Source organism: Saimiri boliviensis, chromosome 11, assembly GCF_048565385.1.
Source record: "Saimiri boliviensis isolate mSaiBol1 chromosome 11, mSaiBol1.pri, whole genome shotgun sequence".
In the NCBI taxonomy this organism is placed as follows: Eukaryota; Metazoa; Chordata; class Mammalia; order Primates; family Cebidae; genus Saimiri; species Saimiri boliviensis.
This window is the reverse complement of record NC_133459.1, coordinates 84,693,952-84,759,690: the sequence shown is the minus strand read 5'-3', so window position 1 is coordinate 84,759,690 and position 65,739 is coordinate 84,693,952. Positions and strand designations below refer to the sequence as shown.

General features: G+C 43.5%; 1 long non-coding RNA gene across 1 annotated transcript; it reads right to left on the bottom strand.

Annotated features, from left to right (window-relative positions):
• Window positions 1-25,732: 25,732 nt before the first annotated feature.
• On the bottom strand, window positions 25,733-43,663 carry LOC101032928 (uncharacterized). The gene is made up of 2 exons (XR_012512477.1): window positions 40,905-43,663; window positions 25,733-26,800 (listed from the first exon to the last, which is right to left on the bottom strand). It is a non-coding gene; the product is annotated as an uncharacterized LOC101032928 (long non-coding RNA).
• Between the last annotated feature and the right edge of the window lie 22,076 nt (window positions 43,664-65,739).

The window sequence follows — 65,739 nt, the reverse complement described above, 5'->3', positions numbered from 1 at the left end:
AAAACCAAATTTTTTAACTCTCTTAAATTTTAGGAGTCATCAACTCCTAAGAATACATAGTGGAGACACATTCTAAGAATTACCAAATATTTAAGGAAATGATGAAAACAAAGAAGGGGGAACTATTTATCTTATGGGAAACAAAGATTATTCAAAAAATAAAATAATTTTGTTTAAAAATTTAATTAGTTTCAAGAAAGATTCAAGAGAACAACATATGCAATAACCAAAAACAAGGTGCTATTTTTCTCAAATTGTTCAGAGAACAAAAAGTAATTATTGGGAATAGAAAAACATAATATTTAAATAAGAAATTCAGTGGACAATCTGAATAATTGAATACACTATGGACAACAAATGGAGATCTGGAAAACGCCAAGAAATCTGTCAAAATATGGCACAAACTGACAAGATAGCAAATGTGATAAAAAATAGAGATTATGGGGTCAGTAACTGGCTAATCAGGATTCTAGAAACAGGACAAAAAAATACAGACGTGAAGAAATAACCAAAGCCATAATACAAGAAAAGTTTTCTGTTCTGGTGGAAGACACAAGTCTTCAGATTTAAAAACCCCACCAGATGATGAGCAGTGTGAATTAAATAAAAAAGAAAAAAAAAAAACAGAAAAATCCATTTCAAGATATATCTTGATGAAACTTCAGAAAGCCAAGGATAAAGAGAAAATCGTAACACTACCATAGAGAAAAAATAGACTATTCACAATAAAGGGTAATTGACAGATTTCTTGTCAACAACATTTGATGCTAAAAAGTAAATAGAGTAGTGCATTCAAAGTCCTAAGAAAAATTATTTCAAAGTTAGAATTCTATATCCAACTGTAGAGTGGAAAGGTAATATTTTTCTTCACAAGGGTCACAGTAGACACTCCTATAACAAAAGACAGGTTAGCAGGAGGAAAACATAACAAATTTATTCAACAAAGTTTTATGTGGTATAGGAGCCTCCAGATTTTCCCTGAATCTTCCCCAAAACTTTAGGGAAAACTGTATGTTTTTATGCTGAGCCTGATGAAAGAAGTGGCCAGTGCGGAGAAACATGATTGGACAAAAAGGTAACAAATGGTAACAAAAGGATCAAATGGTAACAAACTGAGGGAGGAACCCACAAGGCCTGTTTGTTCAGATTCTTCTTGGCTTGCCTGTGTAGCATTTCTTACCTCCAGGTATGGAGTAGGACATGTGTCACATGAAGGCCTTATGATCTACTTTCAGAAGAGGTGCTTTGGAAAATGATCATTCTAGGTTTAATGGCTTGCTTTGAGAAAGGGGAATTACAGTTTCTATGATCTGTCTCTGGGGAGAATGGGAGGAGAAAAAGGGAGTGGGGAAGTCAGGAAGGCCTTGCTTCTGAGGTCCTCCGTTCTCCTTCAGTTGAAAGTACTCAGCATGTCAAGATGCAATATTTTGGGATATTGTGTTCTGAGTTCTGACACAACTAAATGATGTGTGTGTGTGTGTGTGTGTGTGTGTGAGAGAGAGAGAGAGAGAGAGAGAGAGAGAGAAAGAGAATGGGATAAAATATATTTGCAGAAATGCAAAGGCTAAAATGTTTGCCACCATGAATTCTACATGAAAAATTACTCAGAAAAGCAAACGAGCAATCAAAGATAGAAAACATGAGATATTTTTTTTTTAAAGAGTACAGTTTAGCCAGAAGAAATGAATACAGTTTAAAAGGCATTTTAAAATAATCCCTTTGACCTTAATACTCAGAACATTCTCACTTGAGGGAAATAGGATGGTGACCCAGGATTAGTTTCATATTCTTTAGACCTAAACACAGACTCATGGGTTATAGTGAATAATATGTGCATAATCACAGGATTTTTTTTTTTTTTTTTTTTTGAGACAGAGTCTCGCTCTGTCACCAGGCACCAGGCTGGAGTACAGTGGCGATCTCGGCTCACTGCAACCTCCGCCTCCCAGGTTCCAGGAATTCTCCTGCCTCAGCCTCCCAGGTAGCTGGGACTACAGGCGCACATCACCACACCCAGCTAATTTTTTTGTATTTTTAGTAGAGACAGGGTTTTACCATGTTGGCCAGGATGGTCTCGATCTCTTGACCACATGATCCGCCTACCTTGGCCTCCCAAAGTGCTGGGATTACAGACCTGAGCCACTGAGCCTGACTGGTTTTTTTGTCTTTTAAGTCAAACTATGAACTCAGTAAACATATAATCACTAAAATGTAAATATAAACTTTAACACTGTGAAAATGACAAAATTAATCAAGATTGGGAGAAAAAGAGAGTTACAAGAAAGTGTAAGTAAATTACTCTAACTTCATGTTTCATAGCAAGGAATCAAATGATCTAAAGTTGATAAATTAGGAGGTAGAAGTACACTATATGAAGTTATAATAGTAGCTATGACAAGAGTTCAAGAGTAAATCACTTTTAATAGTGATACCTATGAGTGGCTTGTTATTTTATAGCACTCCCCATTTTACCATTCTTTACATGCATTTGTATTATTTTTTAATTTAAAATGAGCATTGTTAAAGCTTTGGATTGTGTGCCTTCACAATCTACAAAGACCAAAAGAAATGATTTATTTTGAAATATCTGTTTTTGACAAAAACTGGGCCATCCACCCAATTAGAATTAATCACTCCAGTTCTAAGGAAAGCTCATTGCTGACTGGGCAGGCTGCTCTAACTAGGCCATGTGGCAGAATGCAAGCTCTTAGAATGTCCAGTTGAAAGTAGAAAGGCTACTTTATGTGACCAGCTTCCACCTAGCATCTTTCCATATTAATTGGTGACAGGAACAGCCACCAGCCACAGGATGGTTCTTATGGCGAGACTCACCCCTTTCAAGTGTGTTGCGTTTTTATGCAGGCATTATCTCACTGGGGTAGGTGTGGACAGAATTATTATTACTTCTGCATTATAGATGATCAAATGGGCATTCCAAGAAATTAAGTGGAAAAGTCCCAGGACTTAAACCCAGATATCCTAACTCCCTTATCACTGCTCAGATAAGAGGACAGGATTTTTACATTGCTGAAGGCAAGGAAATGAAAAGGCTGCAGCTTCTATTTACTTAATGATCATAAGGTTAATGAGAAAGCCATCAACCTTCACCATGCACATATTCCCAAACCACTATAAATTCCATTAATCAAAATTTGGAAGAAACCAGTAAAATATCCCCCTTCCTTCTTTTTTAGCCTGATAGCTTGATCTGAAGCATGAGTTCAAAAACTAAAACACTCTTCTGTAATCTGAAGTGATCTTAAACAATTACTTTTGTACTCTTTTCTCTGCTATGAACAGTGATAAAAACATGCTTTTAGAAAGAACCAGTTTACAATTATTTAGTGACCAATTATGTAGTTGGTACATTATCCAGACCTTTTGCAATCTGTTCTTTTACATAATGATTTTAAACGTTTCCTTTTGTTTTCTACCCTTTTACTATTCCCAATTTCCTCAATCGTCATTACTATATGCCTTGTTAAGAGTTTTGACTGAAAAAAATAAGTTCACTAAGTTGGTGGTATTTGCTGGGAATTTCGTCTCTCTATGTTATGCGTCCCTCCCACCAGCAGAGAAAGAGTCAATGTTGGAAACAATCTGTTTCGTATCAGATTTGAATAGCATTGACTTAACTTGAAAATAAATTTTGATCCTTATCAAGGGAATTATTTTTCTTTTGGGGGTATGGGAAAGTTTTCTTTAATATTGTTCTATCAGTTTTATAAAAACGGGGGTGGGAATTGAAAAAATACTATGTATATTCTCCAAAGCAGAAACAGTATCCCTGAACCATAAAAAAAAAAAAAAAAAAAAAAAAAAAAAAAAAACAGTGTTACCAAGTAGACAAGACATGTCCCTGTGCATGCTCTCCCAAAGTCCTCCTCAGCCATACATCAGAGAAAATCTCCCTGGAAAAAAAAATAATAAACACATTAGTTGTGGCTTGGTGGGGCATTTTCAACCCCAAGCCTCTTCCATTTCTTCTTCCCTTTCACCCTAGAAAAAAAAAAATTATTGGCTTCACAACTGAAGACTTGAAGGGTAGCAGCAAAATGAAGTTTGTCTTCCTTTCCGGTTCTGCAACACTGCAAAAATGCCCAGATTGTGGAGGGTTTAAAGCTAAGGAAAGAGCAAGAGCAGCTGAGATGACTAATAGTAAATTGATGTGGTTACCGGGTAGAAAGAAGGATAAGCTTTCCTTAGCTTGAGTCTTAAACTGGGCACTATGTCTTCCTAAGGCTAATGAGGACTACATAAAGGCACATTATTTCCCCAAAACCTCTCCTCTCACATCCCAGCCCTCCTCCCTGTCACTGTGCCTGGATTCTGCTGAAAAAGTTTCAATCCTTCAGAAAAAGATCAGTGCTTTACCAGACTTCCTCCTAAGTGCAGATTGCCCTGAAGCATTAACAAATGAGGCTGTTGTCTGTATCCTCTGGGATGAGTTTTTCAAGTTGTCTTCCCCAAAATAAATTGTAAGAGTAAATGGGCTGGGCAGGGAGAGGGAGGTTTTTGGTGAGTAGTAAGATTGGAAGGATAAGCCTGGAGCTTACAGCCCTGCGCAGGGAAGGGAAAAGGAAGGAAACTGATATTTACTAATGATTATGTTTTCCAGGTGCTGTCTTAGGTGCCTTACCTACAGCCTCATAGCAGCCCCTTGAAGTCGAGATTACTATTTTCATTTTCTAGATAAGAAAATAAAGGCTTAAAGAAGTTGTATAACTTGCCTATTTCAGTTATCTGTATAACAAACTATCCCAGAACTTAGTGGCTTAAAACAATAATTGATTATTTCTTACAATGTTGTGGATTGACTAGGGCTCAGCTAGACAGTTCTTCCCAAGGGTCTCACTTGAGTCTGTTAGATGTCACTCACGTGACTGGTGCAGGGGACAGCCACTAGGCTGGGTACAGCTGGGATGCTGAGGCTGGGACATAACTCTTTTTTTCATGTAGTTGTAAGGACCCTCCCTTTCCAGCAGAAAAGCCAGACTTCTTACATGGTGGCTCAGGGCTGTGAAAAGAAGGAAGCAGAAGCTGTCAGTCATCTTAAAGCCTAGTCCTGGAACTGGCATGACAGCACGTCCACCATATTCTACGGGTCAAAGCTGGTTACAAAACCAGCCTAAATGCTAGGGCACCTCACAAAAAAAAGAGAGTAACTAGAAACTTGTAACCATCTCTAATCTACCCTCTTGCGTAAGGTCACACAAGGGCAACAGACTCAGAAATTTTTACAGGACTTCGTGCTTCCAGATCTGCAGGTGTGGGACAAGGATAATGGCTGCAATGAGGACTCGAGGCTACAGGGGAGCTATGGGTGTGGGAGAGACACAAGACAAGGGCAGGGACAATAAGCAGCTAGAGGAGGAGGCTAGTGAATGAGTCCCCTGGAAGGCTCCATACTCTCCTGAATAGATGAATTAAGTGTTACTCCTCTGTGCCAAGGCTTCAGTGCAGACTCAGATCTCCAGAGGAGATCATAGAGTTGATGGAACGTTGCACAAACGTTTTGAGTAAATAAAAATGCCCAGTTTCCAGCTCCACTTGAGGAGCCATTTGACAGGTGAGGCAAAAAGCTATGCAAGTGTGCCTCGTCTATTCTGTGAACCCCAAATTACTAAACATAAGCTACAGTCACATTTATTCAACTTATACCTTCAAGGCAATGCCCTTTTCCCACCATCAGCACACTCATTTATTTATTTGTTCCTACAACAAATTAATGTTGAGCATCTACTAAATCAAACACTGTGCTGAGGGCTGGGGATACAGCAGCGAACAGACTGTGGAGGATTTAGAGCTGAGGAAAGAGCAAGAGCAGTTGAGATGACTGATAGTAAACTGACGTGGTTGCTGGGCAGAAGGAAAGATAAGCTTTCCCTTGGCTTGAGAATGGAGTCTTCAACTGGGCTATGTCTTCCTAAGTCTAACATAACAATGGGGCTACAAGAAGACACATCCTTTCCCCAAAACCTCTCCTCTCACATCCCGGCTCCCCTCCCCTTCATCTCCATGGAACTTAACATTTTTTAGTGAGAGTGATAGGCACTAAACAAAACCAGCAAGTAAATAACAAGTATTTTCTGTAGTGATTCCAGTGGAGTTTGAGAGTGTGTGGTGGGAGATGGGGATGGGCCAGGGATCAATTTAATTAACATAGAGTAGTCAGAGGAGGCCTCATGGAGAAGGTGGCATTTGAACAAAGACTGGAGAAGGTAAAGGAAAAGAGCTTTCCAGACAGAGGGAAGAGCAGGGGCAAATACCTGAAGTGGAAGCACAAACATTCACCCTTGGATTCATTAATTTAGCAATATTTATTAAGCACCTACTACTCACCAGCACTGTACTCAGCCGTGGGTATACAAAGACATACATAGGTCTCTACCCTCAAGGAGCTGACTGTTTAGAAAGGGAGACAGACAAACAAAAACTCCCCCGTGGCATTAAAAAATGTGATAATGGGTGAAAGCAATGTCTCAGCAGGCAAGCTGCTCAGCTTAGCTGAAAATTGTTCTCAGTCCATCTGTTGATGGATCAGAGAGACAAGGGTGGTGTTTTGTACTTGAAATATAATCTGCCCATATCCTCAAATATTACAGACTCATAATTTTTATTAAATGCAAATTTTATTATTGCACTTTAAAGCAAAAGTGCTGGGTAAACTGCATAATATAATCACCATATGACTATCACTTTGAATTAGTATTGCAGATACTTCTAACTACTTAATTATTTATTTTTAAAATATATTCCAATATTTTAATTATGTTCAGTTAAGTGTACTTGAATATTTGCAGCACTCTGCATTATTTATATTAGAGAAAAAGCAGCCTAAATCAACTTGTTCTGGCATTCCATAATTTGTGCTTGCACGTCTCTAAAATAGATTTATATGTAGCTATCAAATGGTTATTCTGGATATGCTATGATTTAAATTTTTTATCTGAATTTTATTTTAATGTACCACAAAAATAAAATTTACTGGTTTCTTTATACTAGTACGTGTCTTATCTGATTATTCATATTCAATATTTGCAGAATACTAACTAGAGCTTCACACTCTTTAATTAGATACAAATATGTAAATTTCATGACACTCTTCCTAACCCCCACTCCATCTACCCCTGCCTCATTCCTCGAAACAGTCTGAATTTGGATGAATCAAATTCTCTGGCAGCCTAGGGGTAAAGAGTAAGGGAAACTTTGTCAGCTTCTAACAACACCGCTATGAGAGGGAGACGGGAGACATCGGAGACCCCAAGGGCAATTACCTTCCTGCACCAAGGAGCATGGGTAAGACTGCTTGGAAGGAAGAATCTGGGTGGAGAAGCTTACACAGATGTGGGCTCTACTACAACTACTCCGAAAAAATAATGCAGGCTGCTCTGTTCCTTGGTATCTGTCCAATATCTTTTCTAGTTTCTAAATTCATTTAGAAGCCATTTCTATCTACAGGATAAAAAATATTAAAGTTGCAGTATTTCAATAACCCTCTTTATGTCATATAAATCCAGTAGACAGACGCCCACTAAAGAGATTACAGCTTGAATACTTAATCCCAATTTGGATGTTTTTAAACAAGGCAAACCTGGCCTTAAATGCAATGCATGCAATTTAGCTAAGTATAAAATATTAATGCACAAACATGGCTTTAAATATAGCCAGAGAATCTGGCAGGAGGAAGCTACCCAACAGCCCCCTCTACATACCACTCTCTCAAATCAAAGGCTGGCTGAATAATAAACACACCCATTTCCAGGTCGAAAGTACAGGTGGATCCTGACAGACCATCTCAAATCCTGAGAAGGGAGGGCTGCTAAGGTGACAGTCATTTCAGAAGACAGGGCTGGGTTAGCAGTTTTATTCAGGCAGGATTTGGCCTCCTAACCTCTCCTGCTTTTCCTGGACTCTTTGGAAAAGGATGACTCTCTCTCTCTCTCTCTCTCTCTCTCTCTCTCTCTCTCTCTATATATATATATATATATATATATATATATATATATGTATTTTTTTTTTGAGAGTCTCACTCTGTCCCCCAGGCTGAAGTGCAGTGACACGATCTCAGCTCCCGGGTTCTGCGACCTCCACTTCCTGGGGTCAAGCCATTCTCCTGCCTCAGCCTCCCAAGTAGCTGGGATTACAGGCATGCACCACTGCAACCAGCTAATTTTTTGTATTTTTAGTATATACGAGGCTTTGCCACGTTGGCCAGGCTGATCTCAAACTCCTGACCTCAAGTGACCCACCCACCTGGACCTCCCAAAGTGTTGGGATTACAGGCGTGAGCCACCACGCCTGGCCAGGACCTGTATATTCTTGATGCCCAGGGATGTAGTTTGTACCCAGGGCAGCATGGAGCAGGGTTACAAGCATGGACTCAGGTGTCAGATTACCTGGGTTCAAATCTCTCCCTGCAACATGTGTTAGCTGAGCCAACTCAGGTAAACTGCTTAATCTTTCTGTGCCTCTGTTTTCTCATGTGTTCATTTGACACATCATAGAGTAAATCAGACCCACGATATAAAGTCATTATGATCATTAAAATGCACCTGCACAATGTCTGGCCCATGGGAGTAAGATTTAGCTATTATTATAGAGGTTACTATTAGAAAACCAGAGAGCAGGGCTTCTGGCACTGCGCTGTATAGAGGTAGTTTGCAGGGCAGGAAAGGTTATCATCCGTTTCTCATTCTACCCCTTCATCTGCCCTCATCTCCTTCATTTACCTTGTGCTTTGCTTTCCTCTTTAATCACCGTACAAAATATTTGAGTTCAATAAATACTTGTTGGGTAAATGAACTCCCGGGCTACTAACTTTCAAGAACACTTTCTGCTGTGAAACAACTGCCATATCCATTGTCACTGATCAGACCCTCATTCAGCCATCCATTGGTTTGCTCATTCAACAGATATGTATTGATCGGGAGGCCAAGGCAAGTGGATCACTTGAGGTCAGGAGTTTGAGACCACCCTGACCAACATGGTGAAACCCCATCTCCACCAAAAACACAAAAATTAGCTGAGCGTGGTGGTGCATGCCTGTAGTCCCAGCTACTCTGGAGGCTAAAGACAGGAGAAGCGCTTGAACCTGGGAGGCAGAAGTTGCAGTAAGCCGAGTTGCATATTACTGCACTCTAGCCTGGGTGACACAGCAAGACTTCGCCAAATAAAAAAAAAAAAAGAAAAAGAAAGAAAAGAAAGAAAAGAAAAAAAAAGGGATGTGTGTTGAGTGCCATGCAGATATATATACTTATATACTGAGAATACAATGGTGAGCTAAAAAAAAAAAAAAAAAAAAGATTTATTTCTTTCCTCAGAGTTTACAGTCCAGTAGAGGAGGCACATGTTAATCCGGTAGTCATGGAAATAAATATTAGATTTAAAGCATGGTAGTAAGATGTATGTAGGACTCTAAACACACATAAGAGAATTCGGGCTAAATTGGAGAAGTCAGTAAATATTTCCCTGAGGAAGTGACTCTTAAGAAAGTTTCAAAGGAGGAGGTGAAGGGAGAGTCTGCCAGACAGCACCATCAGTGTGTGCAAAGGCCCTGAGGTGGGAAGAAGTGTGGCACATTTAGAAGACTCCGAGAAGGTCATTACAATTGAAACTACAAGAGCAAGGGATAACGTGATTCACATTATGCTGGAGAGGCAGACACAGGCCAGGCCACATCAAACTGTTTTGGTTTTATCTTAAGAACAATGAGAAACAGAAGGGTGACATGATCAGATGTTAATTTTGCAAAGGTCATTCCAACCGCAGTGTCTGAAAGATGGCTGGGGGTAGGGCAAGGGTGGATGCCGATGGCCTGGTTAGGAAATGATTGCAGTTTGCCGGTGAGGGAAGACTAACAAAGCTAGCTTGGGATTAGTGAGGGAGAGACATTGGTGCAGCCTGGAGGTAATGAGAGGATAAACCAATAGGTTATAGTTGTGGAGTTGATGCGGATTATTTTGACAAGCTCCCAACTGTTCTTCCACTGTTTACTCTTTCCAGTCTATGAGCCATTTTATCCGTCACTGCAAAACAATTGTTCTTTCAATACCGATTTTCCTCCAAGTAATATTCATTGCCCATTTTTCCTTTTTTGAAATTGTCTTACTCTATTACCCAGGCTGGAGTGCAGTGGCATCATCTCTGCTCACTGCAACCTATGCCTCCAAGGCTCAATTGATCCTCCCATCTCAGCTTCCCAAGTAGCTGGAACCATATGTGTGTGCCACCACACCTGGCTTTTTTTTTTTTTTTTTTTTTTTTTAAGATATGAGGTTTCACCATGTTGCCCAGGCTGGTCTTGAACTCCTACGCTCTAATGATCCACCCACCTCAGCCTCCCAAAATACTGGGATTACTATTTTTCTGTATATGATTTTCTCTTACTACTTAGATTTCCTCCTCTCTCTTCTCCCCGTATACAAAGTATATCTATCTTTCAATGCTAAGTCTTTCCTCATTCATTGAACAAGCACCAAATGTTTATTGAGCACCTATTATATTCCACAAGTTGTTTTAGGTGATAGGGATATGGGAGTGAGTAAAAAAATTCCCTGACCTCATGGAACTTACGTTCTAGATCTCTCTGATCCCTCATCTCTTCTGAACACATGCGAAACGTATAGACTATATCTCACAAGTTGTGATGTTTTTATATTTTTTTTATTTTTCCTACATCCTCAGGTAAAACTGAACCTCCCTGAAAGCAAAGTCCAATGTTTGTGTTGTCTTCCAAATCTCCTACGTCATCATCTGTAACATACAAACAACTTAAATGAAGTGAAAACATCATTGATGGTAATATAAAAGACTACAATTTGTAGAATTACTAAATGCTTTCACATTCATTATCTCATTAGGACGCTCTCCAAAGTATAAAGTACGATTGAAAATGCATTGTTGGCCGGGCGCGGTGGCTCAAGCCTGTAATCCCAGCACTTTGGGAGGCCGAGGCGGGTGGATCACAAGGTCAAGAGATCGAGACCATCCTGGTCAACATGGTGAAACCCCGTCTCTACTAAAAATACAAAAAACTAGCTGGGCATGGTGGCGTGTGCCTGTAATCCCAGCTACTCAGGAGGCTGAGGCAGGAGAATTGCCTGAACCCAGGAGGCGGAGGTTGCGGTGAGCCGAGATCGTGCCATTGCACTCCAGCCTGGGTAACAAGGGCGAAACTCCGTCTCAAAAAAAAAAAGAAAATGCATTGTTGCCATTGTGAATGTTAATATTGTTGTTGTTATTACTATTTTTAGTATTGTGAACCAATAACAGTATTAACAGCAACAACAATGCTAAAGCACTAAATCTATTCCCAGTCCTGTTTCTGGTGAGTTGTAAATAATAATTATTCTTATAATGGAGAATTACATGTAAGATAATATTACTTGGAAAATCCATTGTCCATTATGGAAGAACAATGCACATCCACTGATAGTATTCAAAAATAGCAGAGATTGAAGGTATATCATTCTTTATTTACTACTCTATTCAGCTACATACAGCAAGGCTAAGTTCCAAAAGAAAACCTCCCAGTAGATGGTCCCATCTCACCTTACATTACAGCCCTTCCATCTGTGAAAATGTCATTTTCACTAGTTGGGAGATTGTCCAACCAACTCCAAGCACACTGCGATTTGAAGCCACAGACTCAGAAAGCTTTGTGATATCCTATCTGCAATTGGTAATCTACCCTGAGTCCCCCAACCCCCAGAGAACGAAGATTAAAACTGCCATCTTTTAGACAGATTACACTTTGTGGAAGTCCACAGAATAACAGATTTGGAAAGAAAATAAAAACATAATTTGTGGACAATGACATATTGTTTTCCTTTAAAAATTACCTGAAAGTCAGTGTGTCAATAAAGTCTTTGCATTGTGTTCTATCACAGCCAGTATTGCCCAGTGAGGTCAAAAAACTTGAAGGTTTTTCATGAATTTTTAAGTGAGAGCTTTAACAAACGCCCTAAGAATACCAGACACCCACAGTTACCACACTTCATATAAAATAACTAAGTAATATAGGCTTTAGGTGGCGTATTACTTCATATTTTTCTAGAAAATGTTAAAAAGTGATTATCAAGGACTTAAAGATCAGCACAAAGAACCACATTAAAAATTATAAGGACCCCAAAAAGCCTGTGAAATTAACTTTACAGGCATATGTTTTAATAAAATTTATTGTTATATGTGGTTACAAAATCATTGTTTAATATGTATAGCTTAACCATTTGAACTCATCTCGAATTTGTCATTTAAATTATTCTCCAATTAGGCAGTCATCCCGGCCACATTTGGGAATTGCTTGCTCTTGCCCTGTTCTCTGGGAATTTCTCTTACTTCCCCAGCTACAGATGATAAATCCAGAGGTGGACACTTGACCCCAGCTGGGCCAACCAAATTCTCCACTGTGTATTTAGAGTGGGAATCAAGGGAGCATTTATTAGACTCTGTAGATGCAGGACATATAACACATAGTCTCTTCCTGTTATCTGAGAACCTACAAGAAGGGAGAGGAGAGGGAAGAAAAGAAAGAAAAAATAAAAAGGAGGAGGAGGAAAAGGCAGATGAGTAAATAAAGGCAGAAATGAGAAATGAGATCCCTGCTTTTTAGGGAATTCTCGGGTCCATTCTCATCCTGCATTCTGGCTAAATCCCTTACCCTGGGCTCCATGAAATGTCCTGGAATTCTTATAACAAATTTCCTCCTTTTTGCATAGTCAAGTTTGTTTCTGTTGCTCGCAACCCAAGAGCCTTATCCAAAATACTTTTTAGAAATGTAGCTTGGTCTTGAAGGCCATGTGTTCATTTACTACCCAATCATTTTCCAAACCAGGCACTAAAAACACAGATGTGACTTAGTCACAATCTTTAACCCCAAAAGCCTCATGTTTAGTGGGACAGACAGAAATACATTTGAAAAACACACACAACATAGGTTAATACACCAAGTAGGTAACAGATGCAATGATGAAGAAATGTGTAGTGAACAGAAGGGTTACAAAGCAAGGCTGGTGAGCTTCACCTGGGGAAATCAAGGAAGGCTGCTCAAAGGAGATCTCAGAAAATGACTAGTGCAGACAGCGGGGAAGCTTATCCCATGGAAGGACAAACACACACAGACATGAGCGGGATGGAACAACCTGGTGTGCTTAGGGAGCTATAAAGACTCCACGTGCTAAAGCACCTGGTTCAGCAAGGGCACAAGGAGATGACAGAAGGGCAGTGTGGCGTTCAATGCGATGTTAGGCTCGGGACACTCATCCCCATGGAGAAAAAGCTTAGAACATTTGTTGCCCTCTCCTGAGCCCTCTCATTTCCATGAGGATATGGAGGTGGCACATACCTCCCTTGTCAGGCAAGAAAAATGATTCACTTGACAGACTAGTGGGACTTATTCCTGTGATCGTCTGGAAACTCTGGACCAGGCGTCCCCAAACTTTTTACACAGGGGGCCAGTTCACTGTCCCTCAGACCGTTGGAGGGCAGCCACATACTGTGCTCCTCTCACTGACCACCAGTGAAAGAGGTGCCCCTTCCTGAAGTGCGGCGGGGGGCTGGATAAATGGCCTCAGGGGGCCGCATGCGGCCCACGGCCGTAGTTTGGGGACGCCTGGGGACCAAGAGCTCCAAAGCACAGCAAACGATGTTGATTCTTGCTCAGTCACAGAAAGAGTCAAATGAGAATATAACCTGAGAAAGTAGCCCCAAAGCTCTAAAGTCTGGGGAAGTAACAGGATAGAAATTACACATTGGGGTTGTTTTTTTTTATATAGGTCCAAAATTATAATAAAAATCACATCAGGATATATATCTTAATAGAAGAGCCTTTTTGGACATTTCAATAAATGCTTTTCAGATACAACTGTGGTTGGAGATTAATGGGAAAGAAAAATGGAACAATTTTGGGAGGAGTATTAAATATGATGAAGAGAACCCCAAAGCATCACAGACTGAAACAGGAAGAAAGAAAGGAGAAATTCAGAGACAGAAGAAATGTAGACAAAATAGTGAAAACAAAGTTCAGGGGAAGAAAGTAGTGAATTTTGGAGGAAGCACTACATTAGGATGAAATAAGATAGAATCAGATACCCAAAGCAAGATGTAGAAATCAAACTAATTTCCCTAGTTTAATTCTCCACTCAAAGTTGTAGGGAAAAAATACTTCCAGGAGGGAAACCCAGAGCAGGTGGGACTAAGAGTTTCCATTCTTAACTATTCTGAAACAGTGATTGACAATTGCTTGCCCTGAATTAAATTATTTCATCCTAGCGAACCAGATGGTCTAAGCTAGTCTTTTATTTGGAGGATTTAGTGAAGTTCAAACAAACTTTGCCACCACACAAAAGTTTAATAAAGTCAGAAGGAACAACTAGTACTTTCTCTTAGGCTGTCTCAGGAGCTCTAATCCAACGGCTCTGGCAGGCTGGCCTTGGTGCCTGGCCTGCTGTCTTTTTATGTTGGTCCCTGATTGCAAAATAGCTCCAGCTGTTGAAGGACTTATTAACTGTGTTCCATTAGAACTGTGCAAGAGAAGCAAAGGATTCCTTTGGGCCTGCTCAGTAACTGGATCAACTAAATCCAATCCTAGGTGTTCTGTACCCAGGAACACTCAATTTGATTCCTGAAACCCATCAGCCAATGCAGTTTCCTCCTCCAAAAATTGTTCTTGAACTTTACTGTGCATGTTAATAACCTGGAGATCGTGCCTGGATGGGGCCTGAGACTCCGCATTTCTAGCAAGCGCTATTGTGATCTTGGTGTTGTGGACCAGGCTTTGCATAGTGAAGTCTTAGAGGGTTCTCAAGGATGAGCATCTGAGCACTCATTTAAGAGACATCAAATATGCATCTGGTTAGCACAGGTGAGTCCAAAGCAGAAATAGCCATAAGATGCAGGAACTTCTGCAAAGCTTTCATATCAGCTGCTCCAGCAGTATCCCCAAAACAGTGACTTTCACAACATGCCAGCTGGAGGTTGAGATAATCACAGGACTTCAAACATGGACTATATTGCCAGGGCAGATAATCATACCAAAAAGGGGAAGAGAGCCAGAAGGCATTCAAATCTCTGGGCAAATATGACTTGCAATTTATTATCATGTGAAAGCCTAAGTGGCAGAAGAAGCATTGTGATTTTTTTTTTCAGGATATTTGATAGCATCGGAGCTGAGCTATCTCCTGCCAGTTCCCCCTCCCGATGCAGTCCCATTCTCTGCAGACCTGGAGGGCCTTCCTCATCTTCGTCTATCAAGGGGGTCATGTGTGGTTACCCAAGTTAGACAAAAAGATTGCAAAAGAAGCATGACAGGGAATGCACTCTTTGCACCACAAAAATAACGTTTGGAACAACGGACAGTTATCCCAGAGACAGTGCTGCATCTGAGGTCCCTCCACTCCTGCTTAGGGAAGGAAAAGTCACAGTAACGATGACATAGAAACAGATTTCAGGCTGGGATCGTGAGGCCTGGGTCTTCTTGCTGCCTTCACATTGCTTGCCCAGGTCCCTTCAGCATCCTGGAGAGCTTCCCTTTACCAAGAAATGTGTCCTGGTTCATATCATTAAGAGGCCTTGGCTGCCTTTAGGCAATCGCTCAGATTTTTTTTTTTTTTATTTTTACCTTATTACCAATCTGCCTTTCTTAGCAAAGGTCATGAAATGGGCAGGGGATGTCTCATCTTCCTTATAATCCACTGTTAGAAACATTTCAATTAAGCTTCAGATCAGGCCCCAGAACTGAGGCTGTTTTAACGAGGGGAAGTAATGACCTTCTGTTGCAGGTGGTTTCTGGCACACCATCAGTTTTAATTCTTCTTGATCTTTCTGCACCCTTTGATAGCCAGGATCAAGGGTTCTCTTTATATGCTTCAAGCACATTGGAGGACTTTTAGGGACTGTACTGACAAGGTTTTCATCCCTGCAGTCTCAGCCGAGCTGGTTGTCACCTGCAAGTTCTCCACGCTTGTTCAATTTACCAAAGATTAAAAGACAGCTGAAAAGACAGGGCCCATGTGCTAAACTGTGAGTATCTGCATGTGTTCCCAAAGCAAGTGAACATCAGGAGGATTCCGCCGAGATAGTGCGATAACCCCTTTGATGCATGCTCCCCGGGAGGAAGGAAGCCTCGCGGGAGGACGCAAGAGCAGCAGTGTGGGCTTGGTGGGTTTAATGGGGCACACACAGGGGTGTGCATGCGTGTGTGTCTGGAAGCAAGACTTCTGAAAGTTGCACTGGTTTCATATTGGAAGGTCCTGGCTCTTGTGGAATTTCATTTTCTTAACCGAGACATGGATATTTTAAGGAAAGTAATCCTTTTGAAGAAGATTTATCTCGTTTCTCATCCTGGATAAAGGGCAGGAAAGACAGATAAAATACCTTCTATTCCTTTCAGTATGGAAGAATTTCATTCATTTTACTTTTCTTTAACAATTCTTGAATCCTACTGTGTGCCAGGCTCATTACTGGGCTGTCACTAGGGGGACAGCCATGAATAAGACAAATGATCTCTGCCCCCAAGAGTTTATAGTCTATTTTGAAGGACTTCTATTTTTAAAAAATTATGTAAATGATTGTTTAAGGTAAAACTTGAATGTACTGTGCAGCTTCCTGTGTGAATGTGTGCCAGGAAAACCAGCCAGGTTGGCACAGTCTTGTTTTGGTGCTTGCTCCTGGGGGAAAGGCGGAGTTGTCACCTGGCACCATGGGGGTAAGACAGGGATGGAAACAAACTAAAGGCATCCTCAAGAAAAGGGTGGCAGCAGATGTTTGTGGGTATGGATGTCAGCAACAAGCAGCCTTATGAGCTGCCAACACTTCCTCTGAGAAAACACAGTTAAGTGCCCATGTGCTTCTGTCGCCCCAAGGTAGACCAGCTTACCAGCTGTAAGCTGACTTCAGATCCACCCTTAGCTCGATCACTCACTGTGTAATTTTGGGGGAGTTACTTCGCCTCTGTGTGTCTCCATTTTCTCACCTGTAAAGTAGGACTAACAGGAATACTGACCTCATGGGGTTTATCTGTGGATTAAATGAATTAACAAGCATAAGGTGCTTACAACTGTGCATGTGAGTGTTTGCTAGCCTCATGAAGGTCAAATACACTCTGTTCCTGTTGGGAGCCAGGATCGTTCTGGCCCTTTACGCTGCTTCTCACACCACTCCTTCCCAGTAGTGCTCAGCCTTGTCCAGCCTGTACCTAAGTAGAGTTTAGAACAGAGCCCTTTCCCAGCCAGAGGCATGTCCTGCCACAGATCTGCTTCTGGCTTTCCCACATGGGCCGGTCTTCTGCAGTGAGGACTGTCCTCCCGCCAGGACACTGCAAATGGATCATTTGAAAGAAATGGCTCCTGGTGCCTTTTCATTCCTTAAGCTGTTCTCACTTGCAACCAGACGGTTTATCAGGAAGGGTATCAGCAAATACTGTGTGCCATTAGACGGCACTGGCATTGAATTGAAAAAGCCTTAAAAATGGCCATCAATCATTTGATATACGTAGGCAGTGATCTATATTGATATGGCTCCAGCTACCATCTGAAATGGTTTGTCTTTCATTTTACCCTTTATATGAGGGTTATTACAGTGCACACCACTTACAACAGACATGGTTATTATGGACAATTGGTTATAGTGGACAAAAACTGATTTCCCAAACCAAACATATTAAATCCAATACATTTTTCATAGCTTATAACCGACAGAAACCTTGGTTTCAGCTGACATTTTCCAGAGGCTTTAATGACATTACTACAGGACTCCAAAGAGGGAAAGGAGGGATGGTAGGTATCGAAATGAGCCCTGGGAACACCAGAGGTTTCATTTCCAACAAAATAATTATCCAAAGGTGGGAAACCGTTTTGGAGGTAACCCCCAGAGTGCTCCTGCTCAGGTGGCAAGATGGCTTTTAGCAGTTTCTCTGCACACACTCTCCTAGCCGTGGGCCCCACAATGCATGTGGCAGTGGTAAATCAATGAAATGGGAAGCCTAACCAATGCAGGCCCCCTTTCCAGAAGATAAGTGGGCTACAATCGGTCATGTCTTATCCACGGAGGTCGCTGAACCAATGAGCCTTTTTTTTTCCCTTAATATACTCAGGCCAACAGATCTCTTAAAGGAGTCTTTAAGAAGTTGAACAAGGGCAGGGGGACAGATTAAATGACCTTGAGAATCCATGCCTTATTCTCTGCTGCTTCCTAAACCTAACGTCACAGGAAATGCATGGAAATCATTTTTAACACAACCCAGCACCCACCATGCAGTTAGCTCTGTTTTCTAAGACTCTGCCTGCCCCTCAGAGATTTGGGCTCAAGGAACTGCAGAGTTTACTAGTTAGTCGTCAGAGTTCAAGGCGAACTCCATTCTGCAATGTATCTGCTCAGCACTTGCCTGAAGCTCACTCCCATTCTCCCCTTTTTGCTCCCCACACCCACCAACAGCTTTGCATGGACAAGGGAGAAAATAGGGCATAGTATTGGTCTTAGTCCATTTGGTGTAGCTATAACAGAATACCAGAGACTGGGTAATTAATAATGAAAGTTTATTTGGCTCACAATTCTGGAGGCTGGGAAGTTCAAAAAGCATGGCATGACATCTACTCAGCTTCTGATAAGGGCCTCACGCTGCATCCTCCATGGTGGAGGAGCAGAAGGGAAGCAGGTGCATGTGAAAGGGGGAAGTAGGAGACGCAGCCTCACTTCGTAATAACACACTTTCTTGGGAACTAATCCAATCTCCAGAAAACTAACCCAGTATAATGTGAAAGATGTTAATCTATCTTAACCTAATCACCTCTTAAAGGTCCCACATCCCAACACCATTATGTGAGCAATTAAATTTCAACCTGAGTTTTCGTAGAAACAAACCACATCCAACTGTAAGTATTCATAGGTAGAACAGATGAAAATGACACAGCCCTTTGGTCACTCAGAATGTAGACATCTCAAACAATGTGAGCTTCGATGTCAGCCAAATGTGTGTTTGAATCTTTCCTCTACCCCTTAAACCATGTCACCTTGAGCAAGTTTCTCAACCTTGTTGAACCTCATTTTCTCTTCTGAAAAATTGCATGATGATGTGGGACTCCTGTGTAGTACCATAGACAATGGTATCTAGAAAGTTCTGGCTAAGGATTGGCCACATAGGAATTTGGTGCCCCTCCCTTGGGCCCCCACTGCACTCCCAGAGTGTTTCTCTAGTTGAGCCCTCATTACTCTTTATTAGAATTTATTTACATGTCTGTCTACCCACCCACTCTCACCAGGAATTCGTTAAGGACAAGATGCATCTAATTCATCTCAGTGTCCCTGTTGCCAGGGGCACAGTGGTTGTTTATTAAGCGTTTGTTGAATGAATGTAGGAATGTTTGTTTCCTTTCCCACTTAGGTTCCTTGCTTTGCAGGTGGTTAAGATCTTGGCTTTAGGGAATCTGTCTTGAGGATTTTATATCCAGGGCTTTCTACATAGTGTGTTTTTTCCAATAAAAAAATGAAATTACCACCTCTCTGTTTTGAATTATTTCCTCATTTGTCCTATTCTCCCTCCCTAGGTCCACTCAGAAAAGGCTGGTCGTCTGTATCCTCTGGAGTTTCAGCCCTTGTCAAGTTTGAACTCCCTGTTTACCCACCTCCAGGGCAAGGTGCAATGTCTCTGCAAGGGCAGGCACCAGGAGGCAGAGTGCAGACCTGAACCCAACAGTGACACCTTAGCCCATTGACTTAAACTCGCCAACTTCAGTTTCCTTGTCTGTAAAATGCCCTGATCTCCCTACTTAATCTACAGACCTACTGATAGAGTACATGGGAGACTGCATTGAAAATTATAGGATACTCCAAAAGGTTTGAAGACAAAATTATACTTGCCCTTCAAGAATGCTATTTGAATCCTTTACTACTCAAGTGACTCTTAGATTATCAAGTGACTCTTTGATTATCAAGATCATGCTTCTGTGATTGAACACCAAACAGTGGAGTGCAGTCCCTCATGACCAGAACCTGGCACTCTCATGAGCCACACTGGCTAGCACCATTCATCCAAATCACCGCAGACGTCCCAAGCTGCATCCTGGAGAAGACATGCCCAAACACACAGCTATATATCCAGGTCTACCCCTTCGGCACCAACAAATTCCACAAAATGACTTGCCTAAATAATTCACTCCCACCCTCCGTGCCTGGAAGAGGTTTCCATGGTGGAGAAAAAAAATTACTTCACCATTGCTAGAAAGGTGCCCCACTACACCTCCTACACAGAGACTTCTTCCTCCTCCCCTCCTTCTCCCTCCACCCCCTTCTCCAGAGCGCCCCACTCACCCTCCACAGCTCTGTTAAGTCAACAGAGACAAGTAGTCATGAGTTGAAAATGATCTTTTCACCTCCGGAGCAATACCTGTAGCAATTTAAATATTTTCCAAGGTTGGTCACCATTAAACATGTTTTGATTTGTGTGAGTTTTGCAAACCCACTCCAAAGAAACTTAAGCACTGAGTTCCTAGACATTTTCACTGGCTTTTCCTGCTTCTATGTCATTTCCCATGGGCAGCAGTAGACTCAAATTAAAGTGAAGGGGGACTCAGAAGCAAGAGTTCTGGGTTCGAATCCCAGCTCTGCCCACACTGGATGGGTGAACGGTCAAGCTACATACCTCCCTGTGCCTTGGTTTCTTCATCTGGAAAATGGGCATCATAACAATAGTAGGAGTAGTACCCTCTTCATCAAGTTGTGACAATTAAAATATTTAATCCATTAAAGCACTCAGAACAGTGCCTGATATACAGTAAATCCTTAATAAAGTTATGATTTGCTTTTAGGGAAAAATAATCATTCCTTCCTTATTGGATCCTGGTGAAAATTAAATGAGCTAGATGCATATAAAGTACTTAACATAGCTCTTGGCTAAAAGTAAGTGGTCAACTAATGTAAGCTCTTTCCCCTGTCTGAAATGCCCTACCTTCAATACTGCCTGTAAGATTTCTCCAAGTCCCAACTTAAACCCCATCCTCCACTTCCATGAAGACTTCACAGATCACTCCAGCTGAAAAAGAGCTTTCTCTCTCCTGACTTCTCAAAAGCCTTATATTATCGGTTGCTCACACGTGGAATTTATTATCTTCTTTCATGTAATAGAATAATTTGTGCACATAGCAGCTTTCCAATCTAACTAGAAACTCACAGAGGACAGTCGGGATTAAAATTATATGACCCTCACTCATCATAAACCCTGGATAGATATTTGTAAATTTATTAATAAATGAAAGTTCTGATGAATTATAAATTCAATAATTTAATGAAAAAATAATATTTAAGGGTGGAACTTTTAAAAAATAATTTCTTTCAAGCATCTGTCCATTCTCAAGTAGCTCTCTTGGTGGGGGAGCCGGGCTGCTAACAGCTGGTCTGTGCACCAGCCTTAGCTTTGTGTATGCATATCTTCTCAGCCAGACCCACTGAAGCCTTTCTTGGCCATGCTATGCAGCAGAAAGAAAACAGCAAATCTCAACTCCATTCAGTTCACAGGTGGTAATTATGGTCCAAGTTTTCGGGGAGAATGGGTTTGAGTGAAGCTATTGGCTGAAATCAAGTTTCGGGATTTTCTGTGGATTTCCATTAGCCCAGTTATCTCTCTTCTTCCCTTTTTGTCTCCCTCACACCATCCCCCTGCAGTCATTGTGAAGTGAGAAATTTTAGTTTACGGAATGTATCTGTTGAATCTGATTATCTTGAGCATTTTCCATTACAAACTGCTGGCCTTTCTGGGGCCACGTTTTTCAGATGAGATCTTCCCAGAAAGAGGCCCAGGTGATGGGGTTCTGATCTAGGTTTTTTCCAGGCACTTGTGGAAATCAGCCCTCTAGGTAATTCCTTGTATTTTCTGCTCAATTTTACATTCAGTGTTTTTGTGTTTTAATGCACATCTTGTATGTAATTGCCCTTCACACAAATACTGTGAAATGTTTGATGAAAGAACAAATGATTGCCCTCTTAAAATCACAAGTCTTCCCAAATTACAAAGGCTATGTTCTATGGATTATTAATTTCACCACTGCTCCCATGCTAAGCTCAGCCCCCAGAGGGCCCTCATCTTGCAGGACCCCCATTTGCGGGGGATAGATTTGCTCACACAGCTCCAGGCCTCTCATCCAGAGGACCCAAGGCCCAAAGGGCCACCCATGCGTGTGCCAAAGCAACCCCTGCCTGAGTCCATCTTCAACCACCTCCAAATGTTTCTCTGTTGTCCTGGGATATAGATGTCTGCTGAAGTGGGCACAGATAAAGAGAAACTGAGGCAGAGAGAGGACTGAGCTGGCAGTTCTCCATGAAAAGTGAGCAGCAGAATCTAATAAGAGAATTCCTCTTTGCTCTAATATTGGACTGTATTTCCTCCCAAACAACTTTCAGCTGCTCCACCTTCTGCCCCAGCTCTGGTCCAGGAATTCCAGCCCCAGAGTTTAGCACATAAATTCCCTGGGGCCTCAGCATAGACCCCCCAGTATGCTGGAAAAGCAGAGTGATAATTACTTAGTGGAATGGATCAGCCTCGAATTAAAAATTTTGCCAATTGACAAGCATGTGAATGATCTACCTTTATACGGTTGTACTTACTAACTTATTAATCCATTGTTTAAGTGTTCCATAATTTAAAAACTTTCTTGCCTTGTAAGTGGTAAGACTTTCCAGTTAAAGACAGTTGTTGTAGTCCCAACACCCACTACGTTCCTAATTAGCTCTGTAATTAAATTACCAATTAGAGAGAACTGAAAAAAACTCTTCATTGGATAAAGTAAAATGTCCTTAATTATGATGTTGTATCCTCCATGAACAGAAGTAGAAATATATATACACACACACACTCACATAAGAGAAATTAAATATATATGTACCCATCTATAAATGTCATCTTTCATAAACTTTTCTGTACCCGCGCTTCACACTCAAGCTTCACGTCAAAGTTGTGACTCTCCTTAGTTGTTTTTGTTTTTTAGAGGGTGGGTGGGAGGGAAGAGGGACAAAGCCAGACAACTTTATCAACTTAAACTTGCCTCATGAAAATAACGATATTGATCAAATTTACAGGGCTTGATTCAAAAGGCAATGGTTCAAGTTACTTCCAAATGAGAGGAATATAATTTTTAAAAAAGCACATATGATGCACTGTTATCTAAAGGGCTAACTTTTGCTACCTATTAACCCTGCTTTCTCTCACACAACAGCAGTTAGGATAGTCTACAAGACAGAACAGTGAGGAATACCGGGGTATTGTGCCGTATGGGTCTGAGGGTTGGACTCTCTAAAGCTTCATGGGGCTTTCATGTTTTCCTGATGCATAATACAAGAGAGGGAATAAAAAATAGCTATGATCAGGAAGGAAAGAACTTCCCTTTTGTTTCTGTAGTTACATTTCAGAAAATTTACCATTTTTCCCTGAGGGTGCAGAATCACGAGTGTGTTAATTAAGTTCACAACAGCACACAGCAAGTCAGGAAATAACAACAAAAAAGCCAAAACTTCTTGCAGCAAAACTGAGTTGCTGAGGTTGCCCATGGCATATAAGGAAGTCATACCCTGCCCTCCTGTACAAGCATTCCAAATACTGAATGTGCTGAGTAAATCACTTCTTAATTATTGGGAGGTTTTAATTCATTTTCCCAAATCTCCTCTGCCTTTCCCCTGCGCAGTCTCCTCCCAAGTTATTCTATAAATTTGTGCCTTTCAGTGCATTTGTTTTTAAGTCTTTAAGCTAGATTTTTGTGTTGTATACTTCAATCAGGGAGAAAGGAATTTAACACAAACATTCCAAAGGAAATTCTAGTAGGGCGATGAAATTTAGTGTGGAAATTTTTATCTCAAAGGAGACTGCATTTGGGAAAGTTCTTATTAAGCAGCGATTTTCCATGGACAAAAACGGAACTCTCATCACTGCTACTATAAGCATAATCAGAACCACATTTGTAAATGGCCTTTGTATACCTGTTTATAGTTTTTGATGAAACCTAGCAATAGAATCCTGAAGTCTATTATTGGGCATTTGCTACTTTAGCGCTGGTACATTACAGATGACAAAGTGCAAATGAATTGTCCTTCTTCTCTATTCAAAAAAAAAAAAAAAAAAAAAAAAAAAAAAAAAAACTTAGCAGGTATGTCTTGGCTTTTTCCTGATCAGATTCAAATCATCTCAAAAGAGAATGTGGAACAGTAGGCCCAGAGTTTGTAGCCGAAGCTCTGACCCACAATTTCTAGGAGCCAGCACTTTCCTCCTTTCACCTCTTCCATTTTATAAATGGGGAAATTTAGGCTATCAGTAGCTTTCATAAACAGTCACAGAAAATGTTGGGCTGTCAGGCCAAACCCAAAAATTAGAGCAAAACTAAGGTCTAAATGCGCAAACCTGATCATCTTTTGACTCTGAGAAACTTGTTAAAGCCATTCAGGCAACAGTTTGCTCAAATTTCTTTAGAAAGTCAGCCTCTCATCACATAGGAGGGATGGTACGTCTTCCCATAACATGTGATGTTCTGTTTTTGGCTGAGGAAGCTGCACCCTGCATCACACAGCTCTGCAGCAGGACCTCTCTCTACTAAACACGCTCGCTTCCCACACGAGCTGCCATATGTCTTACCCTTCAGAAGAAGTTGGGTGTGAATCCATTTTTATTTTAGCAAGGACTCTGATTCTGTTCGTCATTAATCTTCCCCCTTTGTCTCATCCCTCATCTCTTGCCAAATGACTTTTCAAGTACTCACTGAACTTATTTTAAAGGACAAAGCATTTCTATACTCCCTCTGTTAAGAGATACCACAAGAAATGAAAATGGCTGAAGGATCTTTTTTTGTTTAATGAGGGATTTACAGATTTTTGTAAATGCCTTTCAATACAGGAAACCCATTAAAGAAACTTAGTGAAAGTTACTCTTGTGATTTCCAAGTAGACACGGGGGCAGTGATTCTAATATTCATATCCTTACAGAATCCTAGAGAATTGTTGAAAACGCACACTCCTGGGCCCCATTGCTATCTGATCCAGTAATTCCTGGGGCCCAGAAACTTTTATTTTTGAAAACTCAGCAAGCAATTCTGATGCAGGTGGTCCCAGGACCACACCTTGAAAAACACTGACCCAGTGAATGTTTATCCACATGGCAGAGATAATTTGCAGCCCTGGTTTGGGGAGAGACTGGCTTCAGGATATTGGAATGTTAAGAGGTCAGGGACGAAGGGCTTGGGTTGAGACATGGGGGCCTGAGATGTCAAAGGTCACCTGCCCACTTCTTTTCTGAGACTAACACATAACTTAGGTTGTCTTGTTTTCATGAGTTCCAAACTCACCCATTAGGAAATAAAGAATGACCTGTTCAAATTCCTTCTGTGAATCTTTCTCAGGTTCCTTAGGAGCAAAAGGCCTGTGTTCCCTCCCAGGAGTTGGCTGTGCTCTTTGTATGGCTGTGTGTTTTCTTCTCCCACTCACTGTCAGTACTCAGCCAATACAAAGCAGTTTCCTTGTTCTGAATCACATTTTCAGTGTGGACCATAACTAATCTGGACTTTGGAAATCAAAATGGGGAGCACAACATGTGACCTGAATGTGATATTTTTTCCATAACCGGAGCTCTTAATATTTAGTTTTGTTTAATGACCTAAGACATGGATCTGCATGGATTGCTCTTTCTGCCCCATTCAATTCACACACAGAGTAGAATTCACATAACCAGGCATTAATTTTTCTCATAGAAATAATCAATTCTACATTTAAAAACATGTTAAGATGTTTTATTTCTTAATCAGCTAATTTGACTGGGAAACAAAGATGCCTTTTATTCACATTTTCTTTGAGTCGTGTTACTGTAGTGAAAGTTCCCCACAAGATTTGGCCTTCGCTCACAAGTTTTGTGGCTGCCAATTAGTTTCCAGAGTTGCTATTTTACAAAAATGCTTCTCACTTTTAAAAAATGTAATTGAATGTCTGTTCATCACAGAGTTTCTTGTGTTCAAGCCCAGGGTGTTAAACATTTTTCGGGTTGACTTGGGTCAGCTTTGAAAAATTTCAGACAGTGAAACTTGAGAAGGGACCGTATGCTATAGTGTGTTCCTCACATCCTGTTAAGTATTAAGTGGATATTTAAAATGGAGTTGTTATACCTCTTGACTGACTTAAAGTGAGCCATATAGTTTACAAGACTATTAATTAAATGAGAAGATTGCATGGGATGCACATGTATTTTCATAATCATTCACATTGGCCCAGAGTTGCCCTTTAATTTTCAGACTAATTAAAGTAACACATTGAACTGAAAGGGTGGGTGGCTGCGTTTCTGCATAGATGCTAACACTGATGAAAGTGAAATGGGGAGTTTTTCTTTTTTAAAGGAAAAGGAGTGGGAGAAGAAAGAATCCGCCTGAGTGGACCTGACTCCATTCTATTCATGGCTCCCTATTTGTTCCACTCCTGGATCAAGTTTTTAATTTAACAAGACTGCATTTTGGGGGGAGTTTTCAACCCCATCTGTTTGGGGCCAGAGTGTGCCCCACCTGGTGGTGCAATTGATTTCTGAATTAACTGGGCTTTATTTCAGTACAATAGAGCGATTGTTTAGTTGCTTTTAAGCACTGGGATTCTTGGAATCTGATGGGCAAAAAAATAAATCAGACTGCAACGTGCGGCTCTCTGGGCCGCTAATTGCATCTGACCCATTATCCTCCACAGTCCTGGTTCAAACTTTGACACGGCTGACTTGGAGTTTGCAATGTAAATGGAAGGGCTGCTTTTGCAGGTCATCATACTGCAGAAAGTCCATTCCTGGAACACTTTCCGAGGCCTGGAAAAGAGAAGAAACAGATATTAGCAATTATAGCAGGATTGTGCAGCTGCCGGTATTTGGGACTGGCAGACACAGCCACGGGCCTCTTCTCCCCGCAGCACCACCCAGCGTGGGGAGCAGAGATGGAGGTGGTCAGGCTGTCCCAGGGAGGGAGCAGAGCGGCGGCAGAGGTGTCAAAGGATCATGTGTTCATGGCATCCAGCGAAAGAGCAGCTGAGGGGAAGCGCCCTCCTCCTCCCACACCCCACCCTTAAAAAGCATGCTCTACTGGCATATAGTTAGCAACTCTTTTCCTGCCTCTATAGCTTTATCCTTGCCACCCATAAAGCCTCCTTGAAAAAAGTACAAGGTTTCTAAAGATCCTCTCTTTCTTTGCAAAGAAAAATTCCTCTGCTCCTGGTAGGCACATCCAAAAGAAATGTCTTGTGCTGCTCCACAGCCTGGGTCTGACACAAGGATACAAGTGTTCACCTTCAGCTCCGCCTCCCTGTAATCATGGCTCTCTCTCCGCAGGGGTCAGACCTAAGTTTATTTAACAGTGATTTTAAAACCATATCCCAGACAGTGATTTTAAGGGATGGAGCTGGGCCCTGAGAGGACAGGAGAGGGCTGGAGAGCACTGCTGGGGGAAAGGGTGATTCCAATTCAGGAGGGGTTCTGGGGGCTCAGAGGCAAATTGCAGCTGGCTCCAGTTCCTCAATCTGGAGAGAAAACAGGTCCTAGAAAGAGAGAGGAAGGGGGATGTCCAGGGAGCAGGGCTGCCAACAGCACAGAGTCACCTGTGCAAGGTACAGGCCCCCAGTGCGGCAGTCTGAGTCACACCTGGAGCTGCACCCAAGGCAGTGGTCTCGACATGGGCTTCATTCAGGGTGACAGGGCAGTTCAAACCCTGGCTTTGCTATTTACCAGCTTGGCCTTGGCCAAGTTACATTATCCTTCTGCCTCAACTTACAAAATGCTCAAATGGGGCAGTGAAAGAAATAGTAACTACAAAATAGCACTGTTTGGGGAATTTGACACTAAATTGGTACACAGTAAGTGGTACATCGTAAGTGTTTGATGAACTCCATCACTAGAACCAAGGTCTGGCCTCCTCTCTTTGTTTGCTGAAGAAAGTTCAAGGTCTCCCAAAGAAGACCACAAGTCCACACCTTAATCAGCAATATTAACCTGGCACATACATAGGGGGGCTTGGCTCCTGGCAGACTGAGCTCCTGACTTTCCAGAGAGCACCAGCCAGCGGAGGAGACAGAGCCAGCTACACCCATAGGAGAGCAAAAGCACTGGCACCCTGTGCTCCTCAAGCCCCATGGACCTTCGTCAGTCCAATCTTGCAGAGCATTCCATTCTGCCCCTATGGGATTCCTGTCCCTCTTTGCGGCAAGGAGGCAATGCCTTGATGTGCTACAGATCATGCTGGGTGGGTCCCCTGACTTGCAGCATTCCATCCCCAAGATCAGGAGTCCAACCTAATCTTGCCATTTGCTGGTGTGGTGGTGAATTGAATTGAATGTGTCAACCTGGTTGGCCTAAGAGATGACCAGATAGCTGGTAAAACATTATTCCTGGGTGTATCTGTGTGAGTGTTTCTGGAAGGGCATAGCATTTAAATTGGTAGGCTGAGTAAAGAAGAGCTCCTAGGTTGAGGGTAGTGGCTCATGCCTGTAATCCCAGCACTTTGGGAGGCCGAGGGGCGAAGATCACTTGAGGCCAGAAGTTTAAGACCAGCCTGAGCAATACAGTAAGACCCCATTTCTACAAAAAACAAAATGAATTTGCTTGGGCACAGTGGCAGACTTCTGTAGCCTCAACTACTTGGGAAGCCGTGGTGGGAGGATGGCTTGAGCCCAGGGGTTCGGGGCTGCAGTGAGCTGTGATTGTACCACTGTACTCCAGCCTGGGCAACAGAGCCAGACCCTGTCTGGAAAAACAAACAAACAAACAAACAAACAAAAAAACCTCCCTCATTCCCTCACCACCTTACTAACACTGGTGAACACATCATCAATCTGTTGGGGGCTCAGATTGAATGAAAATGGAGAATGGTGGATTACCTTGTTCTGCTTGAGCTGTGACATCCACATTCTCCTGAGCTTGGATATTGGAACTCCTGGTGTTTAGGCCTTCAGATTTGAACCAGGACTGACATCACCGGCTCCCCTTGTTGTCAGGCTTTTGGGTTTAGAATGGAACTCCACCACCAGCTTTCCTGTGCCTCCACCTTGCAGATGGCAGATTGTGGGACTTCTCAGCCTCATAACAAATCCCATTCTATACAGCCATATATATATATATATATATATATATATATATATATATATATATATACACATATCCTATTAGTTCTGTTTCTCTGGAGAGCCCTGACTAATACAGCTGGACTTGACCCTGGTTTCTTATCTCAGTGGATAATAAGAAGATGATACTTTTGTGTGAGTTTAAGTATAGCTCCCGAGTATATTTCGTTAAGTGTGTATGGCGCTGACTTTGGCAGTATTGCAATAGAGCCGTCCCAGCCATGCTCCTCAGCTCAGAGATGAAGAAATGTACTGTATTTGGGGACAGGTCTTTACTGCACCTGGATTCCTATATTTGCTAGTAAATAGCAGCACATGGAGTTATTAATTAGCACTTAAGAGTTCATTAGCATTCATAAGTAATGTCAACACAAGCTGATGAACTAAACTAGGTTGTTTGGGAAGGGGACATGAAAGAGAAAACTTCTCCCTCCACTTGGATTTATAGCAATGTTACTACCCTAGAATCGACCCTCACCAAGGAGTCAGCAAAAATAAACACAAACACACAGGGCAAGACAGTAAATTCCCTGTACATGAGGGTGGCCTCTCCCGAGTTTCTGGTTCCCATTAGTAATCTACCTCATATTGAATGGATTTGAGACTTGGTTTAAAGAAAACATACAGTAGCAATATAACCAGCCAGGGATCCATATGTGATTCTTTTTCATAAAATTTTCAAGTTGAAAGAAAACTTAGAGATCATTGCATCATCTCTCCATGCTTCAGGTAAGGAACCCCAGGTTCTAAAGTTAATAACAACTGGGTCTGGAAACTTCACATCTTTACCTCAGTTTCTATGACTCAAAAATGGATGAAACTGATACATCAAATTCAGGGCCAGAAAGTCCACTTGGATCCAATGTTATCACTTCCTTGAAACAGTCCTTCTCTCCACCAAGAAAGCTTGCTTCTTTTACTCTCTGTATTGTCTTTTGGGAACCAAGCATCACTCACTCACTTCCCCTTTCAGTCAATCTTTCAGCCCAGCTCAACAAGAATCAATGGTAGTTGATGTCTATACTTCAGTCTCTTCTGGGCACAGCAACCAAGGGAAACACTGTGGGAACCGCTGGACTTCTAATGATGAAAACTATACTGGGCTTCAATAATTCAACTTACTAGGGACTAAAAGGAGCTTTAGAGGTGGGAGAAGGAAGGGGAAGAGCAATCGATTGAAGGGGGAGACAGAGACATGGTTAGAAAACTAGAAACTCCCAGAGGACTATCAATTCGCAGTTCTTCCATCCATTTGGAAACATCACCATTTTTATGCAGATCTAAAACATTTAAATTAAATTTAACAGTTGTTTTAATAGGTTTTTTCAAAACAAACACTTTTAAAAGCTTTTCCCACATTCAATTTATACAGGTATTTTGCTCACAAAAAGCCCACTCACAAAAGACGAGCCCACAATTTTGGTTGTAGCATTCACCTTTTGTTGTCTTACACAGTCTTCGCTACATTAAGCTTTTATCAAATTTCTAAAGGACATTCTGTATCATCAATTATGATGTCTGGTTTCAGACTTGATTTTGAGTAGCAGAGCCTTACTCTGAGTCTCCGTGTGCAGTATGTAGGTTGACACCTTGGGCTATGCTGGAACAACATCTGCCATTCAGTCTATGTGGACTAGATGGGAAGTGAGGGAAGACCAAGTACTAACCCAGGATACAAATGGTTCTGTTTTTAGAAATTTTTGTGTATCCTTAATTTAGAACAGTTGCTCAAGTGAGATATCCTGCTGACATTATAATTTTTCAATAATGTCACATTTCTGCAAACAAGCATGGTTTCTATCCCGGTAGGTTGGCTGTAGTTCTCAAATACATTGTTGATTATTCTAATCTACCAATATGTGTTCTGTATGGTTATTAGCAAAGAAAACAACCAAGAAACCAAAGATGGCCTCTACCTCACATTTAAGTTCATCTACAGGGAATACTGGATTCACCCTGGGATTCAGTGTTAACCTTTAACTTGGTCAGGAGCTTGGTGCCGAAATAGCTACCAAGTCTCCTTGTCTCCTAATACATAATGGTCTGACTGTTGTTCCTTCCATGCCCCTCAGGTCATCACTAGATAACATATTGTCTGATCATCAGAGTTCATTGCCTGCTTTAAGCTCCCTTGGGATGCTGAAATCTCGGATGTTATGGCTAGGATGTGTGGTGATCTTGTGTGGAGTCTGTCTTCAGAACTATCATCAATGACTTTTAATGATTTAGCAAAGTAGCTCATGCCAACATGAGGCCTTTCAGAGTACTATCAAACTGCAGGAGCTTCTGGATGGTAATGTCAAAACACCAGTGTTCTTTGTGATATATAGGCCCATAATCAATCACCGACTTCCCCTGCTGTGCCTTTCAGCACTGCCATTTTAAATAATTTGGGGAGAAATGGGCAATTTTCCGTGATATATAAAAGCTGAAAAGGCATCAAGAACTCCAGTGCCAAAGACCCTATGGATAGGTAGTGACCTTAAGGATGTCTTTTCAGCAGCCGGATTTGCTTGGTATTTGCCAGAACCGAGATTTGCTGTTAGTATAAACGCATCATCCCTGCGTGCTTCAGGTAGGGCTTTTGTAAGATGCCACAGACAATGACTAAAAGGCACTCAAGCAGAAGTGACTGCAAGCAGGAGGCTGAAGAAAATAGACTGAAGGACACTTGAGAACCACGCTCCCGACTGAACACCTGCCAATGGTTCCACATCACCCACACAGTGAAGTTTAGGCTTATCAGCATGGGCTGTAAGAGCCTTCCTTATTTGACCCTTCAGTGTCTCTGACCTTGTCCTCTATGCTACAGAAACATTCATCCATGCCATTTTTCATCCTGTACTTTTGATCTGCCAACAAGAGTCTTCTGCCATATCCTGAGCTCTTTTTTTAATTACACAAGGCTAAGCTCAAGCATCGACTCCTCTTGGAAACTTGCCTTTACCATCCTTCTCCAACTACATAAGGTATCAATCCTCTATCCTCATCTCTACCACTGCAGTCAGCATGATGTTTGCAATAGTTAATTATCTTTTGCTCCACTTGACTGCAAGGTCCTTAAGGGCCAGGGCTATTTCTTATTTCTCTTTGTCATTTTCATATTCCCTGTACCAAGCGCAAAACCTGTCACACAGTAGATGCTTAATAAATGTTCACTAGATGAATAATAGTCTTCAAACAATATGAAAAGGCTGTGGGAAAATGGTAAATAACATCTAACACATCTACTGTGGCATATCAGAAATGGAAGGACTAATTTTGAACCAAATGGTTGGGTAGCCTGGAAGGTAAGGAGCTTAAGTCATTAAGAGTAGCAATATGTATCCCTGCCAGCTCCAGCTCTGAAGACAGCTCCTACTACTGTGGCTGCTGGTCTCAATATTGCAATAGATATCATTGTCTCGCTCTTCTAATAAAGATTCTCTTTACCCTCAGCTAGTATCTCTTTTGTGTATGTGCCTTAATTGGTGGTGTGACCCAGACCCTTATTCTTGAGGGGTCTGAGTCCCTCAGCCTCTTCTCAGGCTATCGTTGCAGCACTTATCCATTTACCCGTCAAAATTGGGCAAGAGATCATCTAAATAGAACATCCAACTGGCTCACTGGGTGGTAAAAATAGGTCTTCCTGCTTCCATTCTGTAAGAGCAGCCCTCCTCTTCTTGATCAGGATCAAACAGTGCTGCTAAGAGGGTGTTTCCTCAGCACATGGACTCTGAAGTGCCCCACCAGCAGCCATAGCTTAGAGTTCAGTGGTACCCTGCTGCATCCCCTGATGGAAGCTTTCTCCCTTTGGAAGCCAAGACTTCTAAGCCTGCAGAACCCAGAACTGCAGGCAAGAAAAGTACAAATTCCCCAAGTGGGTTACCAGGAGTGATGGTAAACAGAGCCACAGTGACTTTCATTCCTTGGTTCCTGAACTCATGCGTTCTGCCTATTGGGAAACAGCTCCAGGTGATGGTTATTGATTTAAAGTGTACACTGCATTCTGGAGAATAGTGCCTGATCCTCACAGATACCATCTTCAAGCCTTCTACTGAAGGCTATCTATGTGCCTTCAATAGGCCAGTCACTCCAGCAGACCAGATTCTTCTATGTGGTACTGTATGAGATAGGGCCATTGAATTCATTGCCTGGTGCAGCACCTCCTTTGCCATAAAGTGGGTCCCATGCTGTGACACAAATGTGATGCGGGATCCCTGTTGATAGATAAAATACTTTAAGCTTTCAGATGGTGGTGCAGGCTGAGGTTCTGCAGCAAGGAAAGGCAATCCCATTCTGAAATATCATTTATTCAAGTTAAAATGAATTGGTGCTCCTTCTAGCCATGTAGCTAACTTGCCATCAAGTGGCTTCTCATTGACCTCAAAGGATAGTATCATGTTGGTAACTGTTCTCTGCTGTTGACAATCAGACATTGGGCGCAGCAAGCGCTATATTAATTTGGTAGGAGCCATGCTGTAGACCCGCATTATCACCTCCAACCCTAACACTCTGGCTACTCCACTGATGCACCCTTTGTGCCAGCACTGCTGTGACCCATGGCAGAGGCTGGCTTATGTCAGCTGGCCTAGTCATTCTATCTTTGTGTTGAATGCTTTCTTGTGGGTGTTAGTTAACATGTGATACAAAGCTCTTCACACTTCATGCCCACTCCTGTAGGTGTGCCCCTTCCCTAAATGCCCTTGTCTTTTTCCTTCCAGGCCTTGACCATTTGACTAAGCCATTTGCCACTGCCTATGAGCTTAGACATATTCTCTTTCCACACAAAGTGGATGAGCAGGTGCATCACTTAAAGCTATGCCCATTGGGATGATTTCTACTAATTAGTGACTTCAAGGTCACCCTGAGTAGGGCTAAAGTGCAGTTGCAGTTCATGTTCAGCTTACACCCACATACCAAGGCAACCTTCTCATGAACCAAGCTCAACCTTTCATATGTTCTATCAACTGGCCATAAGGGACCCCCATGCAGCCACAGGTGTGCACTGAGGCAGAGGTAATGTGATGGTGGTGGATGACAATTTGGCAGTCTGAGCCACTAGATCATGCAACTTACTGCTGACCTCTCTCCCTGCTCGTGTTCAATCCCAAATGTACCCTTTCGTCTCAGAAGGATTACCTCTGGTCACCCACCGACCTTATAACTTATTGGATCTGACAGAAAGAAGTTCATGATGGGCAGTTCTGGCCTCACAACCACTGGATGACTAACAGGCAGAGTCCCAAAGCATACTGGGAGCTGCTTTTCAAAATGTGTGTAACCTCTGCTCCAAACTCTCTCACTCAACATAGTCATTTGGAGGGTTTTCTGGCATTATATACTATTTCCATTCTGCTATGCCCATTTCTCTGAGCTTTTTTGTCCTTTCTCCCACCAACTATCATTGTAATTCATTTCTACTTCCTTTTATGTGAGCTTTTACCTACTCTGAGTTTCTGAGAGCCATCCTAGCAGTACATTAGCAGGATCCCAGGATCTTTGCCAGATGCTAAGTTCTGTAGCCCAAGAGAGTGATCCCATATGATAAATTTCCCCTTATATAACTTTACCTTCTGCCTACCTTGATCCAGTACTCTCAGAACCCAGTCCTTTAAATAATGTTTGATATCCTGCCAGTGCCTGTTGGCTACGTCCTGCAGTTCCTCCAAGGTATAAGTACCTTTCCTTTCCTAGCAGGCCCCACACTTCCCCAGCCGGGCAGTGTTGTGATTTAACCCCATTTATTAGTCTGGCTGCCAGGAAAGGGACTGTGGGGGCAGATCTTAAAGTGGGAAGGACACATTCGTCTTGCAAGGCAGAGTCCTCTGCATCTTCTTTCAAGCAAGAGAGGAGGAATGCTAGCCTTTAACAGACAGGAGTGGGCCACTTCTGTAGGCCCAGAGAATTTAGGGGAATCTGGAGACTCAAGATATTTAAGTGCATCACGTCAGATGTCACCATCTAATATCTCAAGGGCCTGTTCTTTCCCAGTCAGAACCTGGCCTGGCACAGCTCACATATCTAGGTTGAGCATTCAATCTTCCCAGGAATTCTCTCAATCTTATGATTAAGTCCTAGCCCTGATATCAATTTTTTCTGCCTTCTTACTACAGGACATGGGGCTTACTTGATATCCAACAGTGAGGCCCTCTGGTTTACACATTAATTGCTTATGAATTGCCTTATCCAAAGCATGAACAGCCCCCAGTAATACCCACCCATTGTCATTGTTCTTATCATTACTATTTCCCCATATTTCTCAAATGCCTGGTACACTCACCTACCAGTGAATACTTTCACCAGCGTACCATTCCACATTGCCACTGCGACCCTGTGCCAGGATCTATTCTGCTCCACCCACTCCCACTCCCAGACAGTGAGGACCCAGAGATGAGGTCCTCACTATGAGTAGCTGGCAGGCGATCTAGCTCCTGAATCCCATCTTAGATTGCCTTTCTCAGACCACTGCTGGTACCAACTGTTTAGGCTGGGTTCCCTGAGAAGCAGAATTTGAATCAGGGGTTTGTGTAGGAAGTTTATCAGCACCTGCTCTTGGAAATCACCATTCATAGAAGTGAAAGCACAGGGAAGGAAACAGGACTGGGCCAGGGGAGAAGCTGGGCTGTGATACAGTCACAACAAAGGCGTCAGCTAACCTTACAGAGAGCTCAGAAGCTCATTTGCACTTAGTTGTCTGAAGCTGTGGTGAGGTGGAGAGACCTTTATAGCCCTACAATATAAGGTTCTGGACACTGGCTAACCCAGGAGAGGGGTTGTTACCTTGAGTGAAGAGGCTCACTTACATAGAGGGCATGGAGCAGAGAGGGTGACAGAAGAGGGCTGTCAGCCAATGGCACTCTCAGCAGCTGGAGGAGTAAGGCTTCAATTCTGAAGGGGGATTTCGGTAGCAGCAAGTAGTGACTCCCACAGAACCCAGCTCCAGCTCTGACTAACTTTATGACCTTGGGCAAGTCAGTCATGCTCTCTGGGCCTTAGTTTCCTGATCTATAAAATGGAAATGACTAAATGTCTACCTCACAGGGTTGTCATGGAGATTAAATGAAATAATAATGCAAAGCACCTTAATACAGAGCCTGACACATCATAAGGAGCACTGTAGCTTCTAAACAGAAGCAGCTTGGGGCTTATATGAGAAGCTACTAAATGAGGAGATGCAACAAAAGGGGTTGCTAAACTGTGGGCATTGGGAGCTTAGAAGAGGTAAAGATCAAGGAAGTAAATAAGAGCAATGTCAGAGAGGAGATAGTCAATTGATGCACAGACTTTAGAAAGGTGTAACAGAAGAAGACAGCTTCCAGGTGAGATATTAACAAGAGCAAAGGCCCAACAAACAATGGCATTTGCAGAGCAATGACGGAGTCAGCCTGGCTGCTGCAGTGTTTCTTGCCTAGAAGTAGACTAGGAGGTGGGTGGATTATGGAAAGCTGGACATCCAAGCAGAAACAGCAGCTCTGGACTTCCCAGCAGACCATAGTTTAGTTGGACTCAAAAGTGGCTTGCGGGGCATTCCAGAGAAATGGAATTATCTTGGCAGGAGAGGGCAAGGAGGAAGATGGAGGGAGACAATGAAGAGAGAGGAATGAGGAACAGAGAGACATGTGGAGGAAAGAGAAGGCTGTGAACAAACTGGGGACTAAAAGCCAATCCAGAGAGTGCAAAAGAAAATCAGGAGTAAATAGAGTTTTAAGAAAGAATGGTCTTCCGATTTCAGAAGTTCCAATTCAAAGACTCAGACTGTTCAGCTATGTTACTTCCTTGAGAAATAATACAAGTACACTTATTAAGAAGCCAGCATTTTGCTATATTATAAATAGTTGTGAATTAATGTCCCTTCTCAAAATGCCTACTTTTCCAACAGGTGCAGTATTACACCATCTGCCTAACAAAAGAATCTAAATGTCACTAACTTCATAAGAATATATAATTGACTGCCTAGGACCCTAGTTTATTATATTTAATAACTTGTACTTATACAGCATGTAGGGGCAAAAAAGGTGTTATAAATGTTAACCCTCTAATTCACAAAATAACTCCTTAGAAAGAGAGAAAGCATGACACTCCCTTTTTAACAGATCCATTCATTCAACAAACATTTATTGGGTTCCTACAAGCTAGGCATTGTAATGATGTAGAAATTTGGCTACATAGAGTTTGATTCAGGCTGCTGGGTGCCTGCCTGCTCCCCCAGCCACAATGAGAGCCTCCCAAGACCAGGAACCACAACTTTTTCTCTCTGAAGTCCTAGAGCCCAGAACTGCACCTGGAAAGAAGCTTTATTCCATAAATATGCATAGATTTTTTAAATTAAATACCCAGCATTAGATATAAGTCTCTGCTACCATTATTAAAAAACATAAAACCCAAAACTCTTGACTTCTGAGGCATTGCTGGCTGCTGGACCTTACTTCTTGTGGAACCTCCCCACCACCATCTGATAAAATATTCACTCATCCCCTGAACACTGTGAATTGTATGCAATTTCCATAGCCCTTTGCATTTACTGTGGATGAGGTAGAGGCTGAGAATGGGCCCCACACTAAGAGCTGCTCTTTCCTTAAAGACTTTTGGCTTCAGTGCAGATTTTTATATTGGAAGGAAAAATAGAACTCTGGATCTAGAAATCACTCCAAGTCAATATCCTCTTGGTAGCCTGAGTTGGGTGTGGGAAAGTTCCATTTGGCAGCTCTGAGGTCCCAGCTACTATCAAACGGCCAGTACAAAAGAGAAACAAATTGGACATTGAGCATCTCTCTGACTCAGGTCTTGGGGGTCTCACTGTGTTGGTGAGATTACGCTCTATCGAGATGCTTCATAGGTATCTAGTAATTTAACCAACTTGTACAGGATCCAAAACAAAGCCATTATGTGCCACCCAAAGTCCTGGTGAACCGGAGAAAGAGATAGTTATGAGTGTGTGCCCAAATTTTTCACCTACTCCTCCCCTCCTCCCACATCCCAAAGTGGATGCCATTAAAAAGCTCAATTGCTAATATCTGGAAGGTATCCTGTGTTCTCAGAACTAAGGCCAGGGTGTCATCTGTCCCTAATCATGAAAGCAGACTCTCCCCAAGCCTGAATACGGAAGTGGCACCAAAAGTCTCAGGTGCTCCAGCCCAAGCCTGGAGCTATTATCCTTGGGACAGTTACAGCAGATGGTCTATTTCAGGCGTCCCCAAACTTTTTACACAGGGGGCCAGTTCACTGTCCCTCAGACAGTTGGAGGGCCGCCACATACTGTGCTCCTCTCACTGACCACCAATGAGAGGTGCCCCTTCCTGAAATGCGGCGGGCGGCTGGATAAATGGCCTCGGGGGCCGCATGCGGCCCGTAGGCCGTAGTTTGGGGATGCCTGGTCTATTTTCACAAATGTCAAAAATTAGGCTCCAGACACTCACAAGGCCTAAATTAGCTGCTGGCCACTTAAATCATACAGATTACACTTTCTCTTTACCTTTTGCTCCCTAACGTTGCTCAGTGATTGACTGTATGAACCGCCGCTCTCCAAAGAGCTTCAAACGAACTCCATGTAAACAGTGCATCTGAAGAGGCCCGCAGAACTTGAAAGAAGAGGACTTGGCTTCCCTCATTCTTTGAAAAATATATCCTGTATCCTTTGGCTGAATTATACAGAAAAAGAAATCTGAGTTTCTTTCTTCTGCTCTTCCGGGGAGGAGGGCGGCACAGTCTGTCTACGGCTGAGCCCACAGTTGTATATGAAAGTTAGTATTTCCAGGGCCCTGCGTGGGATACCTTTCCCAGAATTCATGTTCTCCATGGGAAACTGAAATAGCGCACGAGAGTTACCCTAAGTAGATTTAAATAATTAAATTCAAAAATTCTCAAACCACTTGCTGTTTCAAATTTATTTCTTTAATAACAGCTCAGACTCAGCAACAGACTGGATTAAGGTTTCATTTATTGGAAATTTAAGGTATATCCAGCTCTGGGTGTTGTTTTTAAGTATTTAAGGGGAAATTTGTGCTGGGTGAAAATGAAGAGACTGCAGCATTATAAATTCATTTCCTCTATTAGAAGCAGGGCCGCGCCTGCACGCTGCAGCTGTTCCAGGAGGCAGTCCTGACAGGCTGGAGGGCAGCCGGGAGCAGACGACCCTTTGTTTCCCCAATAGGGGAGATTTGGCCAGCCCCATACCCTCGGCAAGAACTATTTCCTCAGTGGCGCCAGGGAGTTGGGCAGGATCATCTGGGGTGGTTTTCATGTGGCAAAGTAAAGCATCCTTTGGGATTCCAGGGCGACTTCTAAGGGATCCATCTGCATCTGTGACCTCAAACCATGTCTTGCACCAGGCCCCAAAGATGGGAGGCTGCCACGGCCTGAGCCTAGTTCGCTGACCTCTGAAATAACCCATCCTGAGACATTCAGCAAAAGCCTCGGAAAACAGGTGTTACCTCGCAGGTAACAGCCCCATGGTACTTGCTATTCATGCTAACAATTTTACAAACAAGTGAGTTTCTTATACATTCATCGCCAGCCCCAGGCATTCATATTCTTTTTAAGTACAGAAACCTTAATTAGATTTTGACCACAGACCCGGATTTGACTTACCCTGACAGGGTTTCCATTAGTGTAATCTGTGGGGGAATTCGCTGTTTTAACATCTGTGTGCCTGAGGCCTATCTCACATTTACTGCAAAACTCTGAAAAGCCTCCCTTGTATGGCTGTATGTTTCCTCATGCTCCCAATTTCACAGAAGTCATTTCAGCACCAAACGGTAATTAGCAAAGGGATGGGCCTCAGCTGACATGAATGCAATTTATTGTTTTCCACGAGGCCCTGAACCAAGCAAACAAAGAACACAGTCTAGCTGTCTGGCATTTTATTAACTTGTATTGTGCGGTGCACCTTACTGAAGGGAGATCTTCAAGAGAAATTCAGCAGTTTGTGTGTGGCAACACGCAGACTTTGGAAGAATATTAATTTCAGTTCAATTAGGCAAGTTTTGTGGTACCTCAGCCTGTAATAGAGGACAGCCACTTTTATAATTATCTTCCATATTAACTTTATCATCACCAGACTTTTGCATAAATTCAACCTTTCATCTTTAAAATGCCAACACTTCTTCAATTTTGGCAACCGTACAGCACTGCTAATTATTTGCTCATTATGTGTGGTTAACTGATGAATCATTAATAAATGAATGAATGGCTAATATATTTTTATGGTAATTGGAGATATAACTGATTGCAGACTTCCTTAGCTTCTCAAAACGGCACTGAATGAGCAGTGGCTGCCTAATTGTTTACAGATGATATTTATGCCCCCACCCAGTGTTTCCCACAGTTGTGGTTTATCCCTGGCATATTCTCATCAGTCCAGGGTGGCGGCTTAAACCAGTCTGGGCAGAGGGGAGTGGGTGGCAGCATAACCGAGCCTCCTTTATTGTGTTTCTGTCACCTCGTTTGTTTCAGCTCAGCTGCGTAACCACGTACGAGCCACATGACCATTTGCTAGCAATGTGAAGAATGCCCGTGGACTCTATTTGCCCAGGCAGTGGCAGGGCCACAGCTATGACACTGCTGTGGTTACCCCTGGTCACAAACATACAACATTCGGATGCTGACACACAAAGACCCAGGCCATCCAACTGCCACTTGTCTTGCCTGGCACGCCCAAAGGAGCAGTGGCCAGCAGCCACCCAGCCTGCTGTCTCTGTGGTTGAAAAGTTAAAGGAGACCCTTTGCAAAGTTTGGTTGGGAGCCTGGAGTTCAATTTGCACCACTCACTAAAGTCCATAAAATAAAATCAACCAGAGATCCTTTAACTCCATTCACTGACTCACCATTCCACAGCTGGTTAACGTGCTTGGAGATTAACTGCTGAATTACAAAAATTATGTTTTTCATGCTGCAAATCAGTCAGCACCTATAGGTTAAAAACAAAGAGTATATATTTTTTGACAATTCTTGTGAAAATGAAAGATGGAATACTTGCCAAATAAGGCTTGTTTAGCTTCATACAAACAGACGGAAGATCAAGTTAAAAATGCAAAGGAGATTACCAATTCTTAATTATAATTATTTAACCAGGTGGGTAGTTTCTCCTAATGAACATTTCCATGAAAACAGAATAACTAATGACAGTCTTAAAGAAGCCTTTGTCTTTCCATGTACTAATGATCACATTTATAAATATGCAGCAAGGCCCCCGTGTACATTGCTAATGATAAGTAATTAAGCACCAAGCGTGGGAAGCCAGTGAAAAGGGTCATGTTAATGCAAGAGAGGAAATTAAAAATGCAATAAAATAAGTTGCCTAGAAAAGATTAAACTAACTTCTGGCTTCTCCTTCTTCCAGAAGAAAAAGAACAGTTTTCCCCATTCTCACAGTGAAGGCATGTCAGGCCATTCAACAGCTGGTTATCAAGTCAGACAGTACCAGGTGATCCACTTCCTTTCCTGCTTTCTGCCTCCATCCCCATTTTATCCTGTAGGATTGCAGGCAGAGGGTGTGGCTCAAAGTAAAAGGCATTTTGGGTCACCAAAGGAGAGGACCAGCCCCTTGGAGAAAGGAAACAGTTGGCCATCAGAGATGGATACCTTCCACTGGGGAGTTAAATAGGACTTTGATTGCTGTTGTTAAAGTACCACTTGTTTATAAAACCATGTTGACCAATCTAGGAGAAAAAGCTTCTGGAAGAAAAAGAGAGAAGAAGATCAGTGCCTTTTCCAGTAGAGCAGAATAACCTCTGTCTTCTTGTTTTGTTGACTTCCCCAGCAGACTGCAAACTCCTGGAGGGCGAGACTACAACTCTGTGTTATTAGACCTTGTATCTCTCACGCCCAGCCGTGCACAGAGGCACTGAATGCTTAATAAACACTGGTCGAATAAGTGAATGAATGAGTGTTCCAAATCGACCATCTCTAAGCCAAGGAGCAGTGTGTCAAAGAGCCCTGTCACATCACTCCCCATCCAAGCAGCCTTGCCACCCAAACGCAGGCCCACTCAAAAGACGTGAGACCTCTCTCATTCACTTGCTGAGAAAGGCACTGATTCCCTCTTCAACATATCGTCATTGAAAGGAATAGAAATTTGAGGCTTTAAGAAAAGAAAAAGATATTTGCCAAAAAAATCATACAGTTGGTTGTAAGATTTCTGTTTAGGGATTGAATAGGCATCCCAGCATCTCCTTTGAGCGTTAAAGACACAAAATGAGTAAGTGGCCTTCTTGGCAAAAGAAAAGGGACTTATATTTGGATCTCCAAAGCTCTTAAATAAGGGCAATTTTGATTTCTTTTTTTTTTTTAAACTATCTTAGTGAAGCTCTCAAACCACTGAAGATTTTTTTCTTTCAAACGTTTGAAACTGGTTGATCTAAAGTCTCTCCAGACCTCCACATTCCCCAGCTCTTCTATGTGGTTAATCCCTCAGCGGGGGGAATCTAATTTTCTGCGGCTGCAGTCTAGGGTTAACAAGAAGGCAACGTTGATCTGAAGAAAATAGCAACCCACGAAAATCTAAACTTTGGTTGGCGATTTGGGGTAGCTTTTCTTGTTTAAATTTTCTCCCCTTTTTTTCTTAAACAAGTTCTAAGGAACAAGTCATAAGGCAGAAAATCTAGGTTTTGGCTCTCTCTGCCCTGTTTTAAGTCTCCTTCTGAATTCAAATGAATCATTTCCTTTTACATAAAATCTTCAACGAGGCCACACTTCTTTTGTTATCAGAGTGTTGTCATCTGCAAGCCTGCGTGACTCTCATAAAGGCAATTTAGTACCTGACATTGGAGCAACGTGTGCGCGGGCTGGATTTGCCTTACAAATAAGGGCTGCCGCGGGAACCTCCGGAGAGGCCAGAGGCCCTGCTCGGGGACACCTAAGGTGCATCTTTCACCAACTTCTCCGACAGGCCTCTGCTTCCCAGGGCGTGCAGTTCCGTGCACAGCCGCCTTCCCCTTCCCCTCCCGAGAAAGTTCAGGCCGGCGGCAGGGCCACTCTGCAAGCTTATCCTGACCCCCAGTGGCCGACCCTGTCATCGGGCCCGCACCGGGTTCCTCTCTCGCAGCCGGGCAGAGGTGAACACCGCCCTGAGGTTCCCTGGATCCCAGGGACCCAAGCACTGTTCGCTTTAATTGACAATTAAAACAAACTTCGCTTCTCAGAAGAACCAACCGAGTGAAATTTCACAACTGCAAATTTCACAATTCAATTCCCTTGAAGCAAAACCAGTAGTTTCCCTGAGGTTTCACTCCACACCTCTCCATTTGTTGTTTAACTTCCCCCTCAAATTTCTCTTCCCACACACAATTTTATTTTCGAGTCAGTCATGGAAACTGTTTAATTATGTTTCTGGGGGTCCCCGCATCCTCCCTGCCCTGGTGCTGAGTCAGCGCTTCCGCGAGCCCCAGGATGAGAACTCCAGCGAGCGCATGCTTATTAACAGAGCAGCGTGGCGCTCCCAGCGACCAGGGGGGCCCCCGAGGTGGCTATTTATGGCTTCTGCCCACCGGCCTGCCTGTTCAAGCTGTTTCATATTGTCAGCCACCGGAATCAAACAACCTGAAATAAGGCCTCCGCGGCCACGAATAGAACGCAGTCAGCAAACACGTACGACCCTGGCGTTTGAGTCGCCGGATTTAGCAAGTAAAAATACAAGATGCCCAGTTAAGATTGAATTCAGATAAACCACAAATACTTTTTTAGTATAAGTATGTCCCAAATATTGCAAGGGATATGTTTGTACTAAAACATATTTGTGGTCTATCTGAAATTCACATTTCACTCGGGGCCTTCTATTTTATCTGGCAATCCTACCCAGTAGAGAAAGGAGAGGTTCTGTTTTATGGCCTTATGGCTTAGCTTCTGAGCAGATCCCTGGATAGGTCTGGGGGCCTGGGCCTCTCCTAAGAGTTAGGTGAGAATTATTTTTAAACGGTAGGAAAATGGTCCGAATGTGGATTCTCGCAGCCTCTCTGGAGGCTCAGACCTCCCTGGACACTGGCCGCCTTCTCAGTTCTACCCTCTTCTCTCCCTCCCTGCTTCTCCACTGTGGAGCCAGGACCCTGTCCCGAAGGGTCCCGTTCCCACGATCAGCCTTCCCAATCTGCTTCAGGTGTCCTAGTTGCAGATGTTGAAGCAAAAGCCAAAACCAAGGTAACTCTTTTTAGCGGGTAATAGATTAAAGTGCAGCTGGGTCTTCAAGGGATAGGAGTAGCCATATTCTGAACTGCTATTTGTATCTACTGAAATGTAAAAAATAAAATAAAAATAAAACCAAGTTTGAATTACTATCTGCCTTAAAAAAAAAAAAAAAAAAAAAAGCTACGGCCTCGGGAATACTGTACGTATCTGTTACAGACAATTCTGAAAACCACCCCTGCAAGCTTGTCAGTTAAACCAAATGTTAAATGGAAAATATTTGGCGGGATTTAAAATTAGACTCGCACACATTACTTACAGATGTTTCCATGCAAAACACTTGAAACTGAACCACACCAAGTCATAAACCCTACAATGGTGTATTTTTTATACCCCAAGTTAATTTTTATTATATAAGTAGCCATATGAAGAAGGTACTGCATACAGCTTAAATTAAATACGGAGGAATGAAATCAGCAGTATCCCTTTACAGCATATGGCCCAGCAAATCAAATTACAAAGCTTTCCACATCTCATTAACTGCAATGAGTACAGTGAGTTTTCTAATAAGTCACATCTTTTTCATGTGAGTGGTGAGCAGTGACTTATTGTAAGAATTCACAGGATGACCCTTGTGCTGAAATTAAGAACTAATCTAAAATGGGCAGGGTCATCTGGTCAGGACTGATCATAACATTTCCTCATTATTGTTTTAGTTGGCATTGAAGCATATGTTTTCCTGGTGCCCCGGCTGAAAAATGCCTTTGATAATTTCACTGACAGCAAATAACCCACACACTGCCATTTAATGAGTTCGGGCAGGATTAGCTGACAATAAAGAATATAGTATAAATGTTTTTATTAGAACAGATTTATTTTTTAGTTGGGAAAAAAAAGAAGTCCCATGGAAATGCTGAGCTGATTTCTACCCTTGCAATAGTGATAGGCCTGTTAGTGATGCCGGTGAAGAGGCAAAAGCTGCACGCAGCCCAGGGCTGGCCAAGACAGTGCCTTCAGGCTACAAATGGTGAAAGGCAGGTTCCAGCTGGAACCTATACTCAGATGTCTGGTTCCTCCTTTGCACAACAAGAAAAAAAATACTTCTACAATTGCTCATCATGTGGCCTTTGGTTGAGATGAATTACCAATTTACAACCTCTTGTGTTTGGAGAGAAGCAAACTGTGCTCTTTTGAGGCAAGAATCAGGAACCTAAAATCATTTAAGCCTTCTTGTTTGTAAGGCCAGAGTGAGGCCAAAAATCCATTTTCCTCTGTGCTCTAAGCCCTTTCAATGACGAGTTTCTCACCATCTGCACTAATAAGTATGGACTGGTGTGTGTATAACCATACACTGAGGAGGAGGGGAGAGTGAAAGGGTTTTAAATGGTTGCAAATTGCTCTCCTGCTGAGATAACAGCAGTTTGCATGTGAGCCTCAGTTGTCACACATCAAGAATGGGCATTTGGCTTCTTTTCACACAGCTGCGAGAGAGAAGGGGTAAGTTGCAGAACGACTAGAGAGAAAAGCAGTCTGTTGTTCTTAGGGAAACAGGCTTTCTGGTGGCATCTTGCCCAGAAGCTCTTGCTTCACAGCTCCAACCATGGGGACTGGAGACAGGATAAGCAGACCTGTCCCAGAACAGGGAGCAGGGGGATCACTGAAGCCCTGAAATGGGATCATAAGCCTCAACACTCAGCAGAGACCAAAGGGATCAATGATGGAAACAAGGCCAGAGGGTTGAGGTCGCCCAGTGTGTAAGAAGGTGGTCCTTGAGGCTAAGGTCCGTTTCTTGGGAAGACTTGGAGGCTTAAGACTGTTCCTTGGGCACAAGGGGCCACAAGAAAAGCTCTGTCTTAGGAAGATGCTAACAGCAGTCTAAGAAGGTGGTGCAGGTTAGCAGAGGCAGTGAGTGTGCTGTAGGAAGAGTAAGGCCACTGAGGCCAAAGCCAGTCATCCAGGACCGGGGAGCTTGACAAGACCCAGAGGTCTCCCAGCCAGAGAGAAGTGACTCCCTGTTCCTAGCATAATGTAATAGGCAACTGTGGAAGCTTCAAAGAGACTGTCCAGTGACATAGGGAAGTGTCTCAGCAGTAGCACAGCAGCCACAGTGAGTGGAGTTCCCAGGCATCAGAAAGTGCGCTCTAGGAAATGCCGAGAGCGTGAGAATACCCCCTGGTTAGAACACTTCCAAATATATCCTCCAACAGAAGGACCTCCAACCTGCCCCAAAGTGGGGCAGTGGGACCCAGTCCCCTAGCTGTCCACTCAAGTGATCAACATGGGAGGGGAAAGGACCCTGGGAAGCAAGGGGGAGTAGGAAGTATCGAGTTCAAGGGAAGAGAAGGAAAGTGGAAACTGAAATGGAGCAGAGCATCAGTGGTGACGCCCAGGCAAGGCAGTGTGATGAGCTGGGAAGCAGACTGGAAAAGCTGCCTGAGGATGTGAGACTCTTAAGAAGTACCTGTGTCTGAGCCCATGGGAGGAGAGGGCACTGTGAAGGATACCAGGCCTTCAGGACCACCCAAGGGAAATGTGGGGAAGTGGGGAAGAGAGGGGAAGGGAGGGCCTGCCATTAAATACAAGACCAATCCCTGGTGAGAAGGAATTGCTAGCTACCACCCAAAGCAACAATTTAGGATTGTAAACTCATACACGGTTCACCCTTAGTGTTGTCTTAGGTCCTCAAAACAAAACCTATATTAAAGCCTTTATCACCTCATTTCACCCTTCAGTTGTAATTGAAGCTTCCAAGCCTAACACAGGCCCTGGTTACTTAAACTGGAACCTAGACAAGGAAAATCCCTGAGTATTGCTAGGTAACAATAACAAGTAATATTTGCACAACTTTACAAAGTGTTGTCATCATTTTTCTCATTTGCCCTTCATTACCAGGCTGTGAAGAAGGCAACTTATCCGTAGCTAGGAAATAAAAATGGCCAGATCGCAGACCAATGTCTTCAGATTCCAAGCCCAGTGTAACTTTTATTATAGCAAATATTTTTTATATACTGGTCAAATAACTCTCTAAAATGCTCTGGCAGTCTGAGGGAATATCCATGTTGTACTCTTGGGGTAATGTACTCAGGGATTAAGGCAAAGTACTCCAGAAGAGACCATCTTTCCCTAACATACCTTAGAATATCTCCAGATCTGGTGTGTGTGGCAGACTTTCTGCCTCCATTTCCCCCTGGCTGGTGCAGATGGAAGAGTGTTGCCAAGATTACATTCTTCAGAAACATGTTTTCTAGGACCCTCTTGGTAGCTGCTCATTGACTGTGCTTAGAATAAGAGCCATAATTGCCTTTTTGGCAAAAGAAGAAAATGAGGAAAGAAATCACACACAGACTTAAGTGATATTAACATGGCTTTTGAAGCGGCATCAGCCAGGAAAGCAACCAGCCCAAAGGAACTGGGGCTACCAAGCGCTGTGTACCTTCCCCTTCCCCTTCCTCGCAACCCTTCTCTCTCTGTCTCCGATTTCCTCCTCTTTTTCTATCTCCATTACTAGATGATGCCCAAAATGTAGTCACTGTCTAATAGGAAATAGGAAACTCTCTCTTATTTCTACATTATTCCCCTGCCAACTGTAGCAGGAAAATGGGGCCAAACTACAGAGTGTTCCTGTTGAAGATATAGAGGCTTCAGGTGAATGTGAAAGGCTGGTTGTGCAAGTAGATTTTTAAAATTCTGGGCTGAATCCAGTGGCTCATGCTTGTAATTCTAGCACTTTGGGAGGCAGTGGCAGGAAGATCGCTTGAGGCCTGGAGTTTGAGACCAGCCTGGGCAACACAGCAAACCCTATCTCTACAAAAAACAAAATTTTCTTTAATTAGCCGGGTGTGGCGGCATGTGCCTATAGTCTCAGCTATTAGGGAAGCTGAGGCAGAAGGATTGCTTGAGCCCAGGAGTTCATTGTTGCAGTGAGCTACAATTAGGTCACCACACTCCAGCCTGGGTGACAGAGCAAGACCTTGTCTCTAAGAGGAAGGGGAGGAAGAAAAAAAAGAGGAAGAGGGAGGAGGAGGAGGAGGAGGAAGAAGGGGAAGAATTATCCGGCTCTCATGTGGGAGGTTTTGAAGGCCTCATCCTTTACCACCTGAACTTGTAATTAGACACTTCCATTTACCCAAGGAACCCAAACCAGCACAGAAACCCAAGGCACACTTATGCAAGTAATTGACACGAGGCATGAATTGCATGTTGATGAATAAGATAAAGGTTTAAACCTAAGAAAACATTCTTCCTGTCCTTATCTCCTCTGCCTTCCCAAACCTCCCCAATACTACCACTGGTCCTACCACATTTCTTGCAGCCCTCCTTCATTCCTGCCAAGTCTGGTGCAGCGCCACCATTCTCCTTCACGTTACCTCCAAGCTCCCACCCAAGATACCCCAAATGCTGGGAGCATTTCCTTCTTGTTTCCTGTGCTGTTTTCCTCTCTTCCTTGGAAGTTCCTTTCACTGACTCTAGGAAGGCTTCCTCTAGTACTAAATCCCCATATCTGTAGCTTGTCAAAGCCTCTAACATGTACTTTGAGTATCAGAAAATTCAACAATCATTTACAAGTTAAGATTCCTATGTCTCAGGGGCTGAAAGGGACTTCTGAATCAGAATCAGTCCATTTTCAAATATTCCTCTAGCTCAGGCGTCCCCAAACTACAGCCCGTAGGCAGCATGCGGCCCCCTGAGGCCATTTATCCGGCCCCCCGCCGCACTTCAGGAAGGGGCACCTCTTTCATTGGTGGTCAGTGAGAGGAGCACAGTATGTGGCGGCCCTCCAACGGTCTGAGGGACAGTGAACTGGCCCCCTGTATAAAAAGTTTGGGGACGCCTGCTCTAGCTTATGACAACTTTCAAAGCTTCAGTTTTTTCATCTGTAAAATGAGGGTACAGGGTCTTCATTCTAAGGTTCTAGAAGTCCAAGGCTTGGCCAAGGTCATACAGCTAGAGGTTTGACAATGCAGGCTGGAAGTGCAGGCTGCTCCCTTCTGAAGGCCACAGTCTCCACACAAGCCATCTCATCTGCCTGCACTCCTCTGCTAAATACGTACCAAAACTAACAATGGAACTACCATGTGATCCAGCAATCTCACTTCTGGGTATATCCAAAGGAATTAAAATCAGTATGTTGGAGAGACATCTGCACTGCCACATTAATTGCAGCACTATCCATAATAGCCAAAACATGGAATTAACCTAAATGTCTATCAAGGAATGCATTGATTTTTTTAATGTGGTATATATACACATGGAATACTATTCAGCCTTAAAAAAGAATGAAATGTTGTCATTTGTGACAAAGTAGATAAATCTGGAGAATATTAAATTAAGAAGTAAAAGGCCGGGCGCGGTGGCTCAAGCCTGTAATCCCAGCACTTTGGGAGGCCGAGGCGGGTGGATCACGAGGTCGAGAGTTCGAGACCATCCTGGTCAACATGGTGAAACCCCGTCTCTACTAAAAATACAAAAAATTAGCTGGGCATGGTGGCATGTGCCTGTAATCCCAGCTACTCAGGAGGCTGAGGCAGGAGAATTGCCTGAACCCAGGAGGCGGTGGTTGCGGTGAGCCGAGATCGCGCCATTGCACTCCAGTCTGGGTAACAAGAGCGAAACTCCGTCTCAAAAAAAAAAAAAAAAAAATTAAGAAGTAAAATAATCCAGGCGCAGAGAGACAAATACTACATGATTTCATTTATATGTGGAATCGGAACTCCTAGAAGTAGAGAGTAGAATCGCGGTTATCAGAGGCTGGGGAGGAAACAAGGGGTAATGGAGAGATGTTGACCAAAGAGTACAGTTTTAGTTAGACAAGAGAAACAAGTTCTGGTGTTCCATTGCACAGCAAGGTGACTATAGTTAATAAGAATGTATTGTATATTTCTAAATTTCTAAAAGTTTGAATTTTAAATGTTCTTACCACAAAGAAATGATAAGTATGTGAGGTGATTAATGTATTAGCATAATTGTATCATTTTTAATTATATATATTTAAAACATATCAATTTGAGACTAAGAAGCAATTCTTTATTTTTATGCCCTTAAATACTAATAGAGTATTGCCTACTGAATTATGTCTCAAATGTAAACACCCTGTTTTCCATCTCTATATCCATCTACTACCAACCATCACCTGCTCCCTTGATCTTTGCACATCAAAGATACCTACTAATAAATGCTTTTGAATGAACAAAGGCACTGACTGAAGGACCTCCCTTTTTTCATTATCTCAATGAGTACGACTCACCAATTGATTGAAACTGGACTCCCCAACTCCCAGGCAAAGTTAACCCTCCCAGATGTGTTCTGCTGGCTCCACCGTTAAACAGCTGTGTCACTCAGCTTCTCTGTAACCCTGATGTGCCTCCATTTCCTCATCTATAAAATAGGGATAAAATAGTACCTACCTCATGGGGTAGTGGTCAGAATTAAATGAATGAATCCATTAAAAGCACTGAGAATAGTGCCTAGCAATATGTGTCAGAGTTCTCCAGATGGACAGAACTAACAGGATAAATGTATATATGTAAGGGAGCTTATTGAGGAGAACTAGCTCACATGGTCACAAGGCAAAGTCCCACAATAGGCCATCTGCAAGCTGAGAAAGAAAAAAGGCAGTAATGGCTCACTCTGAGTCCAAAAGCCTCAAAAGTAGGGAAGCTGACAAGGCAGCCTTCAGTCTGTGGTCAAAGGCCCGAGAGCCCCCGGCAAACCACTGGTGTAAGTCCAAGAGTCCAAAGGCTGAAGAACCTGGAGTCTGATGTCCAAGGGCAGTAGGAACAGACAGAAGCATCTAGCATGAGAGAAAGAAGAATGCCAGAAGCCTCAGCAAGCCAGCTTATCTCCTCACTCTTCCACCTGCTTTGTTCCAGATGGACTCGCAGCTGATTGCATGGTGCCCATTCACACTGAAGGTGGGTCTTCCTCTCCCAGTCTACTGACTCAGCTGTCAGTCTCCTCTGGCAACACCCTCACAGACACAGCCAGAAAAAAGACTTTACCAGCATCCCTCAAGCCAGTCAAGTTGACACCTAATATTAACAACCACACAATACATAGCAAAATGCTCAGTAAATATTAACTGTTGTTACTCTATACTTTCAACTAGCATAATCTTCATCACACATGACTGTGATTCCTGTTTAATTTGCTAACTTTTCAGAATGAGTGGAAGCTGTATGAATTCAGGGACCATGTCTGCCTTGGTCTTACCCCCAGCATGGTGGTATGACAGGTGGTAGGTAATCAATAAATGTCTGAATGCATCCATGCAAGAATACAAAAATGCAAAGGAATGGTATAATTCCCTGGACTATGTGGATTGGTTGCTGATACTTTATAACTAACAGAAAATCTTATAACCTTTAAATACCATAGGTAATTGTTCTGACTTGCACTCTTAGGTTGTTTAAGAATAAAGGAAATGAAAGGTACCATTCCAAAGTGGTTAAGAGCACAGACCGCAAAGCCAGAGTGCCTCAATTTGAAACCTGCTTCTACCACTTACCAAAATGGGACCTTATGTGAATGCAATAGAAATAATAATAGTACCTACCTCAGATGGGTCTTACGGAGATTAAATGAATTAACATATGAAATGTGCTTAGTGTCTAACATTACATAGTGTTAGCTACTATCATTATCATCTCCATCACCATCATCATCATCATCATTAAATGTGAATAAGGATATATGACACAAAGACCTGAGAGTGAAAACAAATGTGTGGTTGTAGGAAAATATTTTGTCACCAATACAGAGACACCATGGATGGCTAAAAGGCAGTGTTCAATTTAACTATGTTGTTGTGTCATGACAATTTGGCTGTCATTGATATACTGTTGAAATGTTTTAGGTTCATGCAGTTTAGGCCATATTTATGGGAGGAAGGTTTGCAGAAGAGTGTCTACTTTGTACAGTGTAAACACTGCTGTGCCCACCAGCTCCCACCACAAGCCCTGCACTCCAATGAGGTGGGCACATATTTGTGGCCCATCACCACCCCTGAGTTCTGCTGTGGCCAGAAGACCATTCTCCCGTCCTTGCCATCTCTTCCTGACACAGATTTTCTTATCGCATTTTAGTTCAAGGACCCTCCAGAAACCCAGGGCACCATTCTGTTCTTTGCTGCTGTCTTCCAAGTCATGGGCGGTGGAGAAGCCCAGGACACCAGCTACCCACTCCCTGGGCCTTGCTGTGGCTGACCTGCATGTCCCCTAGAATGTCCAGAAAGGTGGCAAACTGGGCTTTCCCCAAGTTGCTGAGCCATCTGCGACAGGAAGTGGGTGAGGAGCTTCCCCGCTGTGTGAAGAGGGCTGCAGGACCAAGCTCTGAGAAGATGTAGAATGCTCTGTAGCTTCGGGAAAAGGAATCTTAAGTCCCAGAGCAATTAAAGAACAGGAATCGAACTGAAGCAAGAAATGAGGAAAGCTCTGCATCTCCCATTTCTTACTCTATTTCACCACAATGGCTTTTCCCCTCCACAGCTCAAAGCTGTGAAGTGATTTGAAGCCACTACATTTAGCCACAGATGATTGATTTTAAAATTATTCCTGAGTAGCCATCTCACCACTATCTACCTACCTCGAGATTAGATGCTGCCACTATCTTACAATTCCCTTATAAGGGGTGGAAATCAAAATCTCCTCATGAATGAAATTTATCTCACCAGCTATGAATATGCACTGTGGTTTGTTATCATGGAGTTCTTTATACTATTATTTGCTTAAGCTACCTTAAGATTATAACATGTACGGCCTGGCGCGGTGGCTCAAGCCTGTAATCCCAGCACTTTGGGAGGCCGAGGCGGGTGGATCACGAGGTCAAGAGATCGAGACCATCCTGGTCAACATGGTGAAACCCCGTCTCTACTAAAAATACAAAAAATTAGCTGGGCATGGTGGCATGTGCCTGTAATCCCAGCTACTCAGGAGGCTGAGGCAGGAGAATTGCCTGAACCCAGGAGGCGGAGGTTGCGGTGAGCCGAGATCGCGCCATTGCACTCCAGCCTGGGCAACAAGGGCGAAACTCCGTCTCAAAAAAAAAAAAAAAAAAAAAGATTATAACATGTATTAAATTTATATTGCAAATTCTATGTTATATGCAGAAAGAAAGAATTGCAACAGCACCTGCCATGGTTCTATTGAATCAGTACTTCACATATTGCGTGTATTGCATAGCATGACCTTTTGATGTCTAATACCCAACCCTACCCCTGCCCCACCTTATAAACACACACAAACGAAAATAATTCTCTGAAGGCACCTCATGAGTCAAGTTTGCTCAAGATTCATGGCTCTTACCTGAAACACTGGGGTGCCTATTTAAGTAATTTTAAGAAGATGTTAATATTATGAATACTATTTCCTTGAGATAGCCACCCTGTGGCATCAGGATTGCAACATGAATGCTGACACTGGTGCCTGGCAGCCAACAGAAGTTAGAGAAACTTGACACCAGGGAGTGTCCCAGAAAGGACCCAGGACATGGTCCACTGTGATCCTCACTCAACAGAATAACATGGAAAGTGCCACTCCCTCATTTGTCTAATCGTATGCTCATTGCCTGACCCTGGGTGGGTGGAGTCCATCCAGGTAACATACAATTTTTAATTTTAAGGGATGATATCCATTTTTAAATTAGCTAAATAATGATACAAAGACTGAAATCAGAATTCGTCGTGGCCTTCCCATGAATGACCTCATGCCATTTGGTGAGAGAGGCAAACAAAGGGTGGAAAGCTGGCTGCTGGGATGTACTGGATTTGCGAGGCCACGTCCCTGGAACACAAGACAGGCTCAAACCTCTTGAAGCCAGTCAGAGTCCAAGGTAAGCGGCTTCACAAACACTCAGCCAATAATAAAATGTTTTGAAAAGCACTTAAGCTTAATGGGTTGAGGTGTTAACTCAGTGGAAGCTTCTGTTACTATGGAGAGAGACTGTGAGAGCACAGCAATGCTATGAAGGAAAAGGAATGCCATTAGAAGGAGTCATGCCACACACAGCAGACATACAATAAGGCCTCCCATATGCGATGCGCAGCCACATGGGGCCCAGGATGACGACACTGGGCCAGGGGAGTACCAGTTGGTATAGGGACGGTCTTCAGATGTCTCAGTGCCACTTGGTTTGAATCCTCCTCTTGATCCACCATTCTCCCCAGGCCTACTGTAGAGCAGACCTTCTAAGACCAACTCCTCCACTTATTCTTCCACCCACTCTTGGCCATCAGCTCGGAAGCCAAGGGCCATCCCCAGACATTCCAAAGTGAGTAGACTGGAGTGTGCTCTACATCTCTGCTATTACAGGTTTTCATGTTACATTCCTCGACTCTCTGGCACATGACAGGCCACAGAGGTATCATCAGGTCCAGGAATTCATGTGGCAAGAACAATATTTTAGTTCTCCATGACTACTAACTCAGTGGTCTTGATTAGTCTTATAATAATGTTGTTTCCTATCAAGGGAAACATTGCCTTTAAAAGGATTTCAGTCTCCAAACTTCCTTCACACAATGAATGCTCATGTCCTAGCACCCAGAGCCATCTGGCAGCCATTTGAGTTCCTTGGGGCTGTGCACCAAGGGTGAAAACTGGTTCATCCTAACACCATTTAACACATGCATTACTGATGGTCTTCTATGGTGCAAGCCACTGGGAAGGGCTGAGTTGTCAGCCAGTTAAGTACCTTTCTGACCTGTACTGTTGAGTCATCTGATCAGTATTCAGAACCATTGCTGTTGGCTTGACAACAATGTAACACCTTGAAATTTATTCTTTATCAGGGGTATCCAGTCTCCTAGCCTGAGATTTACAAGATTCATTGAAAGAGATAATATATTTTTTAAATGAAAGAGCAAAACAACATAATTACATATCTACAGAATAAACCGACCTCTGCCAACCCAGGTGGAGATGAAGTGTGCAGGGTTTGATTCCTCTAATTACACACAGCTTTTGGATAGGGGTGGATGAAAGGACACTTTATTATTCTCCCTCTAGTCATAGTGCTCTGTTGAAGCTAATCAAACTCTAATTCATTAGAAACTGGGACAAGAAACAGAAAATATAAATAAATAATGTCTTCCACTGGCCCTTAAAGCCCTAGCGAAACTTCTGCTTAAATCTGGCACCTGGGCCCTGCTAGAATGTGCACTCCATGAGAGCAGATGCCTTGCCTGGCCTGTTCACCAGTGGACCTCCAGCACCTAGACAAATGCCCAGCACCTCGTGCTCACCTCATAAGTATTTGTTGAATGAAGCAATAAATAAATGAATGAATGAACGAACGAACAGGGCAGACTCATCCAGAGCAGCAGAGGAGTCACGGTAGATTGAATGTGCCATCAAAATCAAAGGCCTTGGGCTGATCCCAAGTCTTCTGACCAGATGAGTTTGAGTGAATTACCTCACTTCTTTCAGCTATTTACCCACCATAAGAATATAATATAATATATAATTATAAAATAATATAATATAAATATAATGTAAAAATAATATATATTGCAGATTAAGTGATAAAATTTATGTAAAAGTATTTCATAAAGTACCAGTTACCCATATGAGAAACTGGTAAGTGACCCTATATCTTACAGCCTCACTCACTCCCCACACCCTGTTTGCCTCTTAGTCCTACAACTTCTACCTCCTAGTATCTCCCTTCATTGCTTCCTCTCCATTCTGACCACCAGTATCTTCACTGTGGTTCTCAGGACTCATCACCTGATAACTCCAGCCCCTTCCTGGTGGGTTCCCTGCCTCAAGCCTAGCTCTGCTACAGTTGCCTTGCTGCCAATGGGCTTCATGAAGAGTGAGTGATTGCCGTAGTCACAAAGCCCAGGGATCCATGCTCAGTAGGGCCCAAACTTGAGGGCAAATGCTCTCTGGTTGCCATCCTGAAATTCCTAATGATTTACTGTTTTGGAAGTGAAGTCCATGGCACATGAACCACAGGCCAGGGGCTTAGGGTCTTGGCTGTCATGTGCAGCATCTCTTACCACCTCCCTGCCTCCCAGGACAGGTTCTCAGCTACTTACTTCCCTGTCCCTGGCACCCTGGACCCTGCCCAGCCTCCCCCACAACCTATCCCAGTGATACTGTCAACTCCACTTCAGTGGAGACTTGGGCGCAGGGTAGAGAGGGGCAGGGTTGGTGAGTGTGCTTCACAGTATCTTGCAAGGGGGTGTGTCAGTGGTCATTCTCACCCCAGGCTATCAGTGCCACCGTGCATTTAGCAGGTGACTTGGAACAGGATGCCTCAGGCCCAACCTTAACCAAGATACCCTGTGCATCTTGAAAGGGAAGTTGCAATACCCTCAGGGGTTACCTGCTCACCAAGGGTGGGAGCACCAGGCCTCCAGGAAGGAGAGACACCTGGCTGCATCTTCCTGCCCCTACCTGCAGCATGGCACATCAGTCCCATAGTAACTGAGAGGAGGAGCCAGCTGCTGGTGGACCACATGTCCCAAGTCTCAGGGAGATCTCCAGCTCCCTCAAAGGTCTGTACTTGTCACACAAGTGTCCTGCCATGAGGACTGGAGGGTCGTGACATTAAAGAGGATAAAAAATGCCATGACAGACTGAGAGACTGCAGAATGAAGGGAAACACTCTGTATTTTAATGACTTTAACATCACTTTTTTTTGGTTTTTGAACAGAAGGCCCTTCATTTTCATTTTGCACAGGCACTCCAGGATCCCGTCTTGGCTGTCAACATGACCCTTCTAAATTCTGACCCTGACACACTGCTTACCTGTGGCACTCCTTCAGCGCTTTCCTCTTTCCTGTAACTTGGAGCAGGAAGTTCAAACCTCCTGGCGAGGCCCCCAGACCCTCCTTGTCTGGCACGGGCTGATTTCCTCAGCGCCATCCCCTTCTGCTCACCCACACTCACCCTCTACCTTGGCCATCTTGAAGCATTAGCAGCTTTTTGAACATGTCTTGCTGCTTTATGTCACTGCTCGTCACGTATTCTTCCCTCTGTTATCATTGTCTACCCCAACCTTTATCTGACTGTGTCTACTCAAGCCTCACTTCCTTCCATGGCCTTCCCTAACTACCACAGCACCCCCAGGATCCCTCCCAGGAAACCTGTGTCATGGCCCCAATCACTGTGTCCTGGTATCACAGATATTCCTACTTGGTTTCATTGTCATACATAAGCAACATCATCCTGACGACAGGGACCATATGACCTTCTATTCCTAGCTCCAGCAGAGGGTCTGACACTTTTGAGGAGCATTGAATTCAACACTAAGCTGGACATGCTGGTTCTTTCTGCACATTCTCCTCATTGCCTGCTTAGTGAGATGATCTGAATCAAACAAATCAGTCCCACTGGCCACATTCTCCTGAGCAAGGAGCCCTTTCAATCACCAAGATGGCCAAGGCACCATTTTAAACCTATTTTACAGGCCTACCACTTTCTGATCATGTCACCTGCAATGATCCCTTGTGTTTCAGTTCTTGCTTATCACCAAACCTCAGCCACAGAAATTAGATATTGAAAGCACTGGATTCATTTTTCCCAAGAGAAAAAATCATTTTTCCCCTTCAACACATTTACAAAGCTCTAACTTGCGATCCTAGAACATGGATCTTCCCTCCACTACTTCCCTATGGAGATCAGCATCCCATACAATGGGTTTCCTGACCTTGGGCCCGGAATCTAAACATCTGTCTATTCAATTATCTGGTCCAGATCCCTCATCTCACCATTGCGGACACTGAGTGCAGGGGGCCAGGGGCTGTCTCCATCCCAACCCAAGCCCATGCTCATCCCACTGTTCCATGCAGCCTTTGTGAACTGGGAGTTATCGCCAAGCTCCTGATTCACCCTTTCACTCACTTCTCTGAGAGGATACAAGGTCATCCTTGCTTCTAGGTTTCCTTTCCTCAAGATCTCTAGACTACAATATTATCCCATCAATTGTCCAGTAACTGAAAACTTGCCAGCCATACTAAACTAACACATGATTCTGGCATCCTCTGTTGCCACTTCTCACCAATGCTTTGCTTTCCTCCTGAATATTCATCAGGGAGTTTGTTAAAAATTGGGAAGGGGCAGGAATGAGGCTATTGAGCTATCAGTGATCAGACAATAAAACTTACCTCACAGCAACTGTTTATTTCACTAAATTGTGGGAGAACCAATGATAAAGAAATAATCCTGGTTGATGCACAGTATTGACACAGTAGCCACACAAATCACATTCAATATCTCCATAAGCCAGCTGCTGGCTTGTTTTGGGGGCTGTGTAATTGCTGCTGCCATCATTTCATGAACGGTCCCCTCCCCATCCCACCACCATTCATGAATTAGTTAATAAACTAGGAGGACTGTTTCAGACAGACAGCAATCTGCAAATCAGAAGCTTTCCAGCTAGACTGGAATGGGTGGCTTTATTATATACATTCCCAGTCACCTTGCTAACAGTCCTCAGGTTTCAAAAATGTCATTAAATATTCCATTCAAGAAACACAGGAAATCCTAAACGTGATCTAACTCATCCCCATCCCCACCGCTTCCCCCACACCATCTCAATCCTTCAGGCGCATTCTAAACTTATAGAAATGTGGCCAGGAGAGAGTTAGACTATTTTGTGTGATGCAATACAGCCTGTTCAACTTTTGCATAGCAATTCAGCAAACACAGTTTTAAGCATTCAATTCTACTTCTACAGCTTCTTAAAATTCCCTGCAATATAATTATACTGATGGGAATGCAGAAAGATAATTGCTTTTAGAGGAAAGTTTCTCCTTTGTTCCATGTTCATCTGGTTTCCAGAAATGGAACAAGAGCCCTTGAACAGCAGAAATACGCATCCATGTGTCTCTAGTTATCATTTATTTACAAAGATAGACCTTGACAAATGTAATTTGTTCAATAAAATTAAAAGGATGCACGATAATTCACTTAGACAAAGAGACTTGAAAGGGGACGTCATCGGCAGCAGTGCCGTCCATCATTCCAAATGATCAGCTGACTTTGAAGAAGTGGCAGGTGTTCCCCTTTTGGAATGCAGCATTGAAATAGTATTTAGAAGGGGGGAAAAAAGAAAGAGAACTAGGAATTGGAGCAATTTTTTATTCAGGCAATAATTATACAAATTAGATCTATGAAAGCCAGAGAATGACTGTGCCTTGAACCCTGTCTGTGTGCATAGAACAATGGGGAAATTAATAATTAAATCTATTACATATGCTCATAATTCAATACAAAAGATACCTCAGTAGTTCAAACACTCCTGTATTTTCATTTGAATAAGGCTTTCACACATTCTCATTATATATGTATTATATTTTAAATTTAACAGCTTATTTTGTTGCCTTTATGTTTGAATTAATAAGGGCACACTTTAATGCACTAATGGGGAATTGCATTAGCCAGCTTTGCAGACATAACTTTGAAAATCTCCCTGGTTTCCCAAGGGTGAAATTAATTTGTCCCATAACGTGTTGTCTCACAGACACATCTGGAATCTTGGAAGAAAAGCTCCCCTCTACAAGCTTCTAATTTGGGCATCCATATTTAAAAGAGGAACCCCAGAGAAGGTACTTTTGCTAAACTGATCAGATCCCTCCAGCTCATCTTCTGGATTTTGCAATCTTTTAGCCAGCTGACATGCTTTTCATGCCTGGCCCATGTTATTTTTCCAGAGAACAAAAATAATTTTTCTGTGAAAAAGTAAAGGTTTATTTTTAATCCAATAAATCATTTCCTCTCTTTTTAAAATTTTTCTTTCTCACTCCCTCTCTCCCTCTGGCTTTCTTTATATTCCTATTTTTGACTCTTTATACCACCTCTGGCTCTGTGGAGAGTGAAGAAGACAAGGAAATTAGAAAAATGAGAGAGAGAGAAAAAAGTATATCCTATGGTGGGCAATGATGGAAAGGCCCCCACAACTGTTGAGGTACCAAGAATAGCATCTGAAGTACTGGAGTGCAGGATAGGGGGATCAGTGGTTGAACTACAGCACTGAAATCCCAGAGAGCACAAAGAGTTCACAAAGCAGGAGTCTCTGTTTTCTAAAAAACAAAGTGACTCCACGAGAAGGTCAAATGCTAAAGTTATAATCAATGGAAAATACCCATCCCTCTGCAACCCAGAAAAGAGACAAAGAAGTCAGTAGCGTGAGAAAGAAAGAGAGGAAGCCTAACCAACTGCTCACATCTCAGTGCAGAGCGGCTGCCAGCATACCCGGACAGCCCGGCACATGCGGAGGCACTCGCCGCTGCTGCCACTGCGGTATGACAAGGACTTGTGTGCCTTCGGAGGAGCGCCAAATCCAATGATGCTAATTGCATTGCAGATTTCTAGCATCATTAGCAATTCTTAAAATTACATTTGCCCTGCTTAAGTTCTCTATTTCCAGCCTGGTGTACGAAGGGGGCAAGTCTCTAAAGGGGATATGGGTTACAGAGAAATTCAATTGGACATGCTGGCTTCAGGTGTGCAGGTGGAGGCTGGCCAGGGGGGATTCACAGCCCAGGAAAAATGCTTGTTTGTCTTATTTTAAATGCTGATTGCCGGGAGAATAAACAAAACCCGCAGCTAAATGGGCCTTAAAGGAACACTGGGAATTTTGGAAAGAAAAAAGCCTTACCAAATAACAGTTGGAACTAGCCCTGTGGGTCCTATGGTGACAAGCACCATCCAACCATCCCGAGTGATGGAGTAACTTGCATTTGAAATACTTGGTGCAGAAATAACCCCTTTCCTTTTGTTTGTTTGTATTTAAAACAAATGAATAAAATCCAGATGAATTGGTGTTTTTGCTTTGTTTGTTTGTTTCCTTAAAGAGAACATATTTGCTCATTAGGAAAGCTAGACAGCCAGCTCCAGAAACAAAAGCCCCAAGTCTGTGTCTCTCCCAAGCTTTGGCAAACACTTTGCCACAACATTTCCCGGCCCAAGTATCTCAACCCTGCTGGGAAGGGAAAGGCTATCCCAAGAGCAGAGCAGAGGTCAGGATCCGCCTCTCCCAAGACTGCTGGCTCCTGAAACTGGGGCAGAGCTCTGTGCAGCTGGGACTTCCATTGCAGAGTCATTGAGAGACCACCAACACCAGCCTCTCCCAGAGTGGAGGGGTGGCCTCCACCCTGAATCTAGCAACAGAAAGGGGACTAGCTCCTGGGTATTTTTTCCAACAATTTATCCCATGTAATTAAATTGCTAAGCCTATATATTTATAGACACATACATACACATATACATACACACACTTACAAATATGTATTATATATACAGCTCTATGTATAAACACTCGCATAGAGGGAGTATAGCTTTTAATTGGGCCGTCTTCTCAAAATAATTAAGCCACTTTTAATGAAATACTGTTTAAGGCTGCTGGCAAGCAAAGAAGCCATCTTTAGCAGAGCATTAATAAACTGAGTCATTCGCATGAGGGAATGGCTAGCTGTATCAGTCACATTCATGGTGCTAATAAAAGAGCTCAGTTCTCTGTGGCAGGCCAAGGACTGGAGGGCTGGGAGGGAGCACAGAGCCCAGTCATCTCGGGCTCACTGTCACAGACAGCCCTCACGGCTGCAGCAGAGTTCACAGTGCAAGAAGGGTCTGCTGGCCCTCAAAGGATGCCAGAGTTCACAGTGGAAGAAGGGTCTGCTGGCCCTCAAAGGATGCCAGCAGGAATCTAAGTCCATTGCTCTGTCCATGGAAAAGTAAGGTGACCAATCGCAGGGGCTGGTCAAGTCTCCAGAGCTTCTTAGTACCTGTGACTGGTGCTGGATCAGGACTGGGAACAGGGTGCAAGTGTAGCCAGAGTTTCCCCTTTTGGTGTCCCAGCTCCTGTCTATAGTGACCTGCCAACCCCATGATATTAATGAGATAAACATGTTGAGAAGGCTTTTCAGAGGTATTGATGGGAGTCATGTTTAACTCTTAAAATGAGGGTAGTCATTCTCTAAACCAGGAATTTAGATAGGTCTTCCCTTATCAATACCTCCTGCTGCTTTTTAGGAGGAGGTAAAGGAATATCTGGTTTTACCTTTACCTCCTCCTAAAAAGCAGCAGGAGGTATTGATAAGGGAAGACCTATCTAAATTCCTGGTTTAGAGAATGACTACCCTCATTTTAAGAGTGAAAGGGATGGTTTACCCATTCTCACAATGAGAATCTTTACAAACGGGACTGACTTTCACCAAAGGCAATGAGATGGACTTGCTGCCACGTGAAGGTCCATGCCAATGAGATGGTGTAGCAGTATCTGGTGCTGGAAAGAAAGGGGCCTGTATAAGATTCCCATTGTACCGAGGAGGAAGCTGACATGCCCCCGTGTTACACTGTTCATCCCCAGTGGCGCAGCCGCCTCCTGAATCCTTCTTCAAGAGTTCTGGGAGAAGAAAATAAGCCCCGTTACGGTCTCTTCCTTTCTGCCTTGGAAAGGGCAGGGCTATAAAACACTAACGGTGAGGGAAGGTTTTTCCTAATTCCAGATAAGGCGGTAGAAGCAGGAACCTTTTGATTTCTGTAAGATCAATTTGGTGAAAGGCTGGAACGGAAGTTTAGATAGGACCACGGTAACAGTTACCATTTACTGAGCCTTTTCATTTCAGGAGGACACTACAGACGCATAATAGTTCATAATCCTTACCACAACTCTGTGAGCTAGCGAGTTGTATACCCATTTGACAGAACAGGAAACTGAGGCTCAAAAAGTCAACCAACTTACCCACCGTCCTAGAGCTCTCAAACAGCAAAGGCAGGATTCAGACATCCCAGAGCAGCGAACAGGGGGCCCTGGTTCCGGTAACACCCCTTCCGGGTCCTCCCTCTCCCGTTCTTCTCTACCCAGGCTTGATGCTGGGTCCGCCTTCCTTTTGGCCTCACCACTAAAGCTAATGCTGACATTTTCATCAACTTCCCGGGCCCGCACTCCCAGGAGCTTCAACAGGTATCAAGCCCCGGCGGCGCAGACAGTCCTTACAAAAGGCAACTTCTGGGGAAGAAAAAGAAAGTCCTTGTTCTCCGCTCACTTTCAGAACGGATGCCCCGCAGACAGGAAGCGTGCCTGAAGTGTGCTTTCAGCACGGAGGAGGAAGGAGAGGCACACGCAGGGCTGGATTCCCGGTTCTCCAGGATCCGGAAGTGGAAGAAGCCGGGGAGTGACGAGGGACCCGGATCCGGCCTAAACCAGCGCCCTCGGGTCAAGCCCCTGTGGAGTCCGGAACAAAGGAGCCGCGACCTGCCCGGGGCCGAGAGCAGGGAACGGACACCCCAGTGGAGCCAAGGAACCTGGACGGCCAGAGGAAATGGGCCACGGGCAAATGCAGATGCAGCCGGGTATGGGAGAGGACAGCCATCGACAGGGAAGCCGAAACCCCCGCGGTTTGAGGGCTCTGAGGAGGGGAAGCGCCCCGCGCCCGGCCCTCAGCCCGCCTCCAGGGGTGAAGGGCTGCAGGGCCCGCCGAGGCCGCCGCGCGGGGACCGCCTGGCTGAGCCCCACCGAGACGTGGCCGGCGCCCACCGCCCCTGCCCGGCCCCCGCCCGCTCCTCGGGCCAGCACAAGGCCCCGCCGTGCAAGCGCACTGTGCGTCGCACCTGCAGCCTTTCGAAAACAAAAACAGGGAGTGTATTTAGTACCCCGAACACTTGTAATGATGCCGCTCCAAGCACACGAGTCCTTAATAATCCAGGAAGCGGGAACAGCGACCGACGGGGGAGCAAACAGCCCGGCCCTGTACGGTTGAACACGCGGCACCAGAGACTCCTGACACCCCATGGGGCACAAGTCCCAGCTCCAGGCGTGCCAGCACAGGCCCTTCCCCGGCGAGGAGCCGAGCTTCTGACCGGAGGGCAGGGTGGCGAGAGGAGGCCAGCGGACGGCTGACCCTGAGTGAAAAAAAAGAGAATTCGAAGGCACCGCAGCTAGTCCTCCCCGGCTGCGACCGTGCCTCGGGCTGCGAGGGTGTTCCTGTGGCGCCACCTAGTGTCCGAGGTGCAGACAACGCCCTGGCGAGCGAGGGCCGCAAGGATGGCCTGCGACCAGCCCTGAGACCATAGACTCAGGCTGGGACGTTGGGATGGGTCATCCCAGGGGCCCCCCGCTGTGGACCAGTGATGCCCTTCCACCAGGCAAAAAGCCCCCCAGACGTCTCTCTCTTCCTTCTGCAACCAAAGCTAAAAAGAAAATTTGCCAGAACGAAGGGAATAACTGACGGTCCCTTTCAATGAGACGTCTTCCATGAGGTGATGTCTGATTTTTCTTAAATACAATAGCAAGTCGATTATTAGTTCATTCAGAAAAAATATAGATGCTGTCATAGTATAAACATGAGTCCCCACATAGAACTGAGCCTTGGACCCGCTGGAGGTGCTGTGTCTGGGAAACGCTGAACTCGAATTTTGGGCGGAATAAAGTAGAATCTTCACTTTGAACCGTAGCCTGAAGACCTCCTGCAGAATAATGGAAAGGATCAAGACCTGGGAACCAGGATACTAAGGTTCTGGCATTGGCTCTGCCCCCTAGTTGTCTGTGTGACCTTGACCAGAGGGAAACAGTTTTACTTCTGGCAATGATGTGGAGTCTGGATTGATATCTACATGTGGTAGATAAGGAAACAGAGGTTCCAGAAGTTTACCCAAGGCCAGGCAGTAGATCAGTGGTCAGACCAAGCTTCAGCTGCATGTCTGACCAACTCTGAAGAGCACGTTCCCTTCACCAGCCACTAAATCCCTTCGTGCTTTGGCCTTTTCATCTACAGCATGAGGGGACTGTACCAAGTGGTCAGGATTCCTTCCAGATACAGCAAACTGTGATTCTAAGGTTTCACTGATCCCTTAAAACCCAGTTTTAGTGCTCACAAACCCAGTGGTGATAACAAAAGAGCCTTTAAAAAGGATTTATCCACCTATAAAAACCATTAGATTTTATTTTGGGCTATGGGCAAAGAACACCAAAACAAACTTGTTGGAACATCAAACCACCTTTAAAATTCAGGGCAGCAGGAACAGAGGAGAAAATCTGCACAAGCCGAGGAGGGACAGCTTACAGATTCTGCGGCTGGAACCAGACTGCAGGACACTGCTTATCTGCCATTGGCTTCCTGGGGGATAATTACCTCCTGACAATTGTTTAGACTTGATAAATACATGAAATGGGGCCACCAACAGTTTATCTGGCTACCAGTTAGATCCAGACAGAACCAGATGAAGAAGTCAGGCACATTTGCAATAACCTCAAAGATAAAACCTTCCTATCTGAGACAGCTTATCTCCTCCTCAGGGTCATGCTGCCCAGTAACTGCCACCTCCAAAAGAAGGAAGGGGAGAGCACTTCTAGCAGGGGGCTCACAGTGCCTTGAATTCCCCTTCCTGCTCACACGACAGGCCGCCTGCCTGACGGCAAGGCGGTGGTACTGTGCCCTGGTCTGGAAGGCTTGGGAAAGATGTTAGCAAGGAAGGTGGACAAAATTGGCAACTAGACCCTAAAGCCAAGGTCACCTAACTCTGAGACGAATGTTTTCCTCGTGGGCTCCTCCTCTGCTTCAGAAGGACCAGCTGAAGGAACTTGAGGCCTCCCCAGCAAGGA